We start from the raw sequence: 60,948 nt of genomic DNA on the forward strand, positions 1-60,948 counted from the left end.
GGTAGCCTTCAGTTTTCATTGAGACTCAGAAGGTGTTTAAACATGGTGGTCCATGTCGAGGAACTCTGCTCCTGATGTGTGATGAAAATCAACAATAAACACAACTGTACTCTTGAATTATTTCCTTACTAAATGTATGCCAAAATGTAATTCATTTATCCTAAATCTTACAGCTCAGCTAATGATGTTCATGTTATTTAGTCACATTTTGTGTTTGAGTCTTTCCAAAAGCCAAGCCCTGGTGTTCACCGTCCACTCACAGCTGCAGTTCATGACCGTGTTGATGTTTTGTAAAGAAGGACTCCACCCTCCCTGGTGTTACACCTCATGAATGGTAAGTATATGCATATGAACTCATAATTCAAAAAATAAAAAAACCCCGACATAATCAACACTGACAGTGGGACATTGTTTTAGTTAAACCCTCCAGTTATTCAGCATTGGGGAAAATGAAACATCTCTGGTCTCCAAGCATCTGCATATGAATCGTGCTTGTGTATATTTAGCAATGGAAATTCAACCTCCTCACAAGACGCAATATTTAGTTGCGTTAAGTGAAATGATGTATCCAAAAAGCCAAATACAAAAGAAATATACAAAAGAGGGCTACATATTTATTATTTATTTTGCACGTTTGTTAGGCTCACACACAAAAAATAACACAGAAACACATCAGTGAAATACAAAATGGACCGAGTCTGAAATGCCCTGCAGGGGGCACAAATATCATAACTGAACAATAAAACATTTACAGCAATGATGAAGGTACAAGGCACAGGTGCTTTTTAAAAATATACTGTTCTGCCATTGCTGCACTTACAGCCGTTACCCTGAACTTTCACTTCACTTCTGTCTCATTGTCTGCAGGTCGACAACATCTGCAAAAAATTCAGTTTTATGAAGTTATTAATGAACTCATTTACAAATCTTGTTTTCCTGCTGCCGTTAGACTTCAAATTTGTGATTCTTATAACAGGCTGTCGGGGAAACACAGTTCTGTGTTCAACAACATATTGTTGTTTTCTTTCCTTTAAAATATGGAGGGAGGCACAATGAATAGATGTCAATTTCACATTAAAATAATTTGAGATGAAAGAATTAAAATTAAGTTTGTATATCAGCAATCGACTCTGTCTATTCAGGCCTTTCCGTGTCACGTTAACTTAAACCTTAAACACCAAGTTTATCGCGGTAACCGTAGTTTCGCGACGGTTTGTGCTACCGGAAGAATTCCAATTTCAGAAATTTGAGAAGTTGCAAGTCAAAGCTAATGTGTGGTTATTGCGGTAATTTTATTCATGCTTTTGCAGGAAGCCGGCGAATCAGCGTCTTTGTCGCCAGAGAGGAAAGAGTTGGAAAAATACCTGTAGATAGTTTCCATTTGACCATTTTTGGCCTGTTTTTGGACATTGGGCAAAAACTCAAACAACTGCTATTTTAAATGTGTTTTATGCAGTTCATATTCAAAATGTCTTCATTTTAAATTGTCAGTACACTATTTTAACATGCAGTAAAATGTAAGTAACTCCCAGATATTGAAAGTTATTCTGGAAAAATGGGCAAAAGCACTTACTCACAGGACATTTTCTGGTCCTTTTATGGTTAAAATAACAAAAAAAAAGAAAGTCCATATGGACATTTTGAGGCTTAGGTGTTAAAGGGTTGATTACTTAATAATCTATACATTTCTGACACTTACTGTAAAGAAATAATGGTGTTATTATTAATAAATTCTTAGTTAAGGCAAGCTTTAAGGAGTAAAAAGTGACTTCATCTGCGGCTCCATCAGGATTTTCCTCCGTGAGATCGAGGAACACAACTGTAAACTACAGCAGAAAAACAACAAAACGGGACAAAATAATATTGTACAATTTTCAAACTTCACATGCAATACAAAGATTTTTGTCCAAATGATGATTCAATAACGAATTTGCATTATAAAACAAAAAACATATGAAGGACGTTTATAAGATTTGAAGCTGCAGGATGTGAAGAATGGTTTGTCAATAAAAGTCGGGGAGCTTCAAGTCTACTTACTCACTGTTGACAGAAACACCTCATCTCTGTTGTCGTCACTGAAATACAGAGTAAGGAATGGATTTAAAAGAACAGAGAATACACATTACTCTCGAACAACTCGGATTGTGTTGTATTCAAACAAGTGAGACTATGTGCAGGGTTGTATTTACTCGGTGGACTTCCTTGTCCAACGTGCATTTTCACGTTGCTGTGAAAATGCACTTCAAATGTGAAATAGTCCAATCCGAAATTATTGAAAAGATTACACAAATAAACATAATGAACATGCAGGACGTGAGACACATGCAGACTTATTCTTACCGAGTCCTTCTCTTCTTCAGAATGTAGATCATGTAGGTAACAAGCAGCAGAGCCAGAGGCGTGAGGACGATGAGAAAACCAATGACAGCTTTGTCATCATCTGTAAAAAGGTGGCATGACATTGCCATTAAAGACACCGCATAAAGAAATCGATAGAAAACATGACATCATTTGTGGCATTGCTTAAAAAAACACATACAGTTGGTAGTAATTGAGTTAATGTTGGGGGCGCTCTCGAATTTGCCATTGGATGCCGTCACCTGGAAACACAGAGAAAATCCCTTCATCAGCTACAACAGCATGAGACGTTCATGTGAGAGTGAATCTAAAAACATAGGGTACAAACCTGCACTTTGTAGGTTGTGGAGTATCTCAGATTGTCGAATACAAAGCCACATGTATTACTTAGTTCTTTATTTCCCACTCTCTCACTACCATAATAGACTTGTGCTTTGTAGGTTTTCTGAGGCCCATTAAACTGTGGAGGGTCACATGTCACTTGAATCACATTATGCTCTTGAAGATGCAGTTTCATTGTAACTGGTTCCGGTACTGTAAGAGAAAGAAACAACATGGTGACATAGAAACATGAAAGTGACCTCGGTACAAAATATGCAAAGTACAAACAAATCAACGCGTAAATAAGTTGACAACATTGAGGTGAAAGTTAGATTAATGCATCAAAAAAAATCGATATTGAGAAAATGATTGTGTCTTTTCATACCGTATGTCTGTAAATGACTGGAATATAATAGAAGCAAGTGGAGAACTATTAAACATGTTTGTCATTTAAACGAGTGCTGTACCTGTTTAATGTGGGACAGATGCCTCGTGAACCGTGATGCAATTCATTCACAACGAAGTGTTAAACATGATACATCATTCACTGATTATGACATATCTGAGTGGCACTTATAAAACCTACACCGAGTCTATTATTATTTTACAAGAAAGGAGCCATAAGAATCACCAGCAGAGGTAAATACAGAGATCTGATTATAATATTTTGTAAATGATTTTAATGATGAGGACAGGTGAATGATGGTGAGGACAGGTAAATGAGGTTAATTAAGGTCCCTGAGTGAGTGACATTTGTGACCTTTGACCCATTTGGCTGATATATTATGTTTACATATTTTATTTTTCTTTAATTAAATACAATGAATGTGAGATTTGTGTCCCCTTGTCCTTTTTGCATGGCACAAAAAAGAACTTTAAGTAACTTTAAGTCAATTTTAAACAAGCTACTTTCTTACTTTAACTTGAGTACATTTGTAGACCAGTACTTTTACTTGTACTGAAGTAAAATTCTTCAATTCAATTGAATTCAATTCTTCTTTCCACCTCTAGTCAGACGAGGGAAATTATATCAGTCTTATTTTATTTTATTCTGTAATCTAATTCTTTCTTTTTTACAGGTTGATAGGTTGAAAAAAGAACAGTTCATATCAGACTCATCTTCTTACTGCTCCTTTTCATTCTTGTTTTGTGTGATTTATTGTTTGTTTTTTAAATCTTTTTCTCAACAATGAAATGAATTCAAATAATTGACAGGCAGACAGCCGTGGCTTGCATTTACAGATAGATGCACCGTATATAATTTATGCCACAAGGGGTTTCACAATCAGAACGACAATAAAAGACCTAGTTTGATGCTATGGTTTGTTGTTATTAGGCAGGAGCAGGGGATGATGGGAATTGTTGTCTTGTTTGTTTCCACTGTGCATTTGTGTTTATGCACAATAAAGAGCACTGAGTTGTGCAGTGGTTTACTTTTGTCTGTAACTTACCTCCAACTTGAGTTTCAATGTTTTGGTGATGTTCCTTGAGATGTTGACCGTTGTAAGTAGGCTGGACTTTACATTTGTATTTGGTGAATGGCTTCAGTCCAGAAATGTTACACTCTCCTCCTGACCTCAGTTTGGTACCTGGAGCTGTAACAAAGTTTCACAAACTGTTATTTATTTTTGTACTATTTGTATTTCAATAATTAACAAGACAATTTTCTTCGGTCAGGTTTCCACTTATGTGACAAGGAAATGAATGTGAATCAACAAGAAAGTTAAAGTTAAGTTACATGTATATTAAAGTTAAAATACATTTAATACTGTAACGTCACGTGTAACGTGTCTGTATCAAGTTGTTTAGATGTTTCATTACAGCAACAAACAATTAGCTTTTTCTAAAATGTTGCCATGTACGTCCACAAATGATTACAATATCCACAGAACATGTCACCTATTTATGTGACTAATAATAGCACCTGCAACAATTTCAAAGGTCCCAGTGAAAGAAAATAAAACAAAAGGACTTACTTCTATGAGCGAGGGGAGCGTTTCCACAGCTGCAGAAGTATTTAAGATTCTGAAGATAGTTGTCTTCACACTTTTGACTGGTTGTTTCCCAAATCAACTCAACGGACGTATTAGTTGGACTTGGCTTTGTGACGGTTATTGTTAGATCTGTCGGAACACATCACACACTGAGCACTGACACTGACATGATGTTCAGTCCACAGTATCACAGCAGATAAAAGGTTTCACTGCACAGACGGGAAGTGAACACCAACGTACCACAGTCAACCCGGAAGCGAAGAACACTTGTGTTTTTTATGAGGACATTGTTGTCCTTGATCTGACCAGTACAACTGTAGTCAGTGAAAGGCTCCAGTTCAGACAATGTCTTCAGCTCATTGTCTCTGCTGTATTCTGAGGAGACACAAAACTCATTATTCTTACTACTGCTATTTAAACAGAAGACTAAACATTTACCTTTTATCAAAGAGCATTAAAATGACTTCACAACTTAGTTTAGTTGTAAATAAAACGGTAAACTCAGCCCATCTTTATTCTCCATATTGTCGTCACACAAACTATGTCTATTTCAAGTCTTTCCACTTACCCCAGCAGGTGTAATTACTGGTGAGGGTATTACAGTTTGGTGGTAATTCTGGTTTTATTTCTGCAGGAAGTTTATCTGCAGGAATCTGTTTTATTTCCTCTGGTTTCAAAAACTCTATGGAAACAAAAAAAAGAGAGAAAAACAATTAAATATTCTGACTCACATGTATTTCAAAATAAAGGCAGATGCTTTGATACATACCATCAGTGATGTATTTGGTGAGGGTAAAGAATGCGTTCACACAGTTTTTTGACGTGAAGATAAAATCCGAGCAAATGTCATTAAAACCAGGTTTGACACAGAACATCTTATTTCCATGTGGCAGAGGTGAAATGTGGCTTTGTGTTGATTGTAAAGAACTGATGTCCCAATCAGTTTGGTAACAAACATGTCCAGGTTTGGAGTTGACTTCTTTAACGTCACCGGCATCTGAAATATAAATATATAATGCGGAATTGTCTTCCAGGTTCTCGTTTCTCTTGTTTTTTAAAAAAAAAGGAAATATCAAATTATGTTCACTCACTCATTTCAGTTGTTGTAGATTTATAATTGGAGCCGTTACACAATGTTACGTTTCCATCACTGTGAAGAAATGTGACGTGATGCTCATATTCAGTGCAGGGCTTCAGCCCTTGGATGTCATATGATGAGGTTTGGTTGGAGACAGGAACGTTGGATGTTATCTTAATATCTGGTCGGCCGTCTTCAGTAAAGGCTATGTTGTAGTCACCGCTGGGAGAGTTTGAGAAATCAATCCGGAAGCCAAACTTGATGGGTGTTACAGAGTAAGAACCTGCACACAAAATCAACAGAATAAAGAATAAAGAAATCATCCAAGACACAGCAAGCTAAACAAATCATTACAAAATCTAAGAAACTGAACAATACACGTGTCGCACAGTTGGCAATCTGGTCCGTATGAAGCAGAATAGTAATGTGACCCCATGAAATCCAGCTATCAATATAATGAACAAATATAATCTGTAATCTGGAAGCCAAACTTGTTTTGTGTTACAGAAGTGACAATTTCTTAGCCCTGAAACGTTGATGATGAACATGGCCCATTACACACATACTGTACATTACATACTGTAAAATATATGATGTTTTAAAGTCATACTCACACAGTGAAGGGGCGCCTGTAGGGGCTGCTGGACGTTGCAAGAAATAAAAATAAATCATTAGTATTCAGCAAGTATCCACAAGTGCCTTGTAGTGCTGCTGTCTGTATTCTTATGATTAAGCTCAACTCGTTTCATGTAATGAATGAGTCGACTCCAACCTGACATGGTCGTGGTGATGAGCTGGGTGTCTCGAGGTGAGGTCGCGTTTTGAGAGACTGTTTGATTGCTGTTTGTCGGTGAGGTAGAAGGAATAGTGGCTGCAGGATGGAGAGCAGGTTGGAGGTCACCTTCAGGTACAAATGCTTCAAGAAAGAGTCAAAACCTAGTAGTATAAACCAAGATCAACATCCAAGATGCTGCAAACGTCTTGCAAACGGCCAACTTTTGTTGGCCTTCTTTTATCAAAGATCTCATCCGTATTTAGCCGAATAGTAATGTGACTCCATGAAATCCATACACACAAAAAAATAATCGTTTACTTAAATTGAAGTGCTTGTGGAGCTGGAAAACAGAACAATGCAAAAGAAAAACTTATTTATAATAATTTTATATGATAAAAGTGAACCTGTAGAAAATGCATATAACTCAGTTCCTACCTGTAGTCATTTGCCAGCACACGACATCCTCTGACTTACATCGTAATTATATTATAGATGTAAATTGGTAAATTTACAAGAGCAAAATAAAATGTAAAATCAAACTTGAGCAGATGATCCCACCTGTAAGCAGCAACAATACGAGTCTCCAGACAACAGTCATGTCCGGGAGTTGTTATGACGAGATATTTGTGAATAATCTCCTCTTTGACTTGAGTGTGAGGTGATTTTCTTTTCCACCGTCTGCATCTACTGTGTAGTCTTGTCTATGTTCTATTTGTTCTTTAGATCTCACTTCTAAGATTGAGACTCAAACTGTAGGTTCCTCCTTCAGTCGTGTTTAGCTACCACCTGAAAACACACCACAACCCTATCTCTGAGTTCACTGAAAGAAGAAGCTTGAGTTAATTTAATTTAAAGGAAATTCAGCCTGTGATCGTCAGTGTGATGGGTTAAACTCTTCTTGTCCACGCCCTCCCCTGCGCTGCCACTGTATACTGTACAAACCAACACTCACTCAGTCAGGTCTAATAGTTTAATGCTTAGCAGAGCCTGTTGTCAGATAAAGGCAGCAACCTATAAATAATGTTGTATAATTTCTTCTGTTCTGTTTCACACTGCAGCTTTAATGACGACACAGATTAAACACCATCACATCCACACGTCCTGGAATTAAAAAAAAAAAAAAAAGAGATTAAAGTCAGAATTCTGAGATTAGAGAAACAGTCAGAATTCTGAGAAAAAAAGGCAGAATTCTGAGATTAGAGAAACAGTCAGAATTCTGAGAAAAAAAAGGCAGAATTCTGACTGAAATCTCAGAATTAATCTCAGAATTCTGACTTTTTCTTTAATCTCAGAGTTCTATCTGGTATATTTTTTGTCAAAATATACCAGATAGTGTCATCAACCAACTAAAAGATAATAAGTTAATGCAGTGGGTGGTCTACCAGACATCATGCCCGCATGCAATATTTTCGTTTTGTGTATATATTTTTTCACAAATTTTTTTCCCCCATGTCCCTTTAGGGGCTCCGTAGGTATTTACAGTGTTTTATTCATTTGAATTAATTAGTAAAAGGAAGTTTAGCAGTTGATATTTTAGCAGTGGTGGTTTTAGACACTTGATTTGACTTGATTCAAACTCTGTGTTCACATATTAGAATATTACAGGATTTCAACAGAGTTGGATGGGGGGGACTTAGAGCTGCAACTAACAATTACTTTTATAATCGATTAATCTTTTGATAATTTTCTTGATTAATTGAGTAATCGTTTGGTCCATAAAATGTCAGAAAACATTAAAAAAACGTTGATCAGTCAAACCTAGAAATGATGGCGTTATCAAACGTCTTGTTTTTGTCCACAAACCAAAATGATTCACTTGTGATATGGAGCAAAGAAACCAAGAACATATTCACATTTAAGAAGCTGAAACAATCAGGAATCTTATTTTAATCATGAAAAAAGCTTCAAACCGATTCATCAATGATCAAAATATTTGGCGATTAATTTAGAGAACGATTAATAGAGTAGTTGTTTCAGCTCTAGGTTTAACACACCTTCAGGGACACACTGTAAACCATTTGTGTCAAGTGATTGCCTTAAATGGTTTAAGTTATTGACAGTAGAGAAAATTAATTTGTTTAAGTGCAGTCAACTTAAATGTTAATAATCAGAATTTAACATTTTTAAGTTACATACACTTAAATGGTTTAAGTAAGCATAATGGAGTCTACTTAAAAGTACAGTATTCAAAACTTAATATTATAAGTCAAATACACAAGTTTTTTTATTATTTATTTTATTAATTATTTATAAAAAATATGAATATATAACATTTTTAAATATTATATTTGGAATAAGAAAATTCCAATTAAATTATTATTTGTTAATGACCACACAATGAGGTATATTTCATTTATTTTATTTAGACACACAACAAAGCAACACATACGTATTAACAAGGATGCTGTGTGAAATACCAGATGCAGATCCAAAATAACAGCAAGTTTTCATAAAATCATCAAAATGGATCTTTGCCAACAATTACAACAGTACAGCCAAACAAGAGGCACATTGCCTGAGGTAGGTTGGTAAGTGCTTTGATTACAAGGCTGCCCTCTAGTATGATCCCCACTCTTGAGGGGTTAAGTTGTGGTGATGCTGGGCTTGCTGGGTTTGCAGTGCTGGTGTCCTCATAGCAGAGGATTCCCACGGGAATGTCCACATAGTCTCCCTCATTAAGATTCTATGGTGCGAGAAACAAGACAAAAGGAAGATATAAAGATTAACAGCAATTTTGTCTACAATCAACTGTGTGGTCTTCATAAATAATATGATTTTCATAATTCATATAGGAGAATGGAAAAACTGAGTCACACACCAATCAAAAAACTTTACTCACTGAACTGCTCTTGAAAAACATAGCAAGAATGACTGGAAGTCCTCTCATAATTTGAATTTGACCCTACTGTTGCAAAACTGTATGTAGAAAATACAAAAGTAGAGAGAGCTACTCAAAAATTGTCACAATTGCAATTGTCCAACGCTCAAAATTGACCTATAAGTCAACCTCAAATGTACACACATTCAAATGTACACGTTTCAAACTAGAAATGTTCCTGCAGTTTCTAATACTTTAATAGAGAAAACAACCCACCTCATTCAGGCAGAAATGGTATCTTCTCTATGGCAGTCAAATGTCCTTTAAAAGCGTCCAAACTTGCTAAAAACAAAAGGAGCATGCAAAGTGCAAAGAAAGACCTTGAATTGCTCTGTGTAAATTAGAAAATGGTGCACCTTTCTATGAGTTTTGAGCCAATCACAACAGGGCAGCACTGTGGCCTGAGGTAAAACTTGATAGTTTAAGTTTGTTAAACTTACAAAAATGAGTACACCAAATGATTGTCTCATACACTCTTCATATACTCATACTGTTTAAGTAATGCAATAAAACTCATCTTTAAAAGTGGAATGAACTCTCGGGTTAACAGTGCAGTCGGTTATATTGAACTGACTGCAGAAGGCAACATTTTCACACTGCTAACAGCAACCACTTGACTTCCTGTCTGGTTTCAATTCTATATTTGCTGTTGTGGTTTTAGTCTAGTTTAGATTACGTACTTGCACATGCAGTATGAGAATTGTTGAAGATCACCACCATTATATGAAAAACCATGTAACCTGCGTTTTTCCATCACTATGTTAAAATGTATATACAGAGGCTCTCTTTCTGCTAAATGCTTAAATAAATGATATCCACCTATCAACCTATTAATCAGTCAGTCAATCTAAGGATTTTCACCAACTATATAAACACACCTGAGCAAAAAGGACATTTAAGAAAAAAAAAAAATAATAATTGGGTTGAATTTGTGAAATTTGGAAATAGGTCACATTCAAAGTTTGCTTGGCTCGTTTTTAGGAACAAAAATAAAATAAAAGCGGTCTATTTTGAGACGTTTGCAAAATTAGTGCTACTACTACTGTTTATTTTTTTTAAATATGCGATTTAAGATTAATGATAACTTTGACTCAACAACACACAAGAAGATGAAAAAATGCATTTTGTTAGGCCTGAATATTATGTGACCTATAAACAGGATGTCCATATAAGGAGTTAGGCCGTGTGAGCACTAAAGGGGTTTGAAAGAGAGAAAAATGATGTCTTTCACCCTGGCCATGTTTAATGTTAGCATTATTTATAAAGCTTTATAAAGATGTCAGCTACAAATAGACAGTGGCCAAAAGAGCAATGACATGATAGTCAGAAGCAGAGGTTAGGATAGGAAATTTTTTACCTCCTTTTTGTTTAACAAAAAAAATTACTTTACATACTTACATTTTCTATGATCCGTCACTGTTAAGACATTTTTTTATTTGCGTACGTGTTTGGACACATCACATCTTAAGTGCAGCAGTATGAAGAAGAAGCTCATGGTGGCTGACAGTGATACAGTGAGGCTGCTGCTTCCGTTCCCAGGTGGCAGAGTGCCAGACAAATGTCTGTGTCCACTGGTGTCTCTTCATTCATGCGCAGGCACCTGTGAGAAAGTTTAGTGTGTGGCCTGGATGAATCTGGAAACGGCATCATAAAGGCTTTAACCAGGCGAGACGGTCTGTATTTGATTAATCATGTGCTACATTATACCCATCTCCTGTTTTTCCTTGTTATTTATGTCTGCTATGAACCCTCTTGTTGAATTGAAGTGTGACAACCAGAAGAGTGAGGTCTGGGTAAAATAGTATATCTATCAGGACTATCAGGACTTATACAGTAGGTAAATATGTTACTGCTCCTCCTTGTTTTGTGTTTACCGTGAGAAGGAAAGCATTTTATCTGCAGTGCCTGTGATACAAACTCAGTAGCTTTTTGTCCAAACAAAGAAAACAGGCTGACATTTCTCCATTGAAGCCATTTCATTAATTTCTACTGGGTTGTTAGTGTGTTTGAGGTCATCACCTGAGTGTTTATGATCTTCTCCCTCCGTGCGTCCCTCGAGTCCCCCACCTCCCTCCCTCCCTTGCCACACCCTCACTCCATTCTGCAGGATTCCTGCTCTCCACCCACCAAACTAACTCATCCCTCTGGGTCCTTCAAATCCCTACTGGCCGGGGAGCAGTGGGGATGGGCAGCGGCTCTCTCCCTGTAATGAACTCCACAGGGACTGATGTTCAGTTTCATCATGGCAAAAATTGCTCCCATGGAGCCTCGAACACAGTGAAAACAAACAAAAGTAAATATCTGGAATTAATACATAAGTTGTTTGGTGCTTCTCAGCAGCTATGGCCTCACCCTGAAGGACTCCGCCACATGAAAGTATAGATATTTACATATTTTTGGCTCTGCATTTTGGGTTTAATGATTGGAAAGATTTTTGTTTGTTTTTAACTGTTGTTTGCCATACATCCCAAATCCATAAGACCATCTTGTGGTGAAAAGTCTTCACTGCAGTACTCTATCCTCAAATATGTTATTCTCAAAGCCTTTCTCTCCCCCCCAGATATTTATGCAACCTCATGCTTTTCCCAATGAAAAAGTATATTAGGAAAACTACAAATATAATACATTTAAGATATTATTATATGCACCCTCTCTGAAGTCACCCTCAAGTCTCTGAACCTCTTAATTTAGATTATCAATGAACATGTGAAATGCTGCAGGATAAGGACTGTGTGTACAGTACAATGCAAAAAATCTTTAGGCCCCCTTTGGATTTGTTGTTTTAACAACACGGTGCTGAAATGACCAAACAGTATAAATATTCCTCAATCACTTTATTGGAACACATCCAGAAAATATGGGGAAACATGTATGCAGTTTTCAGGAAAGAAATTAATTATTATTAGAAATTATTAAATGACCAACCGATCTTATTATGATCACAGAATTTGACATAAAAACAACATATCTGGTGGCAGAGTACTGCACATGAGGGCTTTACGCCGAGAAGTGTCGTGATTGTGAAGCACAGTGTGTGTGTGTGTGTGTGTTTGTGTGTAGATTAAAGACAGAGTGTGAAAAGAAATAGACTATTCTCTCAGCTCATCATTTGTCCCAGGTGATCTTAATGTTCTGAGGCAGAGAAATGGGGCCATTCCAGAGGACATTGACTTGATTTTCTTTCTCTCCTTTTTGTTTGTTTTGTTTTTAGATGCCTGGAATATCAATAATTTTGCAAGTTTGAAATAGCTTGTGGCGCATGCTTGGCAATGGCAGCCTGAGCTTCAAACATATTAGTTTGCAGGGAGAGCAGAATCACCAGGGACAGTCTCCAAACACAAGCGGGAGGGAACAGCAGCGCAGCACTGTTCATCATTTGAAAGCTGCTATTGTTTGAACCTGAGTAACTTTAAACAGGTTAAACTCATATTTAGAATGAAACAGTTGTCTTGTAGGCCTGCGCCGTTTTCAGGTTAGAATATTTGTCAGCGGCTGCTCTCCGGGGAAAACACTGAGAGCTTCAGGTAAAGAAAGACAGTGCCTGCAGTCATTTATCAGTTGGGGGCGATACACCCAGCAGGCCGCAACTGGCGTCACTCATCAGCTCTGCTCGTGACACACTAACATATGTGAAGGCAACACACACACACACACACACGGTAAATGCCACACATAATAAGCCTGTGTACACACACACAAAGCACTGGTGTAATGAGTGACTCTTACGCTGCATGTCCTTAATCTGCAACCACCAGGCCAGCACAGAGGGAGGACAGTAAAGTACAAGCAGCCCGCAGTGAGCAGAGCCAAAATAAAAAGCCAAGTGCCTCACTAAACCCGTCAGGGGCTCTTTAAAAGAAAAGGCACGCACTGCCCGCCCCCCCCACCCCCCCACCCCCCGTAGCCTTACACGAGGTTTATAAAACAACGTCCTGCAAAACTAAACTGGGAAGCGCAAGTCCAGCCTTCCGGAACAGGCGTTTTCACAAACTGTAAACGAGTGGAAGCAAATGCTGTCTTAAACTGGTTCAAAAGAAACCTGATCCTCAGAGAAAGGCTTTACAGGTGGCACACACGCACACACGCACGCACACACACACACACACACACACACACACACACTGCTGCTTTTTACTTCCTCTGCGAGACTTCAGTCACATCACCTCCTCCCTCTGTGTGACTACAGCCTGTTAATGTGGTCAGGTGTGTGTGTGTGTGTGTGTGTGTGTGTGTGTGTGTGAGTAAAGGGTATAACTTTAAAATTACAATTGTATGTCGCTTCTTGTCTAATTATATTAAACGTTCAATACAAAAAAAGAATCCCTGCATTGATCACACGCATTCGAAGTCTGTTTAATGTTATTCACACAGTGAAGGAGGAATTCATTTGTGTAACGCTAATGTACGTGCAGATCAAATATGAATATCCTAAAAGTCAACAAACCAGGGTTTATTTTCCTCGCATGTTGTCGGTAAAAATCTGACTTTTCCCCCTTTTCCGCGGCGATAAACATCAGGCAGGTTTTATGTCGTCTTAAGTCTCCTTCATTTCATCCGTATGTCAGACTTCCGAAAGGATTTGCCTCAGTGTCACGAGCACATGTGCGCTGCTCCAGTAAAATAAGCACTCTCGCCATAAACTTGCCAATGAGCTGTCCCCAAATAACCACATCTGTCAGCTCAACTTAAACAGCCCCTTAAGAGTCACATTTAAAGATGAAGGGACCTCACCATTCAGACTCAGTCGGAGAACATTCTCATCTTGGCCCCCGAAGAGAGGGAAAGTCAACATCATTGGAAATGCACACAAAAAAAGAGGAGAATTCTACTTCAAGACGTATAAATAAATAGCTTATTGTCTTAAAGCCATCTGTCATATTTTAGTTTAGTTGTTAAACACTACACTCGTGCCAAAATATCTCATACTGCAGTTTCTCTGTAATGACTTTACTACTAGGAGTACCTTGTTTTTATATTACCAGGCATGTTAAATTTAAACCATCACACACTTGCACATATGCTGAGCTCATAGGCAGCGCTGCATCTCACCTCATAACAGTAAAACATGGGACAATAAAATGATCCCTGGCCTCAAATTGAGGGCATGCTGTTTAAATCTGTGTGCAGAGGAGAGCTGGCAGCTTTGTGTTGTAAGAGGAAGTGGTGGTGGTGATGGTGGTGGTGGGGGGGGGGGGGGGTAGTTGTACGTGGCCGCTCTGTGTTTCCTTGTTCCCACGGTCCCTTCTGTGCCACAGCCAACCAAGTCTTCCCCTCTGAGCTCCTGACTCTACCTCTTCTGAAATGATAGAAACAGAATATCCTCTTAAAACTGCATTAAAAAGAGTGCAGTGGCAGTGGGGGATACTGTTGGCACATCCTGGATAAGTCGTGGTCCTCAAATTTAAGGTTGCAGCTTAAGATGAAGGCTGGAGATGAGTTTTTTTTTGTGTCTGTGTGTTTCTAGCTTTATGTGAAAGACAGTCGGGGAGCCAGACGTACTTTTTCATAGTTTTGAAAAAAAATGAGATAAAAAAAAAAATCAAAAACTTGTACCGTTGTGAAATGCCGTCTGTTCTGGATATAATCAATAGCTACAGAAGAATCAGGTTCAGGGTTGTCTCTCTTATTTCAATCTCTTCTCTTCTGTGATCAATAAACGTGAGCTGAAATCAAAGCAGGCCCTCTTTACTATTGTCTATTCAACGTTAGCAGACAAAGACTGAGGAGCCTTTGATCGCCCTGACTGCAGGGCCCACAGCTAAACACAGACCCCATCCTCCCACTCCCACCCACCACCTCCAGGTGAGCTGAGAGAAAGAGAAAGAGAGTGTGTGCACCAAAAATGTTTTTTTACACACATTCACAGACACACACACAAAAACAAAAACACTTTTTATAGGAATCAGAGAGAGAGGAGGTGAAAGGTTCTGTTAGAATCTGGCAGGTCATCACACAGGATGGTGGCCACTGTACTTTATGTGTTCGGTTGTATTGTATTACACTGATCTGACTGTTCCCTCTGTGGTTGTGTTGCACTGATCTGACTGTTCCCTGTATGGTTGTGTTGTACTGATCGGACTGTTCTCTGTGTGGTTGTGTTGCACTGATCTGACTGTTCCCTGTGTGGTTGTGTCGTACTGATCTGACTGTCCCCCATGTGGTTGTGTTGTACTGATCTGACTGTTCCCCGTGTGGTTGTGTTGCACTGATCTGACTGTTCCCCGTGTGGTTGTGTTGCACTAATCTGACTGTTCCCTGTCTGGTTGTGTTGTACTGATCGGACTGTTCCCCTTGTGGTTGTGTTGTACTGATCTGACGGTTCCCTGTGTGGTTGTGTTGCATTGATCTGACTGTTCTCTGTGTGGTGGTGTTGCATTGATCTGACGGTTCCCTGTGTGGTTGTGTTGCATTGATCTGACTGTTCTCTGTGTGGTGGTGTTGCATTGATCTGACTGTTCACTGTGTGGTTGTGTTGCATTGATCTGACTATTCTCTGTGTGGTTGTGTTGCATTGATCTGACTGTTCACTGTGTGGTTGTGTTGCATTGATCTGACTGTTCTCTGTGTGGTTGTGTTGTACTGATCTGTCTGTTCCCTGTGTGGTTGTGTTGTACTGATCTGTCTGTTCCCTGTGTGGTTGTGTTGTACTGATCTGACTGTTCACTGTGTGGTTGTGTTGTACTGATCTGTCTGTTCCCTGTGTGGTTGTGTTGTACTGATCTGTCTGTTCCCTGTGTGGTTGTGTTGCACTGATCTGACTGTTCCCTGTCTGGTTGTGTTGTACTGATCGGACTGTTCCCCTTGTGGTTGTGTTGTACTGATCTGACGGTTCCCTGTGTGGTTGTGTTGCATTGATCTGACTGTTCTCTGTGTGGTGGTGTTGCATTGATCTGACGGTTCCCTGTGTGGTTGTGTTGCATTGATCTGACTGTTCTCTGTGTGGTGGTGTTGCATTGATCTGACTGTTCACTGTGTGGTTGTGTTGCATTGATCTGACTATTCTCTGTGTGGTTGTGTTGCATTGATCTGACTGTTCACTGTGTGGTTGTGTTGCATTGATATGACTGTTCTCTGTGTGGTTGTGTTGTACTGATCTGTCTGTTCCCTGTGTGGTTGTGTTGTACTGATCTGTCTGTTCCCTGTGTGGTTGTGTTGTACTGATCTGACTGTTCACTGTGTGGTTGTGTTGTACTGATCTGTCTGTTCCCTGTGTGGTTGTGTTGTACTGATCTGTCTGTTCCCTGTGTGGTTGTGTTGTACTGATCTGACTGTTCACTGTGTGGTTGTGTTGTACTGATCTGTCTGTTCCCTGTGTGGTTGTGTTGTACTGATCTGTCTGTTCCCTGTGTGGTTGTGTTGTACTGATCTGACTGTTCACTGTGTGGTTGTGTTGCATTGATCTGACTGTTCTCTGTGTGGTTGTGTTGTACTGATCTGTCTGTTCCCTGTGTGTTTGTGTTGTACTGATCTGTCTGTTCCCTGTGTGGTTGTGTTGCTTTGATCTGACTGTTCTCTGTGTGGTTGTGTTGCATTAATCTGTCTGTGCCCTGTGTGGTTGTGTTGTACTGATCTGACTGTTCTCTGTGTAGATGTGTTGTGTTGTGCTGTGTTGCTGTTAATGAATATACTGGTTATAATCTGATGTGTTAGTTGTCCTTTTGCCTTATCCCATCCTCTCATCTCAGCATTGTCTCCTTGTTTCCATCATATGCTGACATATTATCTTTTCTTGCTCCTTTTGACTATCACTGTCTTCTCCTCTTCCATTCATCTCTGTCCCGATGCTCCTCAGTTTTTTTAGTGCTCTCCTGTGTTGCTCTTGTCACTTCCTTCTCTGTGTTTGGTCCCGTCTGCTTCTGCCTTGACTTGTCCTCTTCCATCTTTTTTCTGTCTCGTCCTCGTCTCTTCTCTGCCGCTCCACTGTGTTGTGTGTTCAGTGACAGCTCAGAGGAGACACCAAAGCAGCAGGACCCTTCGACTCTCAACACGCACCTTGTTTACCAGTCCTAAACGACAGGCAGCCCCGCTGGAGCCTCCTGTGTCAGAGGAGGGGAGCGGAGGATCTGTTTGGGTTGAACACAAACACACAAACACACAAACACAGTCTCATGATGACAGCATTATGTGACGACGCAGTTCCAGAGATGCAGATGCAAATTGAGGTTATGCATTTGACCTCACGTGCTGGGTGAGCCACATAGTGAGCCACATAGTAAAGTTAATACATTCTGTTTTTGAACAACTATGCATCCAAGATGGTGAATAAGTCTAAGTTTTAGTAAGCGTGAATGATAAAAGAAATTGGACAGTCTTAATTGAGTGTGAGACTGAATGGGTGTTTGTCTCTATATGTGTCCCTGTGATGGACTGGTGACCTGTCCAGGGTGTGACCCCACATTTCACCCTATGTCAGCTGAGATTTGCACCAGCGACCCCCATGTAGAGCATAAAGCGGTAGAAGATGACGAGTGAATGATAAAAGAACTCGTTCTGCAGATCGGCACGTTAAGTGCAGACTAGTATTTAAAGCAGCAATGCATAACTTTTGGTGATTTTTGTTGTTGATGTTATTGTTGTTATTATTATTATATAAAACGCACTCTGTTAGACAATACTATCAGACCGTGTGCGTATACGACAGTATAAGCATCTGATCTAGCCTGTCAAACGGTGGTGTTTTCCGAACTGTAGCATTAACTTATGCAACTTTTTGCGGGTGCTTCTACTTTGTGTTACTCTAACCTGTTTGCACCTGTCTTGCTTTACGAGGGCTCCATCTCTGTGTTGGCATAAAACTAATCCCTTCCTGTATGCAGTGTGGGATTATCTGCATTGTGTGAATTTACTTGACAATGGTTTGAATTAGTTTATATTTAAAGTTATGTACTACAGTTGTAATTAAATATGACATAATATACAATGGTAGAAGTCTGCGTACTGTGCACTAAGCAACCACATACTTTTCTATACTACAAATGTTGAGCTGACTTTACTTCATAAAGACAAAAGCGTCACTGCTGGTATGTATCAAAGAGTGTACTTTTATTTTAAAATACAGTGCTTAACAAATGTATTAGACCACCACCCAAAGCCACAGGAATACTTCACCAATTTGCATTTAGCTTTGTATTACTACAGTAGCAGTAGTATTTTTGAATAATCATGCTTCCCTCCCTCAGTTTCCCCTGAGTCGAGTGTCTTGTTGGGTCGGGTTCTGGAGTTTTAAGATTAAGACAGCAAGGTAATTCATGCAGTGAGAGCAAGGAGAATCTGTGAAGGGTCAACAAAAGTGGCCTAAGCATTTACTTGTGCACACAAGCAATGCTACATTTCTGGAAGGGTGTGCATCATGCCATAGTGTAGGTAAATGGATGTTATGCTGAGCTAAAAGTGGTCTCAAATGTTTTTTTTTTTAATTTTTAAGCCCAAAAAGCCAAGATTCCTGCAGGTAACGTTAGCAGCACTTTTTACATGATGCTTTGGCAGCTTGATCAGCACTGACATCAAGTCAATAAATTGGATGAGTTACGTTTCCAATCTTCGCTCTTTGGACGGTATTTTTACAAGAGTGACTTAAGACACTGACTGCATCATAATTCCTTCTAAGCTTTCTATTTGAAGAAAATAAATGGCAACATAAGACAAAGCTCCCTTATCTTGCAAGGTCAACAATTGTTTTAAGAAAAGAAAAATCCTGAATCCTGATCCATGTCTGGTTCACCACCTGGAAGAAATCTTTGGCCATAACCTACGTTATCAGAAGATTTCATCCAAATTCATCCTTTGTTTTTTTAGTTATGTTGCATGGACAAACATGTAATAATAGAATTTTTAAAGTGGGGGTTGTGTAGGTAATATGTATAATATATGATATATTGCATTATTATGTTATATTACTCAAGTACCTCATATTTACTGTTAGGCTAACTAACTATAGTTAGTTTTGCACTGCAAAGCACATGACTTACCGAACTTATTGACTTTACTGAAAACTCTTAATTGACGCCACTGTCTGTGCTCTGTCACCAAGACCAGAAACTCTTCTTCTCCCAGCCTTTTCCTCAGCAGTCTGCCACAGATGTGCCACATTTCTTTGTGCTTGTTAAACGTGTGCTTGTTAAACGTGTGACCGCTGACGAGACGAGAACATGACTGGACAGAGCGCCACATTAAAAAGTTGTGTACGTTTCCTTTTTCAACCTGTTTAAGGAAAGGTTAAATCGAGTGACGATCCATCAAATCACAGAAAGTCATAAATGGCAGTATTTACGAAGTTGTGTCCACGAAGCGAGAGAGGACTATTATTTATTAGTTTAATTTAAAAATCATGCTGCCAGGTCTAATAAATACACAGATATTATTCAGAAGCCTCAAAATTAATAGACGTTGTGAACTTTATATCTCTTCTGTCGTGTTGTCGGGGGAGTCAGAGTAGATGTTTGCCGCAGAATAAGAATCTTATGCATTTATGCAAGTGAACAAACATGAGGCTGGAAGTGTGTTTTGTGAATTTGTTTAAAGGCCAAAATTAGCATATAGCAACAGACAGGCAAGAGTCCTGACTTCCATTCAAAATCTCAGGTCCATGTTGACTTCTCCATTGCCAGTCAATCACCCACACACACACACACACACACACACACACGCACACACACCTCTGAAATAAACAGTAAGGAAATCTTACAAACCTGGGCAAAATACTGTAACCCTCTAGCCAGGAGTTCTTCCTGTGTTGTGGTGTTAGAGCAAAGAGGAGGAATAAGAAGATGCAGAAGTTAAGAACTCAGAGGCAAAGCAAGTTTTACTCTCTCTATATACCTAACCTTTAGCCGAGTGCCCCCCTGTGACTCCTGGATTTCTGATTAGTTTACAGTATACTCCCAAATCAGCATAATAAAGCGTGTGATGAGGCTGATGAGATCTAACAGTCTGCTCTTGTTTACCCCGCCGCAGCACCAGCTCCTTCTCTGCATGTGTGTGTGTCTGACCCCGAGGCACAGAGTCACTTGATGCATCTTGCATCTCCCTCTAACACATGTGTACACGCACACACGCACACACACACCCACACACACACAACAGCCCCCCCCCCCCACCACCCCCCCCACTGGTAGAAATCCTAGTTGTGCTGCCGGATCTCAGTGGAGGCCGGGAATCCACATCCCCTTTAGGCTAGTCCTGGGGTGCAGTTACACCACACACACACACACACACACAGAAAGAACACAGAGAGAAACAAACACAAGGCCATAAGTACATTATGTGCACACACACACACACACACACACACATTAATGCAGACACGTATCTTAATGAGGGAGTCGATGGTTGAATGAAGGCGACAGCAGAATGAAACCTACTCACCAAGGACTGACCTGTGGTTCAGGGGCGGCAGCAGCTCTGCGGGGAGCTCCTCTCCCAGCACTGATCAGAGGGTTGCACCGCCGAGGCTGCTCGCGCTGACGGCGCTGGAAAAACCAACTGATTAAACGCCACTGTCGCCTCAGCTCAGCTGCTATATGGAAAGAAAGCTTCCCCGCTTTTATATTTTTTTTTCACTCACTGTTTGTTTGTCATTCTCCTTTGTTTTCTTTGTCCTCTGCCGAGACAGCGGTGCCAGTGGATTGGAGCTGTGAGCGTGAGGGATTTGTGCGTAATTAGCTGAAACGCTCACCCAAGCAAGCACGAAAAGTTAAATTTTCAAACTTTTTGAACTGTTTTTTATTTTACGGTCTTTCACTGACACACTGCTTCACTTCCAAGATCAAAACCTTGCTTCATGGTAGGAATATATTTTATTTGAGGCTTTGGAGTGCGTGGACAGCAAAACAGTGCTGTCAACCTGCAAGTCCCATTAACAAGTTGTGGAAACTTGAAATTGTGCAAAGTGTTTTTTCACCATAAAAAAAAAAAGAAGTAAGGACTGTGAGAATATATGAATATGTTGATGAAATGTTAACTAAGTGACAGACGGAGTAATTGCATTCACTGACCATTGTTAATAATGTGTAATCCCACCTTTTTACGCAGCCTCACAGCGGTCAAAGACATAAAAATACTACTGCGTGCACATAAAATACAAATAATTCCCACGTTTTTATCAATTATATCCCAAGCTCTGAGCAATATATACAGTACATACAATTAGACCAGCTTTTCTTCCCAAAGCCTGTCATCCCTTAAAGTGCCCCTATAATCTGACCTTTACGGCAGAATATTAACTCTTCCACAACAAGGTAGCTTCTATACATATTTGCATTGTTTGTATGTCTTTGTTGGATTGTTTACCCAAAGTGGATGCTGAAGACATAATTACTATCAGAAAAGTACAGTACTCGTTACAAGGTAGATAGTTCAGTTTTTATTTCTAACTGGCACATGGGCACCAGGGAACCAGCTTAAAATACAGACATGGTCAGTGGAAAACATGACTTCCAGTGGGGACACGAGGGAACAAAACATTTTAACTTCCTAACAAAAGGCTCATGCGCTCTCTGCAGCATGCCTGCTTAAGGCTACAGTTTCTCATCGTCTGACAGCCTTTCCTGGCTGGAAGCTGAAGTTTGTGTTTTTGTATCCTGCTCACTCCCCCCTACCAAAGTCCACAGAGAAATTAATTGATTTTACGTCATGTCACACTGGAGTTGTTGATCCACGGCTGCCCCCATCATTAGGTCCAAATGTGTTATTTTGTGATTTCAGCACTTTAAACCCTTCACTTGGTTTTGCCTAAGTGATACAAACAGACCAGATGAGGCAGTTCCAGTGTCGCTGCAAGATTAAAATTGAGTGGTTTACAACCTTCAATTTCCAGTGTTAGAGAGTGAATATAACGTTGAGCTAAAGTGGAGAATACATTTTGTGCTGATTTAAAGTGTAGTGTAGCTTTATAATTGAAAGGTTCGGACTGAATTGTAGTTATATATGTGAAGACTGAGAGGCAGCTCACAGGAGGAGCACAGAGGATGATAAATCTGTGGGTCAGAGGTTTGGTCTGGTCTGGTCTGGTTTGGTCTGCCACACCTCGACCTCTGTAGCCAAATCAGTTGTCTGGGCTGAATACTGATTCTCTGTCTGTTTGACCATATAAGGCGTGGATGTAAAATTGTTGAACAGACATTCTGGCACAAATAAAGGGTTAGAAGGCTCTGCCCGTTATCTGTGCCCTCTGGCCTATTTGGGCGAGTCATCCAAGGATGGGCAGAGATTGTGCTAGCCTGGGGCCAGACTTCACCGACTGCCAGCACCTTCATGCCACATGTACAGAGTAAGCCATTATTGGCTGGTCCTAACAACCCATAAAACATTTATTTTTTTTACATCTTATATTTTTGTTATTATTATTATTCAGCTGAAGTTGGAAAAATATTTATTCATTGTGGCACCTGCTTAGAAAATGCATGCAGAGGCCAGTGTTGTGTTAGCTGCCCTTCGTCCCACAGAAGTGTACCTCTCGCCCTTGACGGCTACAGTTTGGCCGGGGCTCGTCTGGCCAGAATCGACAGATCAGGGAAAGGCTGGAAGAAAGACAAAGGAGGATGGTCAGTGCCATGCCCTTGAATGACATAGAGGCGCTCTAACAGAGAGACAATAGCCACCTTGCATTTTCACACTTTTACTCTTAAAAAATTTGAAAGTTTGCCCCCTTTCATCTCAACGTCACAATCCATTCTCGCCATCACTGTGACAGCCGTGAGAGAGGAGTGAATATCTTTAGGTTAGAGAGAAATAGGAGCTGAGCATTATCTCATCTGGGCTCACTGGCAGCAGAAGGCAGGAGAGGAAGAGTATGGATGTAAAAGGGGGGTGTTGACTGGGCAGGGGCAGCTTCGGGAGGATAGGGAAGCAGTAGCTGGCAGCACAAAGAATAGTTTTCCTTCTGTTTTTCTGCTCCATTAATGTCTGAGCTCCAGCCTGCATATATCCTCATTCATTATTCATGAACCGACCACGACAGAGCGCGAGCGGGGAGGAAGGTGGGAAAGCAAAGGCCAGAGATAGATCCAATCACTCCCGGTTTAAATGACACTGAGTGACAGAGCCTGTGGTTTTATGGCTCGCTGTTCAAATTAGACACTGTGCTGTGGTAAAAGGTCCATGTAGGCCCACAGTTAATGACCGGCAGGATGACTCAGAGGCTGAATCGCTCGTAAAGCTGGCCACCACACTGTGTTTGTCCAAACTAACTTATCATGGTTCCATGCAGAAACGCTGTGTGAACACAACTACATACTGTACTAATCTGCACCTGACCTCCAACCAAACAGGAAGTGTTTTGAAGGCTTGCAAAAATGGCCTCCGATATCTTCAGAAGGAACTTCAGAGTTGGCAAAAAATGTGTGAATACTTGCAATACTGCCAAAAAGAAGAAAGAAACCACTACATTATTAAGTCCCACCTGTGGTTGAGTAAAGACAATAAATGACCTTTAGAGAAAGATCACAGGTGTATATATAACTGTAAATAGAAACGTGTTTGAAGTCCCTGTGAACTGCCATGACCATAACTAAGTTTAATAACGATGTTCCCAACCAAAAATGATACTTTTGAGAGAAAACAAACACACAGAATAATTTGTAAATGTACATAGTGTAGGGCGAAAACAGTTACTAAATGAATCGTCAACTATTTTGACAATCAATTCATCGGTTTTGAGTATTTTACTTAAGAATTAAAACATGTTTTAATTTTTTTGCCTCTTAAATGGGAATTTCTAGTTTCTTTGCTCCATTTTTGACGAAAGAAATCATCAATACTTTCTGACATGTATGGACCAAACAAGTCGAGAAAATAATCAACAGATGAATTGATTGCAGCCCTAATATAGTGTCTGAACATGAGTGATTTAACACAAAGCCTTAATATTCTCATTAAATTGATCTTGTGGTATAGAAATGTCAGTACTTTTCCCATAAATATATTTGCTGGTGCAGCATAGTGGTAGGTAAACTATTTGTAAGAGACAGAGTTTCCTCACATGGACTGGGACAATTGAGCCACAAATACAGTTATTTTAAAGTATTGCCTGTTTAAATATTTCGCTGACAGTGTTCAAACATAGAGTTTTAAAGGCCCAGTACACAATTTACACATTGTTCTCTCACACTTATAACCTGCAGCCTCTAAATGAAACAGTGTATTTCTTATTATCTTTTGGAGGAACCCTGGCCACATGAAACATTTGATGTTAAAGTCTGATATTTAAAAAAAATAAATAAATAAATAAATAAATTACAAGCCTTTCCTCCTCTGCATGCTTACCCATTCTTGAGTTTGGTGCTTAGTCAGCACCGTGAAACCACTGTCCCTCAAGAAGTGATGTCACTTTCAAAATGCCTGCCAGGATTATTGTTCAGAGATTAGTGAACAAGAATGAAAACAAGCCTTCGATGAATATTTCACAGTGAAAGGGAATTTTTAAGTAGAATGTATACTAAGCATTTTGTAAAAGACTCAAAAAAAAAATTTCATCATCTCATGGGGCATCTGGTGAGTATGCCTTCACTGTCTGTCTGTGTGTGTGTCTGTGTGTGTGTGTGTGTTTTCCCGAAGTCTCAGAAATGGTAATGCCCTTAACCCCAACGCAGGGGAGCCTTAACAGTTGGTATTGACTTTGTGAACATTTACCACTGAGGATTCAGACTATTCAATTCTATTTCAACTGAGGGCTGCAAACGGAGAGGGAGGAAGTCCCCAGGCTCCGTGTTGCACTCATACAAACACACGCACACAAGCATCAAGCCACACACACACACACACACACACACACACACACACACACACACACACACACACTGTGTTGAATGTATTATTCTCCAGTGATATTGACTCAATCGGATTTTAACCCATCTCTGCTGGAGCCATACAGAGACAAACGCTCTCAACATAACAAAGGCTGTGTGTGTGTGTATGTGTGTGTGTGTGTGTGTGTGTGTGTGTGTGTGTGTGTGTGCGTGCGTGTGCACGTGCTTTTGGATAATTGTTTCAGATATGTAGCTCTTTGAACAAGTACTGGTGCTCCTTCAGACAACAATAATCAAAATGAAATGAATTTACATATTTTTATGCACTTCAATTTTACACACACAAAAGAAAATATTTGTCCTTAGTTCAAAAAGTTTTGGGGAAAACATTTCGACTTCATTGCTAAGAGTTTGACTAAAGGTTGATACAACTCCATGTCTAAATATGAAGCTACAAGCCACAGCCTGTCATCTTAGCTTAGCTTAGCTTAGCACAAAGACCGGAAACAGTGATACAATTCATCAGAAACATGAAGTGTAAAAGTGTTATGTTGCTGTTGAGAAATGAAAGTCATTGCAGTAAGCATCAGCGTGGTTGATAATACTGTCACTGTTGGACTGACCAAGCCAAGCTGTTTCCCCGCATTTCCACTCTGTGTGCTAAGCTAAGCTAAGCAGCTGTAGCCTTATATGACATGGAGATATACTCTGCTGGACATGAAATTGACTAATTTGTTCTTTATTTCTTTTTTTTTTTACTTCTCTCACTTCTCTGTGTGGATTCTGTCTTTGTTTTTCTTTTTTTCTTTTTTATTTTAAATCTCTGGCCTGTTCTTAAACACCGCCCATGCTCCCTGTGGATTGAGTCCACACAGCCTCGTCCTTCCAGGACCCCCACCTCCTATACCCACGCACATCATTTATACATGTGAGCTTTAGGAGTTGTCACAGTCTCTCAGTCAGGCCCTTCATCAGTCCAGGCCATAGATTCTCATTAAACGGGTGAATCTCCAGTTCCTGACACTTCGGCCATCACACGTCCGCTCTGCCACCTCTCCACCACTGACCATTTGTTCAATCTGACTGGACAGATAGTAGTGGAGCGACAGAGCCATCGCTCGCCTTTCAGAGTTGTAGTGTGGCGTCTCTGCTATCACATCATACTGTCAGGCACACAGTATGCTGGTCGTATACACAAAATAGACCTCATATTGCACTCTTGTAGGCTGAAAATTAGTCGCATACATATTTTGTGTTAATCTGAAACTTAGACCTGACTGGACGATGAGCTAATCAGCTTAAGCAGTGGTCAAACAAGGTCAGGAGATAGCCAACGCTGTGTGGTCACTAGATAAGAGGCGCTGCTCCTCGAAGGCCGGGCTCGCTGTCTCGTTAGTGCTGGGTCAGTGAACTGCCGTCCAGATTTCTAAATGGCTACTCAAATCCCAGAACTGGATTTGTGTGTGTGTGTGTGTGTGTGTGTGTGTGTGGGCGTGAGACAGGGGTTAGTGGTGTTTATCTGGACTTTCTCAGTGAGGGATCGCTGTCTGCTGCACTTACATCCCTTCAGCATTTCCTCACGAGGAGAGAAATGTTTAATCAGGATGTTTGTTGTATACCTGTGCTGCTGCTGGGAGAGCCTTACAGTATGCTGTACACACACACACACACACACACACACACACTCTCCCAAGGGCCTTTGCTTTAATATTGAGCAGGTAAATACAGTATCAGCTACATGCAGTATTTAGTAGGTCTGAATAGAGGAGTCCTTACATTCTCCCAGCCCTTTGACCCTGTGTGTGTGTCTCTATCTGCACACACACACATACACACACACACACACACACACACTTATCTCCTCCCTCTGACCCCCAACAGACAGTGAGGTCTGTACAGAGCTACTGTTGGACTGACTGGCAGTTCATGTGTCCACTGAGAGACACAGGGTCTGTGCATGTGTATACTCATGCTTTTGTGTGTGTGTGTGTGTGTGTGTGTGTGGGTGTGTGTGTGTGTGTGTCTGTGTGCGCATACTATGTGGCAGCAGAAAGCAGGATCTCCTGGGAGGGCCGGATGTTGGGTCAGGAAGAGAGGAAAACAAGAGCGGAAGAAGAGAGGAGGGGTAGGAGAGAGATATACATGGAGGACATGTAGTCTGTGTGTGTGTGTGTGTGTGTGTGTGTGTGTGTGAGAGAGAGAACATGTAAAAAATGGATGCATCCTGCTGCATCAGGTATTTGTTTGGCGTATGGGAATCTTGCTTTCTCTCTCTCACAAGCACATACAAACAAATAGCATATTAATGTATGTGGGGGTGAATCTGCAGTGGATTTTGATTTATATATTTATCTTCATGCAGAGTTAAAAAAAAAATATATATATATATATATATATATATATATTTTTGATATGATACATCAACATTTAATGGCAGCAGGAGGGCGGGAGCCAGCACATTTTTTCACCTCAGTTTGAATGCACCAGATCTGTCACTACACGGGGGGTAGAGAGAATGTCATGGAGGAGGTATGTCTTTCTTCATCGTATCCATCCACATAGTATTTTAATTGGGGTTTCACTCCTTCATAGGAAAAAAAAAATGGAGAACAAAGGTGAAAGCAGGGATGAATCATGAACGGTTGAAGGGGTGGGGGGGTGGGCCGGGGGGGCAGCAGAAAATGTGCTGCTCTTGGTTTCCATCTTCACCTCCCCAGCTATGCCGTCTTATCATTGTGGTCTTCACAATAACCCCACACCAACACACGCCTGTGTCCGTCCACGCGCACTAACTGGCCCTCAGTAGCATTGTGTGCTGTTTTCATATGTTTGTGTTGAACCTCATTGAACAGCAGCGCAGATAACATTCCTCCCGTCTTGGATATGGCCGGCTTCATAGAAACATAATGATATTGCTAAATCTGAACCGTCTCCCAGTGACTGTCAAACACTCCCTCAGCAATGGACAAAGTGATTGAGCCAGGGAACGGGGCATAGAATGTCTGCAGTGAGACGTGTGTGCGTGCGTGTGTGTGTCTGTGTGTGTGTGTGTGTGTGTGTGTGTGTGTGTGTGTGTTGTATGTTGATGGTTGATGTACAGGCCTGGAGGGCAAACGCTCCAGGCTGCTCTCGTTAAGAACCTGCCAGTCATCGGCAGAGAGGAACCAGAAGGAGTCCAAACAGCAACACCGTGAAGGTGTGTGTGTGTGTGTGTGTGTGTGTGTGTGTGTACGCATGTTTACGTGTGAAGAAAAAAAAAATGCATTCAGCAAATTCAATATTCTCCAAAAACAACCAGGGAGAGAAATGTGTGTGGAAGGGGGTGAACGGTTGTGCTGCAACATGAAACCACACTGCCCTCCAGTGGATTAAAGTTGCTTCACCACCACCTCCACCGTCACAGATGACATGATGTGAAACTCTGGAGGGCTAACCATAAAACACACAACATGAGGACATTTTACTGTGATATAACTGTAAAGTAAAATCTAGTGGAGACGGTGTGTTACAGTGCACAGTGACACTGCACGCACTGAAGGGTGCAGACATAGGAAGCAAAAAAAGAGGAAGTGTAAAGAGGTTGTTCTGACACTCAACACTGCACTCTTCTCATAAACAGAAGGTGTCCTGTCTCACTTAGTTTGACTCTTACCTAGTCCAAAAGAAGACGTGTTTTTGACAGCGTTTGTTTGTTTGTTTGTTTGTGAGCAGCATCACTCAAAAAGATGAGGACAGTGTGGGATAAAGGTTTCTGAGGATGTAGAGTTGGGAAATGATCCAAATATGCAACTTTATGAGATAAGTGTCGACATTGTGGCAGCTTTGTCAGAGGTATGCACTGTCTGGTGCTTTCTCTAATTACATGTAGAGGATGATTCAGATATTGGGGATCACTGATATTTATTTTTTTATCTGAAAGACACTCTACTTCTTCTTTGGTTATTTTTTATGATTTTCATGACATGTAATACCAGAGTGGCTGTGTGTCACCTTTGATATGAGATGCCCTCCACTGTAAATGTGCAACAGTCACACTGCACTTTGAAACATTTAAATGACTTTCATCATCTCTGACTCGTATACTTCCCCTGCAGTAACTTTTTCTAAAACAAGAGAATGATGGTGATTCAGTTCTGGTACAGAGTGAAAAAGGAGTTAATGTGTTAAGGCTTCTCAAACACTAACCGGCTTTGAAGAAGTGTGAATTACAGGATGACAGTTTGTGCAAAACCTTAAACCCACATGCAACATGTAGGTGCACCTTTGCAAAGAGCACAGGAAAAAAAAGATGTGCATCTGGGTGTAACAAACGCACACACGCACACACGCACACACACACACAGAGGTTTGTGCAGCTATCCTTTTAAGGACTCTTGAAGGACTTAACCTTAACCATAAGCAATTAATGACAAACCTGAACTTGACCACAATTCACATCTGAGCCCTTAACCAGTTAAAACAAAACAAACAAAAAAAAGGTTCTACCTCATTAGGACCAGGTTTAAGTAGTAGTAGTAGTAGTAGACACACAGATACACACATCTGTTACCTAACTGTTCCCCTGCACTGCCCTCACTGCCACTGTAAGGAGACATTTATTGAAATAGGGAAGCTATGACACGCGGTTTCATCTAGACCACACCCCCTTTCCTCACCCTGTATATAAACCTCCACAGCTGAAAATAGAGTCCAGATGCACGTTTGCTGTCCTGTCATCACCAAATATCACAGTACATGAATTATCATCACAGTGCAGCGTGAAATACATAATAATATTTTTAAAAAACGACAACACACAAATCCACCTGTCATCATCTGGCTTTCCATATCTTTTTACTTTATTTGACTCATAGACATTTTTCACACACTGGCCATTGCTTTACATATATATATATATATATATATATATATAGGTAATATCTACGTGAGAGCAGTACTTCCTCCTGAAAACTTACCAAATAAAGGGATTTCTGGACTTCCTTCCTACATCACATTGTAGCTTCACAGGTTTCTCACTGACAGATGTTAAAAGGGAAACTAAAAAAGAGCATACACAAAACTACATTTTAAATGCCTTTCTAATATAATGGGAATTTTGTTTACAAAATGATACGCTATGATTTACAGATCTATATCACAGGAATAACTTTGATATTTAAATATACAAACTTACCATCTGTATTACACAGCTATAGTGAAGGGGATATTATATGTACACATTTTATTTTATTTCAAAGCTACAGTATATGTATGTCACACCCCCCACTTCCACCTCCCTGTCTCCACCAGAGTCTTCGCCGGCTTTGTTTTGCACCTCCTCCTAACAACAGATGAACATATGGCGCGAGATTCGCTGCATGTTTAAAACAGCAGACTCATTCAATATGAGGTTCGTGTGTGGTTTTTTTGCGGCGTGTATTTCCCTCCACTTTCCTGGTAAACATGACACAAAATCAGCGTGAATAATTACCACATAGAAGTTGCAACTGTCCTTCCCCACACACAAACACACACATGCTTTTTTTCTCACTCAATTTCTTTATTGTCTGGAATTTGGGCGTTATTTTCGAACAACACCAACGTGTGCATCTATATATGGACCTCAGATATTAAATTCGGCCTGCAGGATATAATCCTTTATGACAAACTGACAAATCTCTTATTTTGTAAGTGTAACCCATTTAGACTATTAGGTTTTTTCTGCTTTAATTTTGAATGAGATTGGTCTAGAACTTGATTTTTAACGCACTTCCTGCAGAGTGACTTGTTTGCACTAGAGGACACATACCTGATCGTGTTGTGACTACAGGTTTACTTCTCAGCGTCAGGGACAGGAAGACGCTCAGGACAGAGTATGTGATGAATGTTTCATTGTGTGGGCAAACCTTTAATTAAAGGAACAGTAGGCGGGATTTGTATGCGTTTATGTAGCACTCTTCTCGTCTTGATGACCCCTCAAAGCTGTGTGACACTGCCCTTTTTGCCATTCACCCATTCACACACTCGCTCTACCACTGAGCTACCATGGCTGTAAATCGTGTGACCTGAGAGAGAACAAACACTTGTGCACTTCCTCTGTACCCTGTTAACAACCTTTCCTGTATCTGTCCTCTGATGGAAGACTGTGGTTTAGCGGGTATAGGAAAAAGCACCATATTGTTTGCTGTTTTTTGACCAATCACAGGGCAGATGGTGATTCTGTGGAGAAAGAAACGTAAACGTTACAGAACACGTCGTTGTCAGCAGAGAGTTTCAGACAAACCTTTGTCAGGACAGAGAGCTGCAAAACCAACACTTGAGTATTTTAATGTCTTCCACATAAAACCGGACGATCAACTCATTTTCTCAGGATCCTCAGGAACCAGTGACCAGTTGAGTCTCACTTACTTAAAGCTCTGTGGTCAGACGGAGGCACCAGCAGCTCCAGATCTGAACTAATAGTGTGACAGTGATATAGTGAAATAATCTGACTTATCTGACTGAAAGCCAAATAGACAACTGCAGCGCTACTATTTAATCTTGTCAACAAAAAGTAAAAATGGGCAATTTGTCATTGTATGATGACCAGTTTCTCTGTTCCCTTTTCTGGCATTTATTTTTTTTGTTAAATATGCAAGAAAGAGGTTTACACTGGTTTTATTTACCAAGTCCAACAAAGTGGTTATGTTTTTTTTTATCTGCCTGTTCAGCAGTAACATAAATCCAAAAGTACAGGATGGATTTTCAGAAATATTCTGCACATCAGTATCTGTTGCTGAGGCAGACTTGTAAACATATTCTATATTTTTATTACATTCTTTTAGTCATCTTTGTGAGATATGTATTGACATAATGGGAAAGTGAGTGGAGCTTTGCACTCACTCAGTGTTTTCTCTAGTATAAGCTGTTAAAAGGACCACGACACATGTTCCTGTATGTCGCTAATTTGTTTATGTTTGACTTAGTCAAGCAGGAAAATAAATAAAACTACAACATAACTTAATAAAGAAAGATCAGGCTCTCAAAAAAAACATTAATCTTAATAAACTTAACTAAATCAAACGATGACTATCGCTCCCTGGGCAGGTAGTGTACTCGGGCAAAAGAAAAGTAAATGTTCATACTGGGTTATTGAGGTTTTGGTTTATACCTACACGTGCCATAACCATATATGAGTCTCCTACCGGCTTCCGGCCTTCATACGTACGAGTGTCTGCTAGTGTCCACTAGTGCGTCTAACCCAAACATTGCAATAAAGATAAACTAATAAAAAAAAGCAATATTATCAACAGAAACATAACTCTAATGTAAATGAAATAATTGACTACCAAAATTACCACTAAGGAAAAAAAAAAACTAATAACAGATGCAATAATATAAGCTAATAAAGTTGTGAGTGTTTTAATTTTTGTTTTAATTATTTAAGGGGTTGTCTGACTTAACTAGACATTTAAGGTCTCTCATTTTAAAAGGGAAAGCAAAAGTTTATTCTGCCTACAGTTGGACTTGGATGTTTTGCTGCTTGCTCAAGAAGAGGCACTTCCTGATTACAAGAATATTAAGCAGAAATAACCAAACGCCACGTTTCAAAGTTTTAAGAGGAAATTTATTTTTAATATGTGAGCTCATTGTTGAAAGATTTCTTGTGGCTTCCACGTGGAAAAGTTATTTCCACAGAAATTTCTGGTCGGATTACGTTAAAACTTATCAGCTCAGTGCTTAACAAACTAACTAAATCAGTGTGTCTGTCCCTCCTCTTTCTCTTTTATCACCTGTTTTCCTGTGCATGTAAACGGGCGTGAAGCCTTGTGGGCTGCGAGGCAGAGCACGGTGATCAAACCCGGCCTACGATCAATGACTTTGCAGACATCTAACATTCCTTATCAGTGTATTTCACACAGAATAAGCAGCTGAAATGAAACATTTCACTTTTTCTCTTTATACTGAGAGAAGGGAAAATACTGAGAAGAAAGTTCATAGAATCAAATACTAATATAATTAAGCTTACAGTCAGTAAGACAGGCGTTTATGTCCCGTGCCTCATCAACAGAAATGAAACCTTTCACATGTGTTCCTATAATAACGCCATTTTCTTTCATTTCTGTGTCGGAATTAAAAAAAAAGTGTTCAGCACAGCACTCACTTTTAATTTTCATAATTCTTCACACTCGAGCAAAAGCAAGTGAAGATTAGATGCAAGACTTCCTTTTCTTGGTGCCGCAGCTGAAGTGAAGCTTCCTGTCGCAGAACGTTAAGGTGAAGGCAGCTTCTTTTTCAGTGTGTGTGTGTGTGTGTGACATCACTCGCACTTGCTTGGCTTGAAAACCAGAGGCGAGGTTTAGGGTTTGGGGAACAAGTCCAGGAAGCTGCGCTAACTGATAAGACAGAAAACATATGAAACATAACGCAGGGCAACGTTTAGACTTATTTTCCCTAGAAAAGTGGAAATCCAGCTTCCATTTGACGCGTGAATATCTGCGTGATTAGGACTGTGCTGTATGTACAGTACACACCCTCACTCCTGGATATGGCAGGTCGTGGTGGTCTCAAGGTCCTGCTGCTCTGGGCTGGAATCATTGGTCTGAGCAAAAGTAAGTAACTGTCCGTCATGTTATCGAGGTGGTCTTCTTTCGTGAAGACGTTGTAGGGGAGGAAGTGGCATCTGTTGAAATTGTGCTGTTTCATCTGCATCCTGGAAGAGTTCAAGTCTTAAAAAATGTTGTTGTATGTCTGAAATGGAGACATGAATCTGTCAGTCCTAACACAAATTGCTTCTTTCTTTTTTTTTTTAATGAGAAAACATCACCACATTTTAACTGTAAGCTTTCAAAAGTAACAGACTTGCACTGTATCAAGTCTTTGACTTTGAGTCTCTTTTAAACTTTCTGAACCCGAGACGAGTGCACGCGTGCGTGTCAGTGATGTGAGACGCCTTAAAGTGACAGCTTTGTGAGCCCCTTCGGCACAAAAGAATAAACCCTCATGTTCAACCAAAGACTACTGTTAATAAGACGACTCTCTGCTGTAAAACAACACCGTTTCATTAGAAGCTCTGGGAATCTTTTTTTTATTTGGCAATCATGTTTCTCTTCTGCTTCAACATTTTGTGTGTGTGTGTGTGTGTGTGCGCGCACGCATGCATGTGTGTGTCGGTGGAGGTGGGGGGGATACATGGATGTCTGTCAGATATAAATTTAAAAAAACAGGGTGTGTCCCTGTAAAATCTTCACTTCAACACTTATAGCACATCACTATCTGTGTGTGTTTGTTCTTGTATTTGTGGCTTTGTGAGGACCGAAAAATCATATAAACCTTTCAGAGTGAGGACATTTAGCCTGCTCCTCACATCTTTTAAGAGCTTTTATGGGGGTCAGGACCTGGTTTAGTTGTGATGGTTAAGGTTAGGGTAAGGGCCTAGTGAGTGCGTTATGTCAATGAGGGTGTGTGTGCTTGTTTGGGTGTCTTTGTGAGGACCAACAAATGTATAAACCTAATGGAGTGAGGACATTTTGGCTGCACCTCACATTCTGTCAACCCTTAAAGCGGCTTTTTGAGGATTAAGACTTGGTTTTAGGGATTGTGTTAATTTAGAACTGAGTTTAGGTTTGGGTTGGGCATTTAGTTGTGTAGGGTAACGGGCTAGGGAATGCATTACGTCTACAAGTGTGTGTGTGTGTGTCTTAAATAAGCAGTGTGGACCAATTGTCCAAGAAACCTATCTTTGTGAGGACATTGTGGCAATTAGTTGTGATGGTTAAGGTCAGGGTAAGGGGCTGGGGAGTTCATTATGTCCCCGAGTGTCCACACAAGGAATGTAAAACCAGCTTAGATGTCTGTTCACATGAGCTGAAACTTTGTTTTTCACTCTGTGGCTTTTTTTTTTCTTTTACTTTCCTCTTCCATCTTCACGTTGGGTCAGTTTTTGTCGTCTGCTTTAGGCCACAGCTTTCGTGCAGAGTGAGTCATCACGGTTCACCAAAATGAGGGCCATTTGTTATTTCTGCATCTTCACTTTTCCACTGACCAAGTACATATATACTGTATCATTGGGAGGAGCCAAGTACACCAACGTTACTGGGATTATTGTACGTTTCTCCACTACGTTTATATTTTAAGACAGACAGACAGACACACAGAGCCACTAAAAACAATACTTCACTCCCACTCCATGGGGTGAAGTAATTCGCTTTTTTAAAAGAGACTTAATCAGATATGGAAAGAAATATACCTCATAAGTAACAGTGTGGGGAGAATACCTAATTGGGATTTTGATTTTGTACAGATTGCTGTTTGATTTGTGACATCATTTATTTCAGTTAAGGTCCACTTCAGACGACTAAAACATGACAGAATTACCACAAAACTACTCTGTAGGACGAGAACTAAAGAATATGAATTTCTTTTTCAGTGTGTGTCTCAAATGTATCTCATTTGCACCCATGCAGATGATTAATTATTATACAGAACTTGTTAAATCTATTCTAAAACTCAGCTCAGAGGTTGCCATGTGTTCCTCATTGTTCTCTAAATGGTTAAAACAGTGTAGTAAACTATAGTAAATAGTAAACAAAGCAGAGTTGGGTTTCATCACAGCCACGTTCATTTATTGAAACTCATATTCAGATACATAAACCTGCTCATAGCTGCTGTTTCCCCGTTTAGATGGAGACTTTGAAGTGTGCTCTAAGTGCAGCACGAGTTGCAGGAGTTGTGTGATCAAAAATTTGACCACTTCCTTGTTCCATTCTGAGTTGTCTTCATTTCCTGGCAGAGCTGAGCAGAGCGGCGCGGCGCAGGCCAAGCAGACTGAGACGACGCACCAAGTAAATGACTTGAAAATGTGTGAAGAGAAAAAGAAAAAGGGGAACTGCAGTCTAAAATGAAGAAGTGTATATGTTCTGAAATGTTTAGCCTGCTGCACAATTAAAGCAGTTTCAGGGAGGAAGGGAAGAGCACTTCTAACAAAGTAGGGGACTTTACTCTGTCATGAATGTGAAATATGAGCGAGAAAAAAAGAGACACTAAAGGAGACGAGGCTTTGATATTAAACTGTAACTTCTGCAATCAATGAACACATGAATTCTTTTATCTTCTGTTTCATCTCTTTACAAACGCCTCGTGACCTTGCTGACTCAAATATATTTTGTTTCATATTCGGCCCTGATGACAATGGAAATGAACATATTCAGATATTCAGGGCAGGACAGGGCAAAGAGGAATTTGAATTTGGGGGGCCTCACTCCTGCCTCCTCAGAGATGTGCAAATGTGCGCTAAACAATTTAGAAATCTAAATAGATCTAAAGATATTGAAAAAAAAAAAAAAAATCCCCACACACTACGTAGCAGCCGATTACTTCACTAATGCAACTCTGATTCTTGAAAGCGTCACACTCCTCATCCAAGAGTCTTCTTCACTTCTGAAAGATTTGTAGTGAAACCCAGGAATTGAACATCATTTTGAAATGTGGGCAGTGTTCACTGTAACTCCACTGGGTCCTTGTGACACTGTGTCCTTGGCCTGTTCCAATGGGTGACACTAGAAACTAGAGTTGTTGGAGAGTGTTAAAGTCACCTGAGGTTACATGAGGCTAAATTAGACAAGTTGTTTCGCGATGGGACAGAGATTCTACACAGACGTTCAAATATTCTCAGAGTTTTGCATTAAAATAAGTTCGGATATGTAAATATAATATATAAAACATGATTGACAATGTTTTTTTTGGTGTATATAAAAATGGACAGAGTCCTCCAGTGTCAGTCAAAGAATTTAAAATAACATCATTAAGTAACATCTCGGCTCAAAAATGTAGAAATGAATGGACTGCAATGGGAAAATGAGGCTTAACATCAGTAAACATTCTCCAGAGGAGTTAATGGTCTCAACCACTAGTTTCAGGTTTTCTTTAAAGGGCTGTTTCACCCATTTTTTTGTCACTTGGTGAAATGAAGAATTCACTTAAAATCATTACGATGCTGCAGGGTTTGTTTAATTCACATTCCATTCTCCATTCTCAGATCTTTTTTTGTTATAATTGACAGCAAACGCGGTGAACGCGGTTTTATTTACCTTTGAAGGAAGTGACTTTGACGTTGACTTTTTGTCCAATTTTTTTTTTTTCAATCCCAAATTCCTCTGTTGTTGTTGTGGGAATGAGACGTTTATCTCAGATCCACTGTCTGATGATCGAATAATGTTACATTTGTATATTATTTCCCATTTGATTGGGAAGTCACTTTGAGATTAAAATCTAGCCACTAACAAATAACGTGGACCCATCTTAGATGAGTAAGAGGTGCTTTTAAACTGTTTGAATGCCTTTAATGATGTTAAACCATTTAAAACAAACACATAATGTACCGGCGTGTTTCAGCATCGCCTTTATCAAACCGTGTCAAACTGATTTTATGAAACAAGAAGCCATCTTATCGTGGTGTTCTGCCAACTGGAATTCCCCTCTTGAAGGTTCCATTGTGTCGTATTTGTCTTTGTTTGAATGGGTTAACATGAGAACACGGGAGTTTGATGGCGGTCGCTAAGGCTTGACGTCTATCACCGCAAAACATGTAGATGTTGCACAGCGTGGTGAAATGTCACTGCAGAGCAGAGAGCATGCATCTCTGCTCAATACACTGAACCAACAACACACCAAACCACATCCTGACACACTCATTGTTCGACCGTCCTCTATCATCTCTTCACGGCTCCATTATAGCGAGAATAGAGACATCTTTATGCATAAAGCACAGATACTATTTGAGACAATATTTGACCATATTGACAATATTTTTATTTGTGTGTATTATAGTTCACCAAAACCAACAAAATAACGGAAACTAAAATTGAAAAAAAAAAACATTTCCGTTTTATATATATAAAAAAAACGTATAAAAAAACAAAAAACCCCAATAACTAACTGAAATTGAATTGTGTGTTTACAAAACAAACTAAAACTTAGTTTCCGTCACTTCATTTCATACATAATCCTTTTGGGTTCATAAGTGTAAAATGTTTTTTCAATTAGTTTTAGTTAGTTTAGATGTGTCTCAGGAGGGTCATTATTATTTATGTTGCGTTCAAGTGTGTCTTTCGTCTGTTGGCTATTTGATTTTGACCTTTCACACTAACTGCATCCAACCTCAGCTATGATGTATGATGTACACTTTGCACTTCAGGTTACTTTATGTAGACTCAGAGATCCTTTTTCATCTGCACCTGATACATTTTTAAAATTGTTGTTGGGTTTTTTTCATGACCTTTTTTCCATCTTGCACCTGGCAAATACTCCATATTACAATTTATTTATTTAAAACCTATCTTTGTACTCTAGCCTTTAACTAGCTCCTATTTATTCCACCCTTTGTTGTGTTTTATTTGCATTTTGTTTTGATTTTTTTTACAGTTAAAACAGGGGTTTTAACTGTGTTAACTCTTGCTTTTTCCTATTTTATTCCACCCTGTGTTGTGTTTTATTCTTGTATTTGCAATTTAAATTTTATCTTACTTTTATTGCACTACAGTCCTTGTATCAAAGATGCTATACGCATACATTTTATTATTATTATTGTTATTATTATTATTATTATTATTATTACTACTACAAAAACTAAATCTAATAAAAACTAAACATTTACAGAAAATAAAAACTAGCAAACCTGCTCTAAAAACGAATAAAAACGAACTCATTTTAAAAACAAAAAAGTCAAAACTAAATAAAAATGAAATGAAAAATCCAACACTGTTCTAACCTCAGTTTGCACAAACAATGACTGAACAGTGAGGTTTTAATGGAGTTAAAATGAAGAATCTAAACCAGTTTCAATATGAGGCAGGAAATCGTGGTTTGCCCTCTCATATAACAACAGCTGCCACATTGTCATAGCAACCAGGTTTTACAGCATTACAGAAAAAGATGGTCATTTTACTCTTTTGACCTAAGAATACCTAACAGGGAGAGTTTTATAACACGCTGATAAGACTTAACATGATTATTGTTAACGTCATTTCTGCATATTTCTCAGCAGTATGCAAACACTGCTATGACAAAATAAAGCTTTTTAAATATTGACATGTTTTTTTTCCTGTTCCTTTAATTCCAGGTCAAAACCCAAGCCCAACAGGTGAGTGTCACATTAAGTTGTATAACATAGTTTTTAGACTTATTATTATTATTATTATTATATATTTTTTTTAAATAAGTAAAACCCATACTTTACTTTCACCTCAGCCTCCAACTACTTTCTTTACAGCATCTTATCTCTTCATTGTACAGCAAGGGTGTCAAACGTAAGGCACCAGAGGGTCCAATCCAGCCCTCAGAATGTGTAAATTTCACCCTATGATTAGAAGCTAATCATAGGGTGAAATACCATATTTTTTTTTGACTAAATGTCAAAATTGCACAAATTCTTCTCAAGAAATTTCAAGAAATTTAAAACAAAGGGAACGTTTAGGGAGTCCTTGTTGTCCATTGGTTATTATGCTGTTATTTTACTGGTCCGGCCCACAAATTGCACTTTATGTTGCCTCTGAACTATAATGAATTTTAACAGCATCTTTAATTACAAACTACCAGAAACAGTTAAAAAAAAAAAAAGAAATGTGCCCACTGACACTCGTGTGACATGCTTACACACCGTTAAACGAGTTTATGAGAATCAAGTTGATCAGTGATTGATTGCTTGTTTGCAAGGAAATACATACACATGCTATCACTTCCTGTTATCTGTAAAATCAAGTGTGTGTGAAGGGAGTGATATTTTTAACACCCGTTGACGTGATCTACTCATTTCTTGACAACAGCTTTCCAGGTTGTGTGTGTGTGTGTGTGTGTGTGTGTGCGTGTGTGTGTGCGTGTGTGTGTGTGTGTGTTTGTGTGTATGTGCTTGTGTGTGCATCTTTGACCAGTCGTAGTCATTTTCAGACACTTTTGTTCTCATTTAGGGAAAGCTAAGCGTGTGAGAGTTTCTCACACGAACTGCTGATTGGGTTTAGATTAAATTTAGCAGGAGTTAGCGTGATGCAGGGGCACATTTTGCTTCTTCTTTTTTTTTTGTCCATCATTCAGTCATTTTAACATAAGTCTGATATTTTTTAATAGCACTGTAGGTTCACTTGAATGATCTATTTTCAATATGATGCCGTCAGTTAAGTTCACTTCAGCACACACATTTTTTTTCCGTTTATTTCCCAGTTTTAGACACTTTTCCGGTAAAAGCTACAGCTTTCATGTCTTTAAAGTTCCAGCGTCAGACTTCAAACTAAGTCGGGTATACTGTCCCTCCATCGCTGTTTATATAATGATTCCATTAAAGCTGCAGTGTGTAACCTGTGGTATTTTTATTATTTTTTTTTGATTATTGGTCTTTGTGAAGGGAAATGATTCAACGTTATTTTACTGCTGCGTCCGTCATCTGAAACGCCTCTGTGTGTAATACAGTCAGTCAGTCAGTCATCATCTACCGCTTTATCCTCTGCCGGGGGGTCACACACAGATAGAGACAAACAACCATTCGCTCTCACACTCACTCCTATGGTCAATTTGGAGTGTCCAATTTACCTATCCCCACATTGCATGTTTTTGGACTGTGGGAGGAAGCCGGAGAACCCGGAGAGAACCCACGCACACACGGGGAGAACATGCAAACTCCATGCAGAAAGGCCCTTGTTCCAACCGGGGCTCGAACCCGGGTCTTCTCGCTGCAAGGCGAGAGTGCTAACCACTACACCACCGTGTGGCCCCTGTGTGTAATACATAACAATGTAATGTTATATTGTTTCTGTTCACAAAGACCAAACAGACAAACAAAAGCAGTGCACTGCTGCTTTAAGTCAACCAAAGTCAGGTAGGTGTTAATGTGTCGAACACATCCAGCAGAACCCTCTCTCACTTCCTCTCAGCATGACTTTCAAATGTATAGCAGACATAAATGAGCAGAAGCGAGCAGCTCAGTATCTTTGTTCACAGGAGAAGGAAAAGTAGGACTGAGACGTTGTGTTTGTCCTCATTCATTATTTCCTTGGAATGCATATGTTTCAGCCACCTCACCTCCACGCACCACGGCAGCAACAACTGCCCTGAGTTCAGACACTTCGACCCGCAAACCTCCACTCACCACGCCAAACCCCGCTTCATTCTCCCCAAATCAAACTAACAATTCATCTACTGTGTCTGGTAACGTATTCAGCCTCAGTTGTTGTTTTTTCCCACACTTCAGCACGCACATTTGTTTTCAGTTTATTTCCCAGTTTTAGACACTTCCCCTGTGAAAGCTACAGCTTTAATGTCTTTAAAGTTCCAGCGTCAGACTTCAAACTAAGTCGGGCATACTGTCCCTCCATCGCTGTTTACATAATGATTCCATTAAAGCTGCAGTGTGTAACCTGTGGTGTTTGTTTTTTTGATTGGTCTTTGTGAAGGGAAATGATCCCTGAACATTATTTTACTGCTGCATCTGTCATCTGAAACACCTCCTTGTGTTTTCAGTCATACTTCGAACTAGACCTGCAACTAACGATTATTTTCATAATCGATTACTCTGTCGATTATATTATCAAAATAATAATAATAATAATGATGATAATCAAATAATCATTGCAGCCCAACTTCAAACTGTTTGCAGCCGTCCTATTTAACAACACACAGTTAATGTTATATTGTTTCTGTTCACAAAGACCAAACAGACAAACAACAGTCGTCCACTGCTGCTTTAAGTCAACCAAAGTCAAGTAGGTGTTAAATGTGTTGGACACGTCCAGCAAAACCCTCTCTCACTTCCTCTCAGTATGACTTTCAAATGTATAGCAGACATAAATGAGCAGAAGCGAGCAGCTCAGTATCTTTGTTCACAGGAGGAGGAAAAGTAGGACTGAGACGTTGTGTTTGTCCTGATTCATTATTTCCTTGAAATGCATATGTTTCAGCCCCCTCACCTCCACGCACCAGGGCAGCAACAACTGCCCTGAGTTCAGACACTTCGACCCCCAAACCTCCACTCACCACGCCAATCACCACTTCATTCTCCTCAAATCAAACTAACAATTCATCTACTGTGTCCGGTAACGTATTCAGCCTCAGTTGTTGTTGTTTTTCCCAGCCATGTTGTTGCTACATTTAGTTTGAAGGATATCATAGCAGGTAAACTTGGCAGTGATGCATTTGTACCTGAAGGTGACCTCCAACCTGCTCTCCATCCTGCAGCCACTATTCCTACTACCTCACCCACAAACAGCACTCAAACAGTCTCTCAAAACGCGACCTCACCTCCAGTCACCCAGCTCAGCACCACGACCACGCAAGGTTGGAGTCCACTCATTCATTACATGAAACGAGTTGAGCTTATTCTTAAGAATACAGACAGCAGCACTGCTGCGGTATCAGCTACAAGGCACTTGTGGATACTTGCTGAATACTAATGATTTATTTGTATTTCTTGCAACGTCCAGCAGCCCCTACAGGCGCCTCTTCACTGTGTGAGTATGACTTTAAAACATCATATATTTTACAGTATGTAATGTACAGTATGTGTGTAATGGGCCATGTTCATCATCAACGTTTCAGGGCTAAGAAAATATCACTTCTGTAACACAAAACAAGTTTGGCTTCCAGATTACAGATTATATTTGTTCATTATATTGATAGCTGGATTTCATGTGGTCACATTACTATTCTGCTTCATACGGACCAGATTGCCAACTGTGCGACGCGTGTATTGTTCAGTTTCTTAGATTTTGTAATGATTTGTTTAGCTTGCTGTGTCTTGGATGATTTCTTTATTCTTTATTCTGTTGATTTTGTGTGCAGGTTCTTACTCTGTAACACCCATCAAGTTTGGCTTCCGGATTGATTTCTCAAACTCTCCCAGCGGTGACTACAACATAACCTTTACTGAAGACGGCCGACCAGATATTATGATAACATCCAACGTTCCTGTCTCCAACCAAACCTCATCATATGACATCGACGAGCTGAAGCCCTGCACTGAATATGAGCATAACGTCACATTTCTTCACAGTGATGGAAACGAAACATTGTGTAACAGCTCCAATTATAAATCTACAACAACTGAAATGAGTGAGTGAACATAATTTGATATTTCCTTTTTTTTTTAAAAACAAGAGAAACGAGAACCTGGAAGACAATTCTGCATTATATATTTATATTTCAGATGCCGGTGACATTAAAGAAGACAACTCCAAACCTGGACATGTTTGTTACCAAACTGATTGGGACATCAGTTCTCTACAATCAACACAAAGCCACATTTCACCTCAGCCACATGGAAATAAGACGTTCTGTGTCAAACCTGGTTTTAATGACATTTGCTCGGATTTTACCTTCACGTCAAAAAACTGTGTGAACGCATCCTTTACCCTCACCAAATACATCACTGATGGTATGTATCAAAGAATCTACCTTTATTTTGAAATACATGTGAGTCAGAATATTTAATTGTTTTTCTCTTTTTATTTGTTTCCATAGAGTTTTTGAATCCAGAGGAAATAAAACAGATTCCTGCAGATAAACTTCCTGCAGAAATAAAACCAGAATTACCACCAAACTGTAATACCCTCACCAGTAATTACACCTGCTGGGGTAAGTGGAAAGACTTGAAATAGACATAGTTTGTGTGACGACAATATGGAGAATAAAGATGGGCTGAGTTGACCGTTTTATTTACAACTAAACTAAGTTGTGAAGTCATTTTAATGCTCTTTGATAAAAGGTAAATGTTTAGTCTTCTGTTTAAATAGCAGTAGTAAGAATAATGAGTTTTGTGTCTCCTCAGAAGACGGCAAAGACAATGAGCTGAAGACATTGTCTGAACTGGAGCCTTTCACTGACTACAGTTGTACTGGTCAGATCAAGGACAACAATGTCCTCATAAAAAACACAAGTGTTCTTCACTTCCGGGTTGACTGTGGTACGTTGGTGTTCACTTCCCGTCTGTGCAGTGAAACCTTTTATCTGCTGTGATACTGTGGACTGAACATCATGTCAGTGTCAGTGCTCAGTGTGTGATGATTTCCAACAGATCTAACAATAACCGTCACAAAGCCAAGTCCAACTAATACGTCCGTTGAGTTGATTTGGGAAACAACCAGTCAAAAGTGTGAAGACAACTATCTTCAGAATCTTAAATACTTCTGCAGCTGTGGAAACGCTCCCCTCGCTCATAGAAGTAAGTCCTTTTGTTTTATTTTCTTTCACTGGGACCTTTGAAATTGTTGCAGGTGCTATTATTAGTCACTTAAATAGGTGACATGTTCTGTGGATATTGTAATCATTTGTGGACGTACATGGCAACATTTTAGAAAAAGCTAATTGTTTGTTGCTGTAATGAAACATCTAAACAACTTGATACAGACACGTTACACGTGACGTTACAGTATTAAATGTATCCTGGTTTAACTTTCTTGTTGATTCACATTCATTTCCTTGTCACATAAGTGGAAACCTGACCAAAGAGAATGGTCTTGTTAATTATTGAAATACAAATAGTACAAAAATAAATAACAGTTTGTGAAACTTTGTTACAGCTCCAGGTACCAAACTGAGGTCAGGAGGAAAGTGTAACATTTCTGGACTGAAGCCATTCACCACATACAAATGTAAAGTCCAGCCTACTTACAACGGTCAACATCTCAAGGATGTTACTCACAAGGACATTAAAACTGATGTTGGAGGTAAGTTACAGACAAAAGTAAACCACTGCACAACTCAGTGCTCTTTATTGTGCACAAACACAAATGCACAGTGGAAACAAACAAGACAACAATTCCCATCATCCCCTGCTCCTGCCTAATAACAACAAACCATAGCATCAAACTAGGTCTTTTATTGTCGTTCTGATTGTGAAACCCCTTGTGGCATAAATTATATACGGTGCATCTATCTGTAAATGCAAGCCACGGCTGTCTGCCTGTCAATTATTTGAATTCATTTCATTGTTGAGAAAAAGATTTAAAAAACAAACAATAAATCACAAAAAGGTCACAAATGTCACTCACTCAGGGACCTTAATTAACCTCATTCACCTGTCCTCACCATCATTCACCTGTCCTCATCATATAATCTGCTTTTTCTTGAACTTTTAACGACGTTAACTGAATGAATAATGGATTTGATGGATCTCTGTATTTACCTCTGCTGGTGATTCTTATGGCTCCTTTCTTGTAAAATAATAATAGACTCGGTGTAGGTTTTATAAGTGCCACTCAGATATGTCATAATCAGTGAATGATGCATCATGTTTAACACTTCGTTGTGAATGAATTGCATCACGGTTCACGAGGCATCTGTCCCACATTAAACAGGTACTGCACTCGTTTAAATGACAAACATGTTTAATAGTTCTCCACTTGCTTCTATTATATTCCAGTCATTTACAGACATACGGTATGAAAAGACACAATCATTTTCTCAATATCGATTTTTTTTGATGCATTAATCTAACTTTTACCTCATTGTTGTCAACTTATTTACGCGTTGATTTGTTTGTACTTTGCATATTTTGTACCGAGGTCACTTTCATGTTTCTATGTCACCATGTTGTTTCTTTCTCTTACAGTACCGGAACCAGTTACAATGAAACTGCTACTTCAAGAGCATAATGTGATTCAAGTGACATGTGACCCTCCACAGTTTAATGGGCCTCAGAAAATCTACATAGCACAAGTCTATTATGGTAGTGAGAGAGTGGGAAATAAACGACTAAATAATAAATGTGACTTTGTATTCGACAATCTGAGATACTCCACAACCTACAAAGTGCAGGTTTGTACCCTATGTTTTTAGATTCACTCTCACATGAACGTCTCATGCTGTTGTAGCTGATGAAGGGATTTTCTCTGTGTTTCCAGGTGACGGCATCCAATGGCAAATTCGAGAGGGCCTCCGAGATTGGCTCAATTACTACCAACTGTATGTTTTTTTTAAGCAATGCCACACATGATGTCATGTTTTCTATCGATTTCTTTACGCGGTGTCTTTAATGGCAATGTCATGCCACCTTTTTACAGATAATGACAAAGCTGTCATTGGTTTTCTCATCTTTCTCATCGTCCTCACGTCTCTGGCTCTGCTGCTTGTTACCTACAAGATCTACATTCTGAAGAAGAGAAGGACTCGGTAAGAATAAGCAGAGTACTGGAGTACATTTACTTGAGTACAGTACTTAAGTACAATTATCAGGGATCTGTACTTTACTCGAGCATCATTTTTGGGGAGTACTCATGACTTTACTCAAGTACATTTGAGAGGCAAATATTGTACTCTTTACTCCGCTCCATTTCTATCCATAACCGTGATTACCCGTTACTTCTTCTAAAAAAAAGAAAAATCTCGGAAAACCCTCAATTTGTTGTTTCCCTCTCAAACGTGATTGGATTGTGCAGGCGTCACTGAACCAACTTCTCCTCAAGTTGAACAAGGACTTCATGACATTTGATTGAATTGAAGTACAGTACACACACACAGAGATTGTGTGTGTGAGAATGGTGTTATTCAGCTGAAAGTATTTTCTCTTGCATTTGCCTGTATGTCAGTGTGAGAGGAAGGGGCTTAATACTGTCACTCAAATGAGCTGAATTGTATTTTTCCTTCTTTGTACGCTGACCTAAACACAGCTGATTAGCTGATTTTTAATCATTATTATTTCCTCTTCTTTGCTCTATGCCGCGTGTATAACACGGTCAGGTTCAGAGGTGTGTCAGAACATTGCTATATTGCCTTCTTTGCTGGTTTAGGTTTATTGATTTGATTGATGAAAAAACAGAGAAACTCACATGTACACACAATTGTTAGCTGAATTTGTCTTTTCTGATATTACACATTAATGTAAGCTGAGCATTTGCTTTGATGTTCTTGAGTATGCGGTGTGTTTAACACAGTCAGGTTCAAATGTGGGTGCAAAAAATCCATTAAAACTCGAGCAGGTTTGTCAGAGCGCTGCCACTGTGCTATTGCCTTGTGGGCAAGTGAGAAATGTTAAATAAAGCAACATGGTAAAAAGATGAAAATGACATAATTTTACTTTGAATTCCGTTTACATTCTCCAAGGCATTAACATTAACATTTTTCATAACTCCATGTAGGACATTTCTGTACATAAATGTAAGCACTGTGGCAGTAGTAATGCAATATTTAATATATACTCAAGTACTTTTAAAAACAAGTAATTCAGTACTTTTACTTAAGTAGACATCTGACTGTAGTACTTTTACTTGTACTTGAGTAAAATTTAGCAAGGGGTATCTGTACTTTTACTCAAGTAATGAAGCTGTGTACTCTGTCCACCTCTGAGAATAAGTCTGCATGTGTCTTATGTCCTGCATGTTCATTATGTTCATTTGTGTAACCTTTTCAATAATGTCGTATTTACTTTAAGGGAATTGGACTATTTCACATTTGAAGTGCATTTTCACAGCAGCGCTTGATAAACTGTATAGCCCTCATTACATCCTGTATTGCAGATAAGACTTTGTAATCTATTATCGTTGCAGTGACATGGGGGAAAACGTGGAGCTCATTCAACCCACAAGTGAGTAAATTAGAGCATTGGACTCTAGATTTTTTTTGTCTTCCTTCAACTGAAATGAAGCTATGAGTCGTTTTTGGTCAACCCCTGAATATGTCCCTTAGGTTAGTGAGGTTAGGGTAAGGGCAAAAAAAAAGAAAAAGACAGGACGGGGCAGTAAATTACAAACTATGAGTGTGTAAAAGAGTAACATGGGAGTCAAACTTGTGTCAATCAAACCAAAGTACAATGCTTTCCCTCCTCAACGTGGGCGTCACAGTTGTTTTCAGTGTAACTGAATCTTTAGAATCACTTAATTAAAAAGATTTGTTCAGTTCTTCCTGCATGACCGGAGCACAGACTCTGTCTGACACACAGCGGCAGGATTTGTGATGCGGCTCACACCAGACTCCTCTGTTAAATATTGAGATTTTAGACATTTCCTTTGCGAAATGTTGGAGATTAACCCACGTTTTCGGGTTTGCTTTTTTTTTATTATTATTATTTTTTAACTGATCTACAGTTCGGCATTGTTCGGCTTGATTCTTATGCGACATCACGCATAGTATCCTCTCTACTGCTAAAAAAAGTACCAGGTACTATCGCTAGTGGAAAAGCAAAATAACTGTCACGAGGCAAGGCACGCTAGTGGAAACACGCCATAAGCGAACTGCCGGAGGAAACCTCATCAAAGCTACTTGATGACGACACACCCAAAGTACCAGATTGCTGTTATGTACACTATCACTAGGGGGCGCCTGTTTTAAGAACGCATGTAGGGGGTCATAATTCCTGCATACGACTCATTTTTACTTTTATTTCGGTGGAGGACAGTTGTGTCTCGTTGTGGGTCGATGTGAACCAGTTCATAATTGATATTGCAGATATTGCAGAGGCCTGCACTAACAAACACCTTAATAATTTTGCTTACTGTACATAATGTGAAACTAGCAGTTGTGGGATGTATTGAAAGTGTTTCTCATTTGCTCCTTTAGATGAGGAGGAGAACCTGCTGCGTATCGAGCCAATCCCAGCAGAGCTTCTGCTGGAGGCTTACAAGAGGAAGCTCGCGGATGAAGGACGGCTTTTCTTGGATGAGTTTCAGGTGAATTTACTCTCCAGGGTTTGGTTTTTTTTGCTGTTGTTGAGGGATTCATTTTGGTAAGCTTTTCTTTATTGGATAGTTTAGTTGACAGGCTGTGAACAGCAAGCATTGGATAAAGTATAACGAATATGTCCTTTATTTAACAATGACAGTGTTCTGGTGTTGTGTCTCTAATAAATGGCATTCTACATTGTCTGCTTTCAGAGCATCCCCAGAATTTTCTCACGGTACTCAGTGAGAGAGGCCAAGAAGACCTGCAATGTTGCCAAAAACCGCTATGTGGACATCTTGCCATGTGAGTGAAATCTGACATAGTATCATCATTTGAAACTGTCAATGAAATTAACTTTCTGCAACATATTCCATGCAAAGGTTTTTCATATATACGTACACACATTTATTTTGTGCTGCATGTGTTTTAACGTCAGTTTATCACATCATCTCAACATTGAATTCAATAAATATCAAATATCAATAAATAACCAAATAAAATGCGAAGAATTATCATTAGCACCTCATAAACTATATATTGATATTGTGATATCTCTGAAAGAAAATACTCTACACAGATAAAAATGTTACCGCCTGTGTCACTGTGTGTGTCACTGTGTGTGTCACTGTGTGTGTCACTGTGTGTCACTCTGAGATATTTTCTCTGTTTTTCTGTCTTCAACCAGATGATTATAACCGTGTGCAGTTAACCACAGGAAGTGGCCAGGCAGGGTGTGACTACATCAACGCCAGCTTCATTGATGTATGAACAGCCAGATCACACTTCTACTGCTTTTAATGCCACTGCTGCGCTAATCTGAAGAAGCCTGAGATTATGACACACATTCGAACGGCTTATTTACCATACATTGTTTGAATCTTATTGCCACTGTCCAATGTGCAAAGTATTTGTTTTTCTTTTTACAGACACAAATTATGACATTAGCAAGAGCAGTGAGAGTTACAAAGACACAAAGGTCTTGACCAAATACTTGTTTTTTACAAAAACCCACTTTACTTATTTTCTTACTGCAGGGATACAAGGAACCAAAGAAGTACATTGCAGCTCAAGGTAAAAGTCTTGATCTCATCTGGTTCCATACACTCAGTCTGTAAACTTAAATTGTCTCGTATCATACAATATGTGTGTGTGTGTGTGTGTTGTGTAGGGCCAAAGGAGGACACTGTGACTGACTTCTGGAGGATGATCTGGGAGCAGCAATCATCTATTATCGTCATGGTGACGCGCTGTGAAGAGGGAAACAGGGTAAGAACAGCGGTTCTGTTAAACTGTTGCTGGTTTAATTGAAAGCAAGACGATACAGACAGTTGTTTTCCCCAAACTGACCGACTTTTGTCGACTTAATTAACACATTCATACTGTACATGGAGAATGACATGCACAGTCTACATGCATTGACTGCATTGCTGAGTTATTGATTGTTGGTATTGGTTGTGTTACTAAATGAATGAATGAATTTATTCCAATCATGAAATAAAAGTGGAGGATTTTTTAAAGTCACAAAACAGTGTGAGAGTGGCTTCAAATATATTTATTACAAAAAAAACACCCAAAACCTATGTACAACCTAAATTAAGTATATATTTTAATTGTAAATTTTTTTGTAAATTTAAAGTTTATATTTTCCTACTCTTCTCGCTCAACCTGGAACACGCTTCAGCAGAGTCTCAAGCTGTCTAGCTCGATTCCTTAGTGGATTAAAAAAAAAAAAAAAAATGAGAGTCACTGGGAAGCAAGGTTATAATGAAAATGAAATAATGAAAACTAAAATTGAAAAAAAAAACTAAAACTAACGAAAATTGTAAAGAAAATGTGCTCAGTTTTCATCTTTGTAAATTGATTTCATACATAAGCCTTTTTGGTTCATATGAAGTGTATTAATTTTTTTCAGAATATAAGGAGTTGTGTGTTATTACCGCTGCAATTTACCAAGGCTGCACCTGTGGCACACTCTGTGGCAATCTGTGCCGTATGAGGAGCACTAAGGGTTAAAATGGCATCTTTTGCTGGGTCTTATTATGACCTTATTACAAAAAACTAAAACTAATAAAAACTAGTCAACCCGCTCTAAAAACCAATTAAAATGAATTCATTTTAAAAACAAAAAGTTGACAAAACAACAAAATAAAAACTAAAACTAATGAAAAATCCCAAACTATTATAACCTTGCTGTAGAGTTATACATGTTTGGGAACTCTCGATGAGATAATGAGTTAAATAAATGAACAATTGTCCCAAATGTATTTACAGTACAATCCAAACATTCACCTTGTATTAAAATACAAAAGAACAGTGAACGCACAAAACAGCCAACCCTCATCCATGTACTTCAGGAAAATGTCTTTTTTTGAAGTGATCTCCATTTGTTCTCTTATTTCTTACTCCCTGTCTCTCCTGTCTCATGTTGTGTCTTAGATCAAGTGTGCCCAGTACTGGCCGTCTCCACAGCGGGAAACAGAGATCTATAATGAGTTTGTTGTGCAGCTGAACTCAGAGGAACACTGTCCAGATTACACCATCCGCCACCTCTGCCTAATTAATGTGAGTCTCCCTCTGTTTAAAGATGCTTCATTATTTTTATATATATACATATATATAATGTCTGTGCATGTGTGTGTCAGCAGAAGAGGGAGAAGAGCTCAGAGAGAGAGGTGACCCACATCCAGTTCAGGAGCTGGCCCGACCACGGTGTTCCAGACGAGCCACACCTCCTCCTGAAGCTGAGGCGGCGTGTCAATGCGTTCAAGAACTTCTTCAGTGGCCCCATTGTTGTCCACTGCAGGTACAAACAAGGTCCCATCACATATATCAGCAGAAACAGCATCCTGTAGTAGACAGTAAAATAAAATACATCCTAATGTATTTTAAAATAAAATACCAAAGACCCTTCCTTAAGTGTCTTTATTTACTTTCTTGGTGTTTAGTAACAGGTGAGGCCCACAATGATTCAGCAAACAATCCAAATAGATGATCTGACTAAACTGACGGTGTGTTTCATCACAGTACAGTTGCATAATTTAGTCTACAGCTGAAATTGTCATTGGTGTGTGCACAACCTCTATTACAAACAAAGGTTGTCATATTTAAATGTAACATCCTTTTACCGTCCAATACAATAATTACTTTGAAGCCAATAATATGACATGACGATGTCAGGTTGTTTTACACCATAGCATACACAAATCCAAAGTCTAGCAGAGATCATTGATTATAACTCCAATCATTAAATGGAGAACAAATAAATAACAAAAAACTAACTCACGTGTGGTTCTGAAAGCTTGTGACTGTGTTGCTGTATGTGACTTTAACTTTTAAAGTCCAGGCAAATAAAAGTACATAGACACCAAACACCAAGACGTCCAATCTGCAGCAGCACCCCATGTATCATGTTCTTATGATGTGTTGTTTCAAAGAAATTCTATTGTATTAGCATTTTATTTATTTTTTTATACAAAAAAACATGGTACTGAAGTATTTTAAAGGCATTTATCAACTCGATAAAATACAAATTACAGAAATAAGTTGTTTTTGAAGTACGTACATTTTAAATCAATGTATCAGAAACACTGTATGTACTTATACATTTATATATTTCCCTTTTTCCTCTACAACAATTACCTTACAGATAAATAATTTAATTAAAAAAAGAAGAAGAAAAAAAATCTTTTGAAAAGGGCCACTTCACCCCCCAAAAAAATACAGGTGTTTTTTTTTTTATTAATTTCCAGAGATAAATGTGTTATTTGATCATCAGACAGTGGATCTGAGATACACGTCTCATTCCCACAACAGAGGAAGTTGGGATTGAAAAAGTTTGACACTTCCTTCAAAGAAAATAAAAGCCCTGCATTGCTCTTCACTGTGTTTCTATAAATTATAACAAGTTTTATGATCTGAAAGATCTGAAAAAATGAAAGAAAGAAATAAAACGCCTATTACTGAGAGAAAAAAATAACATACAGTCATTCTCTCTCTCCTGTGCAGTGCTGGAGTGGGTAGGACAGGAACCTACATTGCCATTGATGCCATGATGGAGGGTCTGGAGGCGGAGGGCAGAGTGGACATCTACGGTTACATCGTCCAACTCCGCAGACATAGATGTCTCATGGTTCAAGTCGAGGTAAAAACAACCATTGAATCGTGGCCCTGGAGACCCACTGCCCTGCGTCTTTTAGATGTTGCCCTGCTCCAACACACCTGATTCAAATCCGCTCGTCAGTAAGCTCTGCAGAAGCCTGACTAACGACCTTTTCATTTGAATCAGGTGTGTTGGAGCAAAGATGCTTCTGAAACATGCAGAGAAACCCATGTTTTAGACAAAGCAGTAGGTTTGAGTTAATATGTGTCTGTGATGAGTATTTGACACTGCAGTGACATTGCAGTTTTGAACCCTTCTGTTACTGTCTTCTACCGTAACTCCCAGACCGTTTGTGATATCTAGAAAATAGATAAAAAACTGGTGACCTGTCAAGGGTGTGACCCCACATTTCGCCCCATTGTCAGCACCCCGCACGTGACCCTCATGTGGAGGATAAAGGGGTAGAAGATGGATGGATAGATGGATGGAAATTAACATTAACACACAGATAAACAAAGATAACAGTACAGTTTAAATACTACTCGTATTATTATACCGATAAATACAACAAATGATTACATGTATAGGTTATGAGATGAGAGTGTGACAACTGAGGATGAGTTAAAAATGGATTTGAAAGATTGTCTAAGTGTGTTTTCGTGACGAGCCCTTTGTTGTGTAATGTGTGTATGAATATTGTGTGTATTTGTGGTCACACAGGCCCAGTACATCCTGATTCACCAGGCTCTGCTGGAGCACAACCAGTTTGGAGAGACTGAGCTCATGCTGTCGGAGCTCCACACCACAGTGAATACACTCAAACAGAAGAGCTCAGACAGTGACTTCACCCTCATGCAGGAGGAGTTTGAGGTATGGCACTTTATTAATGATTCATTTTTAATTAGGGGGTTATTATATTTATAATAATAGATTTTATATTTAATAAGTAGGGCTGCAACGATTGTTCGATTCCTCGATTATTAATTGATTACTATTACTACTTTGATAATCGATTCTTCTCATTTTGAGTGTTTTTTTAGTAGTTAATAGTTAATAACAAGCTTTCTAAATGTTTCCGCTTCTTAAATATGAATATTTTCTGAAATCATTAAGACTGAATCATTTTATAATAAATAATGGCTGTTGTAACCTTGTAAGAAAAAATAAATCCTTAATTATGTAGTGATAATTTGCACCTACAACCATATATGACGTGTGATAATACAGTGTGGGAGAGATTATTATGTGTTAGTATATACTTAAGTGTTTTTAAATATCTTGCAATTCAGAGACTTCCTACATATAAAAACTGGAGGACAATCAACACTGGGTCCACCGAGGAAAACAAGGGCAAGAATCGCTCTCTATCAGTCGTTCCATGTGAGTATCAGCACAACAACAACTGCGGTGCTGTATATTATTGTCTGTACACTATGCTGATCAACCCTCAATCTGACCTCGACATTTCGTTGTGCAAAACCAGTTGTTGTATAATGACAATAAAGATGCTTTCCTTTCCTTTTCCTTTCCTTATATGCACTGTTGTAAGTACAAATACTTTGTTACTGTACTTAAGTGCAAATTTCACATATCTGTACTATACTTTGTTATGAAAGTATTTGTAGCAACTTTTACTTTTACTCCACCACATTTCCTCTAACTCTGTTTGTTACTCATTACTACCAAATAAAATCAGAAGAAGAAGAGTTGGTAATGGTCTGTATAGAACTGCTTTACACTACAGTTTTGTCATTCACGCACTTCAACATGGGATTAAGTGTCTTGCTCAAGGACACATTATGGACTAGCAGAGCTAGGAATTGAACACACAACCTTTCAGTTGAACGACAGCTTGCCCTCCCACTGAACTACCATGGCTCAATTCTCAAACTTTTTTTTTTAATACTTTTACTTCTAAAACTTAGTACATTTTATACCAGAAAGTTACTTTTTGATATGTAACTTTAAGACATTTTAAGTAATATTATAAAAAGTGACTTCAACTTTTACCAAAGTCATCTTCTAGTAAGATACATGCACTTTTACTGAAGTATCCCTTTAAGGTACTTTATACAACACTGCTTATATATATATGTATATATATATATATATATATATATATATATATATATATATATATATATATATACATATACTATACATATGTAGTGACTGTATTAGTGTACTATCAGTGTTTTTCTTTTTCCCCCACAAAAGAAAACTTTATTTTGAGAAAGCTACTGTCAAGAATATTTCCATTTTGTCTCAGTTAATGTGACTATACCATAATAAATGTGTTCTATTTCACCCGTATTGTAACAACTTACACTGTCCACTCTCAGACGACTACAACCGAGTGTTGCTGAAGCTGGACGAAGGATGCAGCCATGATAGTGACCCCAACGAGGAGGAGGGAGAGTCATCGTGCGACGAGGACGAGGACGAGGACTCTGGTCGATACATTAACGCCTCCTACATCAGCGTACGTTGCTTTTTTTCTTTAAATTAATTACTGAATGAATATCTTTGTTTGGGTTACATTCATATGAAATTGTGCCAATAACCGAAAAGGGGAAAGGCTGAAAGGGAAAAGTCAGAAATGTAGAGAAAATACATAAAATATTTCACTTTAGATTATAATACTGCACTGCCAGTTCACATTGTAAGATGTAATTATTTTACATTTCAAACCATTTTTTGAACCCCGAAAGAGTTTTACACAATTTCAGTTCATCATTGAGTTTGTTTCATAACTTTACCCCCAAAACTGACACACATCTGTGTTTGATATGTGTTTCAAACAAATACATAAATAATCCTCGTAATTTATCATTTCCTTCTCCTAGTTTAAAGAAACAGGAAGCGTTTTATTCACCACAAGAAAAATGACCTCTAGTGTTTTTGATTATACAACGTCTAGACATTATAACATGATGGTAAATTGTAAATAAATTCCTATTATTTATGCAGTTTATTAAATAACAGGTTGATTTACACACACACAGTTGTCTGGACACTGTAGAAGAATACATGTATGTATTTTATGTTGTTGTTGTCCACACAGGGTTACTGGGGTCCACATGCCATCATCGCAGCACAGACTCCCCTGACACACACCATGGCTGATTTCTGGTTGACGGTTTACCAGAAGAAAGCATCCACTATTGTCATGCTCTCAGAGGAAGATAAGGTAAGCTATTTTTATGTCATTATTATTATTAATATTATATACGTAGATATGTGTGATGCGTGTGTGTGTGTTTATATATATTGTATGTATAGTTCTGTGAGGTCCAAAGAAAATGTACAAACCTACCCCTAAACTTTAAAGGGCTTTTTTCAGAGTTAAGACCTGGTTTTAGGGTTAGGCACTTAGTATTTGCAATGGTTAGGTAAGGTAAGGGTAAGGGGCTACGTCACTTTTTCTCTCCACTGATGCCTAGTGTTTGCTCATTGTGTGATGTGCTGGGTTTCTCTGCTCTCGATGATGTTGTCTATGTACAGTGCCTTCAGATAATGTATGTTGTCATTCGGCGCTATAATAAAATTGAATTGAATTGAATGGGGACTACTCAGTAAGCAGTAAGTATATACAATTTTGTCTCCAGTTAATTCATCTTTAATTATTTTTCTGCAGCCAATAATGATTATACCTTATTAAATTATGGACAAAAAGTTATTACTTTATTGATTCTGACTTTTATTACATTTAGAACAAGATACATATTACCTTATTGACAGCTATCATGTTGTATTAGCAGTATATAGTAGTAGATAAGTGGCTGCTACAAGCATTAGACAAATCAGAATACTTTATTAATCCCCGAGGGGAAATTCTTGTGTTACAGCTGCTACTATTCAAGAACTTGAAACAAGGATAGAAATATATAAGAAAAATTTGTGTCCTCAGGAGTCTGTGTACTGGAATGACGGCAAAAAGACATTTGAGGACATCGAGGTGGAGGTGACCAGCACAGAGACCACGTCAGCTTTCATCACCCGCGACATGCTGATCCGTCATGTCAAGGTAACACGAGAGCCACGGAGCACTTTATCCGTACCAGCGTTGGACGTGAGCAATCTCTGAAACATCATGACAAGCTGTTTTAAAGCCAACGTTTAAACTCCGTCTGTCTCCAGAGGAAAGAGGGTCGGACGGTGAGACAGCTGCAGTTCCTCAAGTGGGTGAACAGCGAGCTGCCAGAGACGCCTCAGGACCTCACAGGCGTGATCAAGGAAATCAAGAGCAGCTGTGGCAGCAACAGATCACACACTATTGTGGTCCACTGCAAGTAAGACAAAGCACACAGGAAATGTCCTCCAGAAATCTGAGAGGACACTTTCTACTACATGACGGAAGCGTAGGCACTTTCTTTACACAAAGCGTTCTTTTTTTTTTCATAGCTTGATGCAAAGAAACGCCATTTTGAAAGTGTACAGAGTCAATCACTGTCAGCTTTTTATTTTAGCCGCTGAAATTTGACAATGAATGTCTGGTGGTGCAGTACATTCTGAGTATTTTAAACAGAATAAAGAATATAACAACCCCCTTCTGGGTGAAGTTAATAGTCTTTTCTCAGTCAATAATTTATATATGTATATATATGTTGTAATTAAGAATCATGCTTAGCAAAGAATGAACTGTTTGAATTTGACCAATAATTAGAGACAAAGAAAATGTATCCCAGTTACTATACATAACTATACATTTAAGAAAACTGTATTATTTTTAATCAGTGGTTCTTTGTAGTTTTCTGCAAAAACATTAAATTTGAGCTTTTTATTACATATCTATAGTATTTAATAATATGGACTCAGTACAAAGGGCAAATATGGAGTCCAAGTGTTTATTATGAGTAGGTTTTAATATTGTTAATCTATTTGTGTTGACTTTTATTGCAATAAAATATGCTTTCACTGATTTGGAATCAAACAAAATATATAAAATAAACACAAGGTACATTAAAAACAAAGGTTTTAAAAACCCAATAAAAAATTCAAACCATTGTTTGACTAAAAAACAGTTTCAAAAGAAAAGTTTTAACTGCTTTTTAAAAACATCAACACCTCGCATCTTGAAATGGGTTTTTTGAACCACAAGTAACTTCTGAGATAGGAGGAGCTTGACCATGCAAGGCTCTAAAAGTTAGGGTCAGGATTTTAAAATCTAAAATGAACATAGTTGTAGTTCGCAGGATTCACGGCAGAACAACTAATAACACGTGTGTCTGTGTGCTCCGTCTCCTCAGTGACGGCTCGTCCCGCACAGGGATATTCTGCGCTCTATGGAGTCTGCTGGACAGCGCCAACACTGAGAAAGTGGTGGATGTTTTCCAGGTGGTGAAAACCTTACGCAAGGAGAGACAGAATATGATCTCAAGTCTGGTAAGAAAGAGGAACCTTCGTCTGTCCAGAATTATGACACTACACAAATGTTGTCATGCAAACCACTAGTCGCACAATTTCTAACTCACTTGTAAAGGTTTTAAAATACAAACGAATGTCACAGTATCAGCTCCACCCAACTCTCTCTCTCTCTGTGTGTCTTAGTAATGCGGTTTCTTTGTTTTCATGTCTTCAGACTATTTTAGTGAGTTTAGAGCAGGATGACGATGCAGCTCTGTGTCACAGAAGAATAAGAAGGGTTATACTGTAGCAGTAGTCATGGGAGATCTCTTTTGACAGTGACACCAGACTCATTTGCATAACTTATTTCCAGCCTTTTACTTCCCTCTGAGCCACATGAGGAAGCTTGTTCTTTTTTTCTTTTAACCACAGTCACAGCTTCTGCCATAATAACCCACAATTCAGCAGCCAGCTACGAGAAATAAATGCTTGGCACGTTACAAAAAGCTTAATTCAGCCCAACCACTGCCTGTGAGCTAATATGTAAGTGCAAAAGGGGGGGATTTTTTTTTTCGTTGCTGTTTTTACAAAAGACAAAATAAGGAAACAGACTGAATGTCTTTTTTTTTATACAGCGCCCACAATTCTAACTAAATGCGTACATTTGGTCTTGTTTATGAAGTTGTTCACAGAAAATGAAATTGTAACTCATTTATCAAACATATCTTTCTTACAAATGACTGTGCTATCTCCTCAAAGTAACACAACATATTGCAAAAATTGCTCTTGTCATAATTTACTGTATATCTTGAATTGACTACCCCTTAACTTCTGGTTAGTTGTCGCTAAGGGAAAACCAGAACTTTTTAAGATAATGTTAGGTTGTAGCACTTGTTTTGGTTAGTTAACCCTGAGGCATTCAACATGGCCTAAAATGGAAAAAAAAGGGTGTTTAAATGTCAATGTTGTGAGAAAACAACAGCACTGCTGTGTCAAACAAACACAATGCTATTTAAGTGCAGTGAGAACAGCGTGTGTGTATTTGATTCCATATCTACAGTGCTATGGGGTTTGTTGTTTTTTTTTTCCCTCATACACAGATATTATGTACTTAAGTATACGTGCAACAAGCCATTATACGTGCACTACTTCATGTTAGTGTTTCCGCTCAAACCTGTGTTATGTGTGGTACAGATGTGTGAAATGTAGAACCTCCAGACTCAAGAACCTTCTTACCCCACTGCCATCACACTCCTCAACAGCTGAGTTATAATAATGTGTAACATGTATCACCTACCTCATGACCCAACTTCATTTGGAAAGCACTTTGTGGAAACAACCACAGTGCACCAAGAATAAATAAAACACAGGCATGAAATCTCACAAGAGGCGATACGATGCATCTAAAACAACTGAAATACATTAAAAGACATAAAAACTTGGATAAAACCCAAAAAAGCAAAACACAAATGAAACAAAAAATAGATAAATGGAAATAACATCGTAAACTTAAACAGTGTCAAAGGCCAATGAAAAGAGGTGAGTTTTGTGTATTTCTGTTGTATTTCCACGTATACTGACCTTATTGTGTGTTATTTTATTATTTTTAACTATTCACCTATTTCTTTTGATGTTTGTGTGGACAGCAAGAAAAAATTCCATTGCACAGAGAAGCATGTTTTCTTACTGTACATATAACAATAAACTCTTTGAATCTTGAATGTGCGTGTGTGTGTGTGTGTGTGTGTTACAGGAGCAGTACCAGTTCTTGTATGACACTGTGCAGAGCGTCTTTCCTGTCCAGAATGGGGATGTGAAAGCACCACAGGCTCCTGCAGCTGACTCCATGCAGATTGTAAATGAAACCAAAGCAGCAGCAGAGCAGCCAGCCGTGGAGAAGGCTAATGAGCAGGCAGGCAGCACTACCAGCACCGACCAGCAGGGGGCGGCAGATGGAGACAAGAAAGAGGAGGCTGAAGGAGAGTCCACTGGTCCCACAGAGACAATGGAGGACACCCCCAACGGCCCCAATGTCCCTCTGGTGGTGTGAGAGCGATTCACTGTGCTTTAGCTCAATTCAGTGCTTTCTTTCTTTTTAATTTTTCCATGAATGTATAAAAAACATTGTAAAGCTTTTACACAATGTGGGTTCAATGATGTTACAGGATTTGATCGAAGCTTTTAATGTTTTTTGTTTAGTTTTTTTTACAAAAAAGATATGATTTTAATTAAGTTATACATTTTTTAGTCGATAAATGAGCAAAGATTCTAAAAAAAAAATGCTGTCGTCAAACTATGTGGCCTTGGATTTTATGTATATTGAGAGATATTACAACTGAATTTTTAATATACAGTACAGTTTTTTTTTTTAATATATCCCACTATAACTGCATGTTGAGTTGAATTTTTTTTTATGTATTGGTTTTCTAGCTGAACTAAACAGATGCTGTAGTCTCTATGTATACGTATATATTTGGTATAGCAGAATATTTTAGTGGTTAAGCTCCAAATGTATCATGTGACAGACACTGTGACATTTCATTAAAAGAGGCATATAGTCTATAATAAGATAAGAGTCATGTTTGCGGGGGAACTTTTACGTCATTGATTAGCTTTATTTGATTTTTTGGTTTTTCTTTATAAGTCCCAGTTTATCCTCGAAATGTTATTATTGTTATTATGGTTATTATTGTTATTATTATTATTAATAATAATAATAATAATAATAATAATAATAATAATATTAATAATGTTATTATTAATA

General features: G+C 38.9%; 2 protein-coding genes across 3 annotated transcripts; one reads left to right on the forward strand and one right to left on the reverse strand.

Annotated features, from left to right (window-relative positions):
- Positions 1 to 343: 343 nt before the first annotated feature.
- On the reverse strand, positions 344 to 7,324 carry LOC131465132 (receptor-type tyrosine-protein phosphatase C-like). Of its 2 annotated transcripts, none has more exons than XM_058637500.1 (13): positions 7,085 to 7,324; positions 6,366 to 6,392; positions 5,765 to 6,034; positions 5,443 to 5,670; positions 5,242 to 5,355; positions 4,914 to 5,048; positions 4,656 to 4,802; positions 4,131 to 4,268; positions 2,687 to 2,892; positions 2,540 to 2,600; positions 2,341 to 2,440; positions 2,038 to 2,075; positions 344 to 1,826 (listed from the first exon to the last, which is right to left on the reverse strand). In XM_058637500.1, the coding sequence occupies exons 1-13, from the start codon at positions 7,122 to 7,124 to the stop codon at positions 1,786 to 1,788; spliced, it is 1,545 nt and encodes a 514-aa protein (XP_058493483.1). In that variant the 5' UTR covers positions 7,125 to 7,324; the 3' UTR covers positions 344 to 1,785. The 2 variants fall into 2 exon arrangements, with proteins under 2 accessions (XP_058493483.1, XP_058493482.1); XM_058637499.1 differs by having other exon boundaries at positions 4,131 to 4,274.
- A 26,022-nt stretch (positions 7,325 to 33,346) lies between these two features.
- Positions 33,347 to 60,576, forward strand: ptprc (protein tyrosine phosphatase receptor type C). The gene is made up of 32 exons (XM_058638559.1): positions 33,347 to 33,717; positions 39,225 to 39,245; positions 41,165 to 41,299; positions 42,049 to 42,183; positions 42,326 to 42,424; positions 42,571 to 42,597; positions 42,929 to 43,198; positions 43,293 to 43,520; positions 43,607 to 43,720; positions 43,914 to 44,048; positions 44,160 to 44,306; positions 44,665 to 44,811; positions 45,696 to 45,901; positions 45,988 to 46,048; positions 46,147 to 46,255; positions 47,629 to 47,666; positions 48,638 to 48,747; positions 48,952 to 49,042; positions 49,425 to 49,501; positions 49,774 to 49,810; positions 49,908 to 50,005; positions 51,176 to 51,301; positions 51,385 to 51,542; positions 52,745 to 52,880; positions 53,559 to 53,708; positions 54,128 to 54,218; positions 55,181 to 55,320; positions 55,903 to 56,028; positions 56,749 to 56,865; positions 56,979 to 57,130; positions 58,088 to 58,223; positions 59,938 to 60,576. The coding sequence occupies exons 1-32, from the start codon at positions 33,654 to 33,656 to the stop codon at positions 60,232 to 60,234; spliced, it is 3,978 nt and encodes a 1,325-aa protein (XP_058494542.1). The 5' UTR covers positions 33,347 to 33,653; the 3' UTR covers positions 60,235 to 60,576.
- The last annotated feature ends 372 nt before the right edge of the window (positions 60,577 to 60,948 follow it).

Source organism: Solea solea, chromosome 9 (assembly GCF_958295425.1).
Source record: "Solea solea chromosome 9, fSolSol10.1, whole genome shotgun sequence".
NCBI lineage: Eukaryota > Metazoa > Chordata > Actinopteri > Pleuronectiformes > Soleidae > Solea > Solea solea.

Bases quoted from the DNA above. Each gene is read 5' to 3' on its own strand.
- LOC131465132 (XM_058637499.1), bottom strand. From the start codon at position 7,124: ATGACTGTTGTCTGGAGACTCGTATTGTTGCTGCTTACAG. The intron at 6,035-6,365 runs GTGAGTATGACT...TTTTGTGTGCAG, and splicing joins TACAGGCGCCCCTTCACTGT to GTTCTTACTCTGTAACACCC. The intron at 2,441-2,539 runs GTATGTGTTTTT...ACCTTTTTACAG, and splicing joins TAACTCAATTACTACCAACT to ATGATGACAAAGCTGTCATT.
- ptprc (XM_058638559.1), top strand. From the start codon at position 33,654: ATGGCAGGTCGTGGTGGTCTCAAGGTCCTGCTGCTCTGGGCTGGAATC. The intron at 51,302-51,384 runs GTGAGTCTCCCT...GTGTGTCAGCAG, and splicing joins GCCACCTCTGCCTAATTAAT to AAGAGGGAGAAGAGCTCAGA. The intron at 51,543-52,744 runs GTACAAACAAGG...TCTCCTGTGCAG, and splicing joins CCCATTGTTGTCCACTGCAG to TGCTGGAGTGGGTAGGACAG.